We start from the raw sequence: 72089 nt of genomic DNA, 5'->3' as shown, positions 1-72089 counted from the left end.
AATGCTGATCATAAGTTATCCACGCTATCCCAATAATCGTAGTAGGTTATCCATGTTATCCAAATTGTGATAATAGGTTATCTACGTTATCCAAGTTCAATAAAATCGACTGCTGTGTGCCCAGGGGGACCTCCTTTTGTACCACTTGGACAACTAACTCTGAGAGTTAGTTAGCAGCATAGCAACTCCATGGGAAGGTGGCAGACTTAACCTTGTGAGGAAAGACGAAATTCCTCACTTGACCAAAGCTTCAGTGTACGTCAAGGGGTACGGCTGCAAGCTCGAGACGGAGTGCATCCTCGAAGTCCTTGGTGTCCAAAATGAGACCTTGGAAGTGAAGAGGTGAAAGGTCTTCTACAGGGAGGAGAAAGAAGACGGCACTCTCCTTGTGGTGGGGATCGACGACCTCTCACTTGCTGGGCTCGCCAAGACTAAGGGTAAGGCGTATTTCGTCTCGAACTCAGTGTACTTCAAGATTGGAAAGACAAGAGTGGGCGACGAAGAGAATGCCAAGACTACCACCCAGAAGGTCAAACCTACCAAAGATACCCAGGGGGGAGGAGCAGAAGAGCAAATCAGCGCCTCACAGGAAGCTAACCTACAGGAGGAACAATAACTGAGGCCATCCAGGTAAACCTCCATCGGAGCGAGGCGGCAACACTAGCCCTGATGGAAAAAAATAACTAAAGGTAATATACATATTGGTTTAATCTAAGAACCTTGGACCATAAAAAACAAGGTTTCTGGACTGACCCATATAAATTAACAACTTTTTTGCGCAAATACGGGATCCCCGCCCGAGGACATGTATCATATGCCACAAAAACGTATGCTTTCTTTTTTCTCCAGAGTTGTCATCATCGGACGTCACAGTATTGAAGCAGGGGAATGGAAATATATACCTGGCATCACTATACCTGCCGTTCGACTCCCCTTATAGATTACTTAAATACTAACGACCTGATTACACTTAAAACCGGGAATACGCCAACCTTTGTTAATAGAATTAGGGAGGAAGTTCTAGATATAACGATATGTTCAGAAAATTTAATAAACGAGGTACACGAGTGGAGGATCCTGGAGGAACACTCCTTCTCAGACCATAAGTATATTAGATTTAAAATAGCTAGGCCATCGCCTAACCCGATAACCTTCCGAAACAAATCCAAAACAAATTGGACTAAGTTCGGAAAATGAGTAAAAGAAAGACTAGGACAGGTAGATGAGGAATGCCTAAGTAAGGAGGACATAGATAGGAATGTCCTAAAGTTAACTGAGGCACTAGTGAAGTCTTTCGAGGAAAGTTGTCCCCTTCGAGAGAGGAAATCCGCCTACGAAAAACCCTGGATGACAGGGGAAATTCGGAATAAAGGCAAGGAGGTCCGCAGACTTTGTAATAGGGCAAAACGTAAAAAAGCAGCTGTATTCTGGGACAACTACCAGGCAAAATTGAAGGAATACAACAAAATTACAAGGAACGCCAAACGTAACTCCTGGAAGCTATTCTGCGAACAGGTGGATAGCGTTAACGACGTTTCGAAAATTAAGAAGTTTATGTCCAAAACTCATACACAGACCGAGCAAATGGTCGATGGAAATGGGAAAAGGACGGAAACAACAGAAGAAACTCTAGGCCTTCTGATGAAAACTCACTTTCCGTCGAATACCATGGCCAGCACCGAGGCATCGATTGAGTCGGGTTACTCATCAGGAGATGCACCAAAAATTAACAGCTCGATGGTCAAACAAGCCATCACGAGCTTTTCACCATACAAAGCAGCGGGAGCAGACCAGATCTTCCCGGCCCTATTACAGCGGGAAGTGGACCTTATTGCGTCCAAACTGGTCGGGATCTTCAACGTTTGTCTAAAATTTGCTTACACCCCGCTAGCCTGGCAAGAGACAAGGGTAGTTTTATCCCTAAATCTGGCAAGGCAAGCTACGAAATACCAAAATCTTATCGCCCGATAAGTTTAACTTCATTCTTACTCAAGACAATGGAACGGACGGTCGACACCATGATAAAGAGTAGAATTCCTAACGATATGCTCAAATTCAAACAACACGCATACGTTAAGGCAGATCAGTGGAAACCGCGTTGCACGAAGTAGTACACCATATAGAGAGAACCTTTGAAATGAAGATGTATACATTTGCTGTATGCATTGATATCGAAGGCGCTTTTAACAACGTCAGCACCGAAATGCTGATCCGCTTTTAAGCCGAGTTTCAGGTGGACAAGGCCTTAAGGAACTGGATCAACCCTATGCTAAGGAACAGATGGATAAGCTGCGGGCAATATGACGTCAAAATAAGAGACAAAGTCGGACAAGGAACGCCACAGGGAGGGATACTATCACCTCTTTTGTGGGTTACTACCATAAACAGGACCTTAACCGAAGAAGGATTTGACCCAGTCTGCTACGCAGACGACGTTATAATACTTCTAAGGGGGAAAAATCCGAATATACTTTGCAGAAGAGCAGAAACGGCTCTCAAAATTGCATACAACTGGGCCAGACCGAGAGGTCTGAACGTTAACCCGGAAAAAACGGAAATATGTCTATTTACGAGGAAAACGAAAGTGGGTAACTTCGAGGAACCAGTTTTCCTAAATAGGACAATAAATATTTCCCGCACAGTTAAATACCTAGGAGTAATTGTGGATAGGAAACTAAATTGGAAAGACCATATACAAGAAAGGGCCAACAAGGCCCAAATATGTTGGTCAACCTGCAGAAGGGCGATAGGCTCAAAATGGCGGTTCAATCCTAGGGTGATACACTGGCTATACAGAAGCGTAATTAGACCAATTCTAACGTACGCGTCTGTGGTATGGTGGGCAGCCATGGACAAAAAATGCAATGTGAAGATATTGCAAAAAGTCCAAAGAACATGTTGCCTAAGCATTGGCGGGGCAATGAGGACTACACCGACTAGGGCTCTAGAAACAATTTTGTTTATACACCCAATAGAAATTCAGGTAAGGTATGAGGCAGCCATCGCAGCTACAAGGCTAAAGTCGATGAGCGAGTGGATCAGTAGAGACCACCAAACATACCACCAAAACATATTAAAGGTCACAACGGGTGAATCTATAAATCAGCTAGTATCGGACTGAAACTAGTGAAGTACCCTTGTGTGAAGTGTCAATACCTGACAGAGACATGTGGATCGGGGGAGCTCTAGCACAGATTCCCGCTGGAAGCTGTGGGTTTACGGATGGGGCTGTGCTAGGGGGGAGAACCGGACTGGGTCTTTATATAATGGAACCTGAAACGGAAATCTCCCTCCGTCTGCCGGATCATAACACGATTCTGCAGGCGGAACTCCGGGCGATAACAGAGTGTCTGCTTTGGTTTGATACTCACACAAGGCCTACCACTGTAAATATCCTTACGGATAGCAAAGCAGCCATTAGAGCTATATCAACCAAGACAGTGAAATCTAGAACTGTCTTGGAATGTATTAAATCTAAAGACATGGGCAAAAAATTCACATATATCCCTCTGGAGTAGTGAAGAGAAGGGAAAAAACACAAAAATCCTATGGGGAAACCCAGACGAGGACAAAACAAAAGAATTACTTTTACTAAGTAAAAAATATATTAGTAGACTGACAGGAATCCTTACAGGTCACCTAGGTCTAAAAGCGCACCTGCACAAAATAGGTTGTGCAGAAAACAGTGAATGCAGAGCATGCGGAAAGGACGACGAAACGTTGGAACATTACCTCTGTCATTGTCAAGCCTTCACAAATCTGAGAACCCAGTTACTAGGGAATGACATTATACCAGGACTCGACCAAATTAGGACAATCGAGTTCAAAAAGATCAGAGACTATGTAAATAGGACAGAGATCCTAGACTAAGTCAAAAAAGATAATCTTCCATAACCCAAAATTAGAGCGCACAACATGCCTACTTATGGCTTAAGTGTATGTCCACATGGGCATGTGGTGATCTAGTATCACCCCTCTTTTCAACCTAACCTATCCGGATGATCCACGTTCTGCAGATGATGATAATAAGTTAACCACGTTATCCAAATGATGATTATAGGTTATCCACGTTCTGCAGATGATGATAATAGGTTATTCATGTTATCCAAATGATCATAATAGGTTATCCACGTTATTTTAATGATGATAGTAGGTTATCCACTTTATCCAAATTATCATAATAGGTTATCCAAATGATGCTACTAGGTTAACCAGGTTATCCAACGATGATAATAGGTTATCCGCTTTACACAAATAATGATAATAGGTTATCCACGTTATCCAAACGATGATAGTAGGTTATCCACTTCATCCAAATGATGATAATAAGTTATTCACTTTATCCAAATTACGATAAGAAGTTATCCACGCTAGCCAAATGATAATAATAGATTATCCACGTTATCCAAACGGCGATAGTTATCCAAATGACTAAAATAGGGTATCTAAGTGGTGGTAATAGGTCATCCAAATGATGATAGTAAATTATCCACGTTACCCAAATGATTATCATAAGTTATCCGCGTTATCCAAATGACGATAGTAGATTATCCACGTTATCCTGATCATAAGTTATCCACGCTATCCCAATGATGGTAGTAGGTTATCCATGTTATCCAAATTGTGATAATAGATTATCCACGTTATCCAAACGGCGATAATAGGTTATCCACGTTATCCAAATTATGACAATAGGTTATTCACGTTATCTAAATAATGATAATTTTATCTATATCTTATACATTTACCACAAAAATTGCCTATAACCATTCTTAATATTAATATTTATTAGTTTGTTTTCTCAATTTCCTCAGTGTATTTTATGAGAACTTTTTTCAATCTTCAAAACTGTGGATGAAGATTTATGTACAAAGCTAAGGTTTGGATGATAATTTAACCCGAACACTACTACTAGCAAATTGCACTCGACGTAAATGCTGAGCGGTGCCGAAAAAGTTAGCGGGGCTAGCAATGGTAGCAAGCCAACAAACACCCCATACTGGTGATGCTGATGATGGCTCGCTCGGTTAAGGGTAGCAGTGATGATTGACTCGATGTTTTGTTGGCTAAAATGGTTGAATGTCATGCTTTGAGCACACTGGCTGAATGGCTCTTTGGCTGAACTGTTATGGTGGTTAAGTAAGAAATGGCGAGGGTGGGGGAGGAGGGCCGACACTTGAAGTATGACTGGTGTAATAAAACACGTGGTCAGGCTCACATGAAGGTATTAACGCGTAACAACGATGCATGGTGATGGCGATGATGATTAACCTTGAAGTGCACACCCAACGGAAAAAACTGGAAGATATTGAAGTATGAAACATGGTTGTCATTGCCCTCCGTATTGTGGTTATGGACCTTTACCATCACCACTGCTGCTCCACAGATGATAATGGTGATGATGATGATGGTTAGGTAGCAAATAAAAAGTTCTACTGCATACATTGCCAACTTTTGGTTGGTCGCTTGAAATGCAACGAAACACGCAAACTGTGGTTTTACTTTATGTCTTTGTCCAGCAGTTAAACATGGTTGGAATCCCAGGGACAATGACAGCAACAGCAGCATTGATGCGAACATTAGCTCTTGTCTTGTGACACACACATATATTCATACATTGGAGGATTTTTTGTTATTACTACTACAACTGGCTGTCTTAACAGGCATTAGTGTTACCCATCTGCCTCCCCCTCGACTCCTTCTTTGGCTAAGGTCAGTCACTTCTAAATGCGAAAAGTTCATGCTATTAATGTCGTGTTCTAAACTGGGGTCTTACATGCAGCTTTATTACATTCTTACACCGTGTGATGCCATGGAGAATGGCTTCCTCTGTCATCCATTTTGATTTCGATTTTGCAATCCTTTTATTGTTGTTGCTGATGATGTTCTGCACTACTGTCCATCCGGTATTATTACCTTACATTCCTAACTCCTTTGGCCATAAAGGCAACATTAATGGTGTAGAGGTGTGAGTGCAGGATGAGTTCAAGTGACAATGAAACATCACTTTGTCATCAGCTTCATTTCAGCCATAAGAACTTTGGCTTGTTTGTCTAGTTGTTAACGAGTTTCGTGGACATTCATTAAAGTGAAAGGACTTTTTGGGGGAAAACGGTTTTTTTGGTTGAAAGTGTTACAAATGGAAACAGTGGTGATGGTGGTGGGAGGTAATGTTGAATAAAGTTAATTTAATTTTGTCACGTTTTTGGGAAATTTATTTAAAATAAAAAAATAATAAATAATTATGGAGAGGGTTAAAAGGGATTTTTTAGAATATATTAGAAATAATGGAAGTCATGTAGATTTCTCTAGGAAGGCCGTAAATAGCATTTGTTCTATTAATAAGCGAACATTTTACCACTTTATCAACATTATGTAAATCTCTGTAATATTTTATTCAAGTTATCCAAATGATGATAATGAGTTATCCACGTTATCAAATTTATGATAATAGGTTATTCACGTTAAAAATGTATTATCCTTGTTATCCGCATTACTATGATAGGTTATTCGCGTTATCCAAATTATGGTAATAAGTAATCCAAGTTATCTGGATGATGATACTAGGTTATCCACGTTCTGCAAATGATGATACTAGGTTATCCACGTTCTGCAAATGATGATAATAGGCTATCCACGTTATCCAAATGATGATAATAGGTTATCCGCGTTATTTAAATGATAATCATAGGTTATCCACGTTATCCAAATAATGATAGTAGGTTATCCAAGTTCTGCAAATGATGATAATAGGCTATACACGTTATTCAAATCATGATAATAGGTTATCCACGTTATCCAAACGATGATAATTGGTTATCCACGTTATCCAGATGATGATAATAGGTTATCCAAGTTCTGCAAATGATGATAATATGTTATCCACGTTACCCAAATGATGATAATATGTTGTCCACGTTCTGCAAATGATGATAATAGGTTATTCCCGTTATGCAGATGATGATAATAGGTTATCCACGTTATCCAAATGATGACAACTGATTATCCATGTTATGCAAGTGATGATATATGTTAATCTACATTATCCAAATGATGATAATAGGTTATCCACATTATCCAAATGATGATAAAAGGCTTATCCACGTTATGCAGATAATGATGATAGGTTATCCACGTTATGCAGATAATGATGATATGTTATCCACGTTATCCAAATGATGATAATAGTTTATTCACGTTATCCAAATTATGATAATGGGTTATTCAAGTTCTGCAAATGATGATAATACGTTATCCACTTTATCCAAATGATGATATACGTTATTCACGTTATCCAAATGATGATAATAGTTTATCTACGTTATCCAAATGATGATAATAGGTTTATCCACATTATCCAAATGGTCATATAGGTTATCCACGTTTTGCAAAATGATGATAATAGGTTATCCATGTTCTGCAAATGATGATAATAGGTTATTCACGTTATCCAAAATGTGATACTAGTTTATCCACGTATCCAAATTATGATAATAGGTTTATCCACGTTATCCAGATGATGATAATATGTTATCCACTTTCTGCAAAATGATGATAATAGGTTATCCATGTTCGGCAAATGATGATAATAGGTTATTCACGTTATCCAAATGATGATAATAGGTTGTCCACGTTATCCAAATGATGATAATATGTTATCCACGTTCTGCAAATGATGATAATAGGTTATCCACGTTATTCAAATGACGATAATAGGTTATCAACGTTATCCAAATGATGATAATAGGTTATCCACGTTATCCAACAAATTATAATAGGTTAACCACGTTATCCGGATAATGATAATAGGCCATCCACTTTCTGCAAATGATGATAATAATTTATCCACATTATCCAGAAGATAATAATATATTGTCCACGTTCTGCAAATGATAATAATAAGTTATCCAAATGATGATAAAACGTTGTCCACGTTATCCAAATGATGATAATACGTCATCCACATTATCCAAATGATGATAATAGGTTGTCCACATTATCCAAATGATGATAATATGTTATCCACGTTCTGCAAATGATGATAATAGGTTATCCACGTTATCCAAATGTTGATAATAGGTTTCCACGTTCTGCAAATGATGATAAGAGGTTATCCACGTTATCCAAGTGATGATAATGGGTTATCCAGATGATGATAATAGGTTATCCACGTTTTGCAAATGATGATAATAGGTTATCCACGTTATCCAAATGATGATAATGGTTATCCACGTTATGCAGATGATGTTAATATGTTATCCACGTTATCCAAGTTATGATAATAGGTTATTCAAATGATAATCGTAGGTTATTCTCGTTATCCAAATGATGATAATAGGCTATCCTCGTTATCCGAATGATGATAATAGGTTATCCACGTTATGCAAATGATGATATAGGTTATCCATGTTATCCAGATTATAAAAGGTTATCCAAGTTCTGCAAATGATCACAGTATGTTATTCACATTATCAAAATGATGATAATAGGATATCTACGTTATCCAGATGATAATAATAGGTTATCCACGTTATCCATATTATGATAATAGGTTAATCACGTTATCCGGATGATAATAGGCTATCCACTTTCTGCAAATGATGATAATATGTTATCCACATTATCCAAATGATGATAATAGGTTGTCCACGTTCTGCAAATGATGATAATAGGTTATCCACGTTATACAAAAGATGATAATAGGTTATGCATGTTATCCAAGTTCTGCAAATGATAATAATACGTTATCCACATTATCGAAATGAAGACAATAGGTTATCCACGTTATCCAAAAGATGATAATAGGTTAACCACGTTATCCGCATAATGATGATAGGCTATCCACGTTCTGCAATTGATGATAATAAGTTATCCACGTTATCTAGATGATAATAATATGTTGTCCACGCTCTGCAAATCATGATAATAGGTCGTTACTGGATTTCAGCCTGGATTCATATGCTATGGATGAATCTAGATTGAGGGGGATACTGGTATTTTCGGCGATTTTGTTATACTCTTCGAGAAGAGCATGTTTTCTTCTTAAGTTTGGAGATTAAATGTTGGATAATATTGGAAGCCAGTCTGTTGATTTCATAATAATTGTTCCACAAACATCGCAGATGGGACAAGGGAGACTTCTCTCATATCAATGAGTGCACTCCGATTCATATAAGCTCAATGATATGGGACCTACAGTTTATCGCCGAGTCCGAACGGCGTGTCTTAAGACACATGGAGGGGTATTTTGCCACCGTTGAAAATTGTTTGATGTTGTTTGGCCGGGGAATCGAACCCACGATCTTCAGCGTGTAAGGCGGGTGTGCATACCATTGCACTACGGTGGTTATCAGTCTCATGGTGGATTTTAGCTGAGTGTCAATTCGTTTTACGTGGTGACTACCAAAGACAAGGCAGATGTTCGAAAGCAGTTGGCCGATGCATCCCAATTCGTTATTGCGTTTTTCTGGATGATGTTGTTCCTAGATTTGATTTTTTGTGTTGTTTTATCTAGGTGTTGTTTAAACGAAAGGGTTCTGTCAAGAGTTATGACCAGGTATTTTGGATTGAAGTTGTGACAGAGAACAGACCCATTGAGGCGAACTGTTAGTTTTTTGCCTGCATTGATATGCGTTAGGTGCAAGCAACACACTTCGGTTTTCGATAGACCTCGGTAGTCTTCATCTACGGCAGCAGGATGAGATTATTGCTAGATCACTCTCTAAAACCTTTTCAAAATATGGAACTTCGAGTTTTGAACTGCGAAGTGCGTAGATGAACTTGCGCGAAGCAGTCTTAGGAAGGTACTGAGCCTTTGGCAAGCCGTTGCTAAGTTTTCTTGCTCTTATTTGTAAAGTAAGCCAGCATAATCACTGATTTTCTCGTTCTGATAGGGTTGTTGTTTAGATGAACAATGAAGAAACGGTCGCTGAGGAGAGCTGATATAACGTTGCAAAGTCTACTGCAGGGAATGATCTTATTTTATTTTAGCAGAGGTTCGTTTTTCCATACTGTGTCATAGGCAGCCGACAGATCGACGAATGAAACCGCTGTTGTTTTGCTTCTGGTCGAAACCATTTTCTATGAAATTTGTGAGCACTAGTACTTGGTCGGAGCAGTTCCTTACTTACTTACATTGCTGGCCCATTACAGAACATTTGTTCCATGTGCAGCTCCTAAATCCAGCTTGTTCAGGTGGGACAAACTAGTCTATCTAACTTGACCAACTTGCAAATCCGGTTTCCGGATGTTAGTGATCATACAACAAATTATAAGAATATTGACGTATTGTATGATTTTCATTAGAGTTGGGTAATCTAGTTCCCAGTTCCTTGTACTAGTTCCAAAACGTATGAGTAACATCATGAAATATAACGTGTGCTGTTAAGTATACGCAGTTTGTTCAAAGGAAAAATGTGGGCCATTGGAACTGCGAAGTGAACGAGATAGTTCCATATAGTTCCTTTGGCACAACTCTAATTTTCATGGGATATAACTTCAGTGGTTTCCCGTTCCTTCTAAAGGGTTTAGAGTTTTCCGTCTCCGTATTTAGCCGCTCCACTGGAGTACAGGCGCTGTTTGCAATCGCCCAATATGGGAACAGACACTGTCATTCCACTTTTTTTTGGTTCGCCCCGCATTTTTTATTTAGCCACCATACTGATGAGCGTTCCCCTATCCACTGACTGGGGAGGCGTTCGATGGGAGAAAAAAAACGTTTAAAAAACTACTCCTCACGGACGGTTCAGTATAAGCCTTTCAAATAACTTCAGACACACTTAAAAGAGGGCAATCGGTAGGTAACTCGAAGCTTCAGCTGGATTTTTGCCTGGTTTGAGAAGGGCGATGACTTTTGACTTCTTAAAGGGGCCAGGCATATGGCCTGAGTCATGGTAGAACAAATATAAGGTAAAGTAAATACTAGAACAAATACAACCCAACAACAACCACATAGAAATTTGTTTTTGTTTTTAATGTTACTGTCAAAGGTATATGTAAACGAAATAAGGAACTGTCTATAAATTATTTGAATTCAGAAAACTAATATTTTTTCACATTTGATTGAATATTTTGGAAAACATGAATGAAAAATCGTTATATTTTCAATTTGAATGTTTCCACATGATTCCATTAAATGCATAATTTCTCGCAGAAAGTAGAATTCTTGCAAAAAAGTTTGGGTCACTGGAAATTCATTGAAAAAGGAGAAGCTGTTTTAAACTTTTGTTTTCGAAATAAAAAATCACATGTTTATGAGGGCTTTATTTTTTCAAATTTATACTACGCATATTAACATATGGTGTACCGCGTCTATAAGCGGTGTTATAGTGCGCGGCACGTCGTTCGGACCTGGAGGAGGTTACATGTCAATGATATCAAGAAGTCTTTATGGGAAATAGTTTTCTTCTGATGAATAAATTTGTTCCTTAAAAAAATATATATCCCTAATATACATCGAGCATAGAAATAAATCTTTAAAATGTCGTATGGAATTTGACACTAACATTACAGCCCAGTTCAGTCAGCTGGGTATTGCTGTTACCTTTTATTGTTCTACCATGGGCCTGAGTGAAGGATATCAATGTAGAATCTGGCAAGCCATTTAGTAGTACGGGGACCACTATGCTTAATGAACTCTGAGTAAATGCAATCCGACCCTTCTTCTGTACCATTTTTCATCTTTGACAGTAATTTCCGAATCGGAAAAAGGATGGGAGACAGAGTGATTTGGGGTGGTGTGACTACGTAGGACCTTTAATTCCGAACGGTATTTCAGCCTCGGCTTTGTATAAATTAACTATATGGGTAGCAATGACGTTTGGATCCATTTAAGGTCTTGTGAATGATGAGGGATTCGCAGCCCCAAGCTTGCGAAGAAGTTGCCACGCTTTACGACTGAAATGTTTGAAGCTCATGTTTGACATGGATTTTGCCCATTCAAATTTGCTAGCATCGTTTAGACTTTTTATAAGTTCATCTGCCACTTCTGGGCTTTGATTTGTACGGAATTCTTCAAGAAGTCACTCGCTGTCCTCATTCCAGCATGGGATATATTCTTTGCGGGAGTCTCTTGGGATGCACTTTTTGGCTATGGCAATAACAAGTCCAGAGAACCGTTTGAAGTTGTTGGACGTAGGGGTATAAATCTAACATCGCCAGTCAGCTTTGCGAAAGTTTCACCTAAGTTTAGGGGTAGACCTTATGATCGAAACAGTTACGCCAATGTTTACAATTGCTGGAAGATGTTGGCTTTGTGGAAAGCTAGGCAGTATGCGTTTGAGGCAGGAATGGGGTTATCCTTGAAACCAGAAACAAAGCATAGGTCTGGATTGTAAGCACGGTGCCATCTGACAGATTGTAAGCACGGTGCCATCTGGCATCGAACAATTGGTGGATAACATGATTTTCTGACCATTGAAAGAGCCGTTCGCCGTTTTCGTCTACGTTGGCATATCTCCAGAGACTGTGGTGGGAGGGGGTAGACGGGCAGTACAAGTCGTACAAGTTTATCCACATTATTAAAATGATGGATGCAATACAACCTGTAGCATAGTCAGTTATGGTAATTCTGATAGAATAAGCAAATACACCCAGGTCTTGTTTTTCACAATTTGTTCGATCCTGACCTACCTTCTAAATTATTGTTCCATGGGAAATGAGGACGTTACTATATCCGGACTGAAGTTATGTTATAACGGATCGTGTCTGCCTGGGGAATTGCCGCTCACGAAATTGATATCGAAGACAGCTTTATGAAGTTCCCTATCGACAATCACCTGACGTTCGATGGAATTACGCGTCATCGAAAGCGTCATGATGCTTTTGATGTCTGCATGATGACAATAAGGGTCCTGGCGGATGAGTTGATTGTCCATCACGTTGTGATGGTTGGAATGTCAAGGATTATTTTGCGATGGTTGTAAATTCCATTCAGTGTGCACTGCCGTCATGCTAACCACTGCAGTACGGTGGCGCCCAATGTTATATTATATATGCATACAAATATTAGGCTCCTGTAGTAGATTTGACAAAACCGTCACACCGTCACTGTACAGAAAGCAATGGTACTCCTAACGCCATCTTGAACTTCAAATCAATTCTCCACACAATTAGCACTGTTAATAGTGACTCAACGGAAATACTTAATGACAGATTGGATGTCTTCTGGTACCTAAAGAATCTACAATGAGTTGAATTTAAATTCGATTGCTGCTGTTCAAAGATGGTTTGAGTGACATTGTGTTTCCCGGAAAAGAGTATCCGAACATTATGGAGTGAACTATAGCTATATCAAATAATTAAAATTCCCCCTAAAATTGTTTTGGTTTGAACCCATCATAAACTCGCTATCAACTGTCAACTATCTATTACCGTCAATGTTAAAGAACGAACCAAGAGAAGCACTGTTCTCCTGCGAGTATGGCTATAATAAACCCTATGCATATACCTTATATGAAACAACACTCCGCCTATAGCCGGAAGATAATTGTAACATTTCCTTGAATTAAATATTGTATTTTTAGGAAAAACTATCAATCGATAGAGACTTTTTATATAAAGTATCAATACATACGATAGTGCCAACGAATCTCGAGAAACCATTATCATCGTCTGAGAAACCATTACCATCATGGGTGAAGGATGTAGTTCCTCGCCTTATTCCCTGAAAGTGATTTTAGACGATATAAACGGTGGCTTAAATAAAGAGCGGCTACGAGCCGCCAACTCGTGAATTACTCGCTTCCCCTTCTGCCCCCAATAAACTAAAATTCCCCACTTATTCGGCCCTGTGGATCATCCTGATATTGTATAAATATCCACGTTTATTGGACTCTATGGTTTTGGCCTAATACCAATCATTCATGTCAATTATTTGCATGTGAACATTTTTGATATCTAACAGATGTTCTCCACAAGAAAAATCCTTAAATGTGACCATTAGATGTCACAAGAACCCCTATCTATCTAACCTATCTAACACACAAAAGGAAGGTATTAACCATAAATAAATATTCAATAAGCCATCAAACTTGAATAAATGATTTCGTTTCAGCTCACAAGGCGCTCTTGTGAGTGACAATTCATATCCGAAGAAAATGTCCTTTTGCGAAATTGAATTGAACTTTTCAAACAAAAAGCATAAGGAAAATAGGAAGGAAGCTACAATTCTAAGATGCCAGGCAGCCAGGTTATATCGTCAAAGATGAAGATGAATTTATCGATGGCAAAAGATGATGGTCAGAGATGTGTGGATGGGTGTAATGTGGCATTACTTGTCATGACAATAAAATCCTTGGATGGAATATGTAATAGTCAAAGATGTGATGTGAATTGTGGTAAGTGTGTTTGTGTGGGAAATAAAGGATTGTCGATTTGCATGGGAAGAATGGATGACATAGGTGGGGTAACTAATAAATATACATATCACATGAATCAAATGTCATGCAAAGTGATACCAAAGAACAGTTTTTTTGTTGCTTTTGTAAAAAAAGGGCACCAGAAATCTTAACATCTTGTAAGATTGTAAGGCTGGGAAATGTATTTGACGACCTTATTTATACCTCTTTTTATTTTGTAATCGTCTATAAGAAAAGAAGTATCACCAAAGGGATGTAAACACGAGGCAAAGCCTTTAAGATATTGATATGGTGATTGTTTGTCTATTGGTTGATTGGAAGGATAAATCGTTTTTCAATCCCCCCTAAACGATATGTTATGTGGCCAACCATAGAACATTTCCGCCAAAACATCGTTGATGTTGTGGGAATATTTGAAGATACACTCGAAAAAAAAAAATAGATTGGAAGATGCACGGCTATTAAATCGCTTACCTCCCTAGAAGATGCAAGGCTATTAAGTCGCCTTCTTCCCCAATAGATGCAAGGCTATTAAGTCGCCTTCTTCCACAATAGATGCAAGGCTATTAGGTCGCCTTCTTCAACACTAGATGCAAAGCTATTAAGTCGCCTTCTTCCCTAATAGATGCAAGGCTATTAAGTCGCCTTCTTCCCCAATAGATTCAATGCTATTAAGTCGCCTTCTTCCCCAATAGATGCAAGGCTATTAAGTCGCCTTTTTCCCCAATAGAAGCAAGGCTATTAAGTCGCCTTCTTCCCCAATAGATGCAAGGCTATTAAGTCGCCTTTTTCCCCAATAGATACAAGGCTATTAAGTCGCCTTTTTCCCCAATAGATGCAAGGCTATTAAGTCGCCTTCTTCCCCAAAAGATGCAAGGCTATTAAGTCGCCTTTTTCCCCAATAGATGCAAGGCTATTAAGTCGCCTTCTTCCCCAAAAAATGCAATGCTTTTAAGTCGCCTTCTTCCATAATAGATGCAAGGCTATTAATTCGTCTTCTTCCACAATAGATGCAAGGCTATTAAGTCGCATCCTTCCACAATAGATGCAAGGCTATTAAGTCGCCTTCTTCTACAATAGATGCAAGGCTATTAAGTCGCCTTCTTCCACAATAGATGCAAAGCTATTAAGTGCCTTCTTCCCCAGTAGATGCAAGGCTATTAAGTCGCCTTCTTCCCCAATAGATGCAAAGCTATTAAGTCGCCTTCTTCCACAATAGATGCAAAGCTATTAAGTGCCTTCTTCCCCAGTAGATGCAAGGCTATTAAGTCGCCTTCTTCTACAATAGATGCAAGGCTATTAAGTCGCCTTCTTCCACAATAGATGCAAAGCTATTAAGTGCCTTCTTCCCCAGTAGATGCAAGGCTATTAAGTCGCATCCTTCCACAATAGATGCAAGGCTATTAAGTCGCCTTCTTCTACAATAGATGCAAGGCTATTAAGTCGCCTTCTTCTACAATAGATGCAAGGCTATTAAGTCGCCTTCTTCCCCAATAGATGCAAAGCTATTAAGTCGCCTTCTTCCCCAATAGATGCAAGGCTATTAAGTCGCATCCTTCCACAATAGATGCAAGGCTATTAAGTCGCCTTCTTCCACAATAGATGCAAGGCTATTAAGTCGCCTTCTTCCACAATAGATGCAAAGCTATTAAGTGCCTTCTTCCCCAGTAGATGCAAGGCTATTAAGTCGCCTTCTTCCCCAATAGATGCAAAGCTATTAAGTCGCCTTCTTCCCCAATAGATGCAAGGCTATTAAGTCGCCTTCTTCCACAATAGATGCAAGGCTATTAAGTCGCCTTCTTCCCCAATAGATGCAAGGCTATTAAGTCGCCTTCTTCCCCAATAGATGCAAGGCTATTAAGTCGCCTTCTTCCCCAATAGATGCAAGGCTATTAAGTCGCCTTCTTCCCCAATAGATGCAAGGCTATTAAGTCGCCTTCTTCCCCAATAGATGCAAGGCTATTAAGTCGCCTTCTTCCCCAATAGATGCAAGGCTATTAAGTCGCCTTCTTCCCCAATAGATGCAAGGCTATTAAGTCGCCTTCTTCCCCAATAGATGCAAGGCTATTAAGTCGCCTTCTTCCCCAAAAGATACAAAGTTATTGAGTCGCCTTCTTCCCCAATAGATGCAAGGCTATTAAGTCGTCTTCTTCCCCAATAGATGCAAGGCTATTAAGTCGCCTTCTTCCCCAATAGATGCAAGGCTATTAAGTCGCCTTCTTCCCCAATAGATGCAAGGCTATTAAGTCGCCTTCTTCCCCAAAAGATACAAAGTTATTGAGTCGCCTTCTTCCCCAATAGATGCAAGGCTATTAAGTCGTCTTCTTCCCCAATAGATGCAAGGCTATTAAGTCGCCTTCTTCCCCAATAGATGCAAGGCTATTAAGTCGCCTTCTTCCCCAATAGATGCAAGGCTATTAAGTCTCCTTCTTCCCCAATAGATGCAAGGCTATTAAGTCGCCTTCTTCCCCAATAGATGCAAGGCTATTACTTCGCCTTCTTCCCCAATAGATGCAAGGCTATTAAGTCGCCTTCTTCCCCAATAGATGTAAGGCTATTAAGTCGCCTTCTTCCCCAATAGATGCAAGGCTATTAAGTCGCCTTCTTCCCCAATAGATGCAAGGCTATTAAGTCGCCTTCTTCCCCAATAGATGCAAGGCTATTAAGTCGTCTTCTTCCCCAATAGATGTAAGGCTATTAAGTCGCCTTCTTCCCCAAAAGATACAAAGTTATTGAGTCGCCTTCTTCCCCAATAGATGCAAGGCTATTAAGTCGTCTTCTTCCCCAATAGATGCAAGGCTATTAAGTCGCCTTCTTCCCCAATAGATGCAAGGCTATTAAGTCGCCTTCTTCCCCAATAGATGCAAGGCTATTAAGTCGCCTTCTTCCCCAATAGATGCAAGGCTATTAAGTCGCCTTCTTCCCCAATAGATGCAAGGCTATTAAGTCGCCTTCTTCCCCAAAAGATACAAAGTTATTGAGTCGCCTTCTTCCCCAATAGATGCAAGGCTATTAAGTCGTCTTCTTCCCCAATAGATGCAAGGCTATTAAGTCGCCTTCTTCCCCAATAGATGCAAGGCTATTAAGTCGCCTTCTTCCCCAATAGATGCAAGGCTATTAAGTCGCCTTCTTCCCCAATAGATGCAAGGCTATTAAGTCGCCTTCTTCCCCAAAAGATACAAAGTTATTAAGTCGTCTTCTTCCCCAATAGATGCAAGGCTATTAAGTCGCCTTCTTCCCCAATAGATGCAAGGCTATTAAGTCGCCTTCTTCCCCAATAGATGCAAGGCTATTAAGTCGCCTTCTTCCCCAATAGATGCAAGGCTATTAAGTCGCCTTCTTCCCCAATAGATGCAAGGCTATTAAGTCGCCTTCTTCCCCAAAAGATACAAAGTTATTGAGTCGCCTTCTTCCCCAATAGATGCAAGGCTATTAAGTCGTCTTCTTCCCCAATAGATGCAAGGCTATTAAGTCGCCTTCTTCCCCAATAGATGCAAGGCTATTAAGTCGCCTTCTTCCCCAATAGATGCAAGGCTATTAAGTCGCCTTCTTCCCCAATAGATGCAAGGCTATTAAGTCGCCTTCTTCCCCAATAGATGCAAGGCTATTACTTCGCCTTCTTCCCCAATAGATGCAAGGCTATTAAGTCGCCTTCTTCCCCAATAGATGTAAGGCTATTAAGTCGCCTTCTTCCCCAATAGATGCAAGGCTATTAAGTCGCCTTCTTCCCCAATAGATGCAAGGCTATAAAGTCGCCTTCTTCCCCAATAGATGCAAGGCTATTAAGTCGTCTTCTTCCCCAATAGATGTAAGGCTATTAAGTCGCCTTCTTCCCCAAAAGATACAAAGTTATTGAGTCGCCTTCTTCCCCAATAGATGCAAGGCTATTAAGTCGTTTTCTTCCCCAATAGATGCAAGGCTATTAAGTCGCCTTCTTCCCCAATAGATGCCAGGCTATTAAGTCGGCTTCTTCCCCAATAGATGCAAGTCTATTAAGTCGCCTTCTTCCCCAATAGATGCAAGGCTATTAAGTCGCCTTCTTCCCCAATAGATGCAAGGCTATTAAGTCGCCTTCTTCCCCAATAGATGCAAGGCTATTAAGTCGCCTTCTTCCCCAAAGATACAAAGTTATTGAGTCGCCTTCTTCCCCAATAGATGCAAGGCTATTAAGTCGTCTTCTTCCCCAATAGATGCAAGGCTATTAAGTCGTCTTCTTCCCCAATAGATGCAAGGTTATTAAGTCGCCTTCTTCCCCAATAGATGCAAGGCTATTAAGTCGCCTTCTTCCCCAATAGATGCAAGGCTATTAAGTCGCCTTCTTCCCCAATAGATGCAAGGCTATTAAGTCGCCTTCTTCCCCAAAAGATACAAAGTTATTGAGTCGCCTTCTTCCCCAATAGATGCAAGGCTATTAAGTCGTCTTCTTCCCCAATAGATGCAAGGCTATTAAGTCGCCTTCTTCCCCAATAGATGCAAGGCTATTAAGTCGCCTTCTTCCCCAATAGATGCAAGGCTATTAAGTCGCCTTCTTCCCCAATAGATGCAAGGCTATTAAGTCGCCTTCTTCCCCAATAGATGCAAGGCTATTAAGTCGCCTTCTTCCCCAATAGATGCAAGGCTATTACTTCGCCTTCTTCCCCAATAGATGCAAGGCTATTAAGTCGTCTTCTTCCCCAATAGATGCAAGGCTATTAAGTCGCCTTCTTCCCCAATAGATGCAAGGCTACTAAGTCGCCTTCTTCCCCAATAGATGCAAGGCTATTAAGTCGCCTTCTTCCCCAATAGATGCAAGGCTATTAAGTCGCCTTCTTCCCCAATAGATGCAAGGCTATTAAGTCGCCTTCTTCCCCAATAGATGCAAGGCTATTACTTCGCCTTCTTCCCCAATAGATGCAAGGCTATTAAGTCGCCTTCTTCCCCAATAGATGTAAGGCTATTAAGTCGCCTTCTTCCCCAATAGATGCAAGGCTACTAAGTCGCCTTCTTCCCCAATAGATACAAGGTTATTAAGTCGCCTTCTTCTCCTATAGATGCAAGGCTATTAATTCGTCTTCTTCCCCAATAGATGCAAGGCTATTAAGTCGCGTTCTTCCCTAATGGATGCAATTCTATTAAGTCGCCTTCTTCCTTAATGGATGTAATTCTATAAAGTCGCCTTCTTCTCCTATAGATGCAAGGCTATTAAGTCGCCTTCTTCTGCAGAAGATGTAAGGCTATTAAACCGCCTTCTTCCCCAATAGATGCAAGTCTATTAAGTCGCCTTCTTCCCCAATAGATGCACGGCTATTAAGTCACCTTCTTCCCCAATAGATGCAAGGCTATTAATTCGCTTTCTTCACCAATATATGCAAGGCTATTTAGTCGCCTTCTTCCCCAAAAGATGCAAGGCTATTAAGTCGCCTTCTTCCCCAATAGATGCAAGGCTATTAAGTCGCCTTCTTCCACAATAGATGCAAGGCTATTAAGTCGTATTCTTCCCCAGCAGATGCAAGTCTATTAAGTCGCCTTCTTCCCCGATAGATGCAAGGCTATTAAGTCGCCTTCTTCCCCGATAGATGCAAGGCTATTAAGTCGCCTTCTTCCCCAATAGATGCAAGGCTATTAAGTCGCCTTCTTCCACAATAGATGCAAGGCTATTAAGTCGCCTTCTTCCACAATAGATGCAAGGCTATTAAGTCGCCTTCTTCCACAATAGATGTAAGGATATGAAGTCGCCTTCTTCTTCAATAGATGAAAGGCTATTAAGCCGCCTGCTCCCCCAATAGATGCAAGGTTATTATGTCGCTTTCTTCCCAGAAGATGTAAGGCTATTAAGTCGCCTTCTTCCCCAATAGATGCAAGGCTATTAAGTCGCCTTCTTCCACAATAGATGCAAGGCTATTAAGTCGCCTTCTTCCACAATAGATGCAAGGCTATTAAGTCGCCTTCTTCCACAATAGATGCAAGGCTATTAAGTCGCCTTCTTCCACAATAGATGCAAAGCTATTAAGTCGCCTTCTTCCACAATAGATGCAAGGCTATTAAGTCGCCTTCTTCCACAATAGATGCAAGGCTATTAAGTCGCCTTCTTCCACAATAGATGCAAGGCTATTAAGTCGCCTTCTTCCCCAATAGATGCAAAGCTATTTAGTCGCCTTCTTCCCCAATAGATGCAAGGCTATTAAGTCGCCTTCTTCCACAATAGATGCAAGGCTATTAAGTCGCCTTCTTTCACAATAGATGCAAGGCTATTAAGTCGCCTTCTTCCCCAATAGATGCAAGGCTATTAAGTCGCTTTCTTCCACAATAGATGCAAAGCTATTAAGTCGCCTTCTTCCACAATAGATGCAAGGCTATTAAGTCGCCTTCTTCCCCAATAGATGCAAGGCTATTAAGTCGCCTTCTTCCCCAATAGATGCAAGGCTATTAAGTCGCCTTCTTCCCCAATAGATGCAAGGCTATTAAGTCGCCTTCTTCCACAATAGATGCAAGGCTATTAAGTCGTATTCTTCCCCAGCAGATGCAAGTCTATTAAGTCGCCTTCTTCCCCGATAGATGCAAGGCTATTAAGTCGCCTTCTTCCCCAATAGATGCACGGCTATAAAGTCACCTTCTTCCCCAATAGATGCAAGGCTATTAATTCGCTTTCTTCCCCAATAGATGCAAGGCTATTAAGTCGCCTTCTTCCCCAAAAGATGCAAGGCTATTAAGTCGCCTTCTTCCCCAATAGATGCAAGACTATTAAGTCGCCTTCTTCGCCAATAGATGCAAGGCTATTAAGTCACATTCCTCCCCAACAGATTCAAGGCGATTAAGTCGCCTTCCTCCCTAGAAGATGCGAGGCTATTAAGTCGTCTTCTTCTCCTACAGATTCAAGGCGATTAAGTCGCCTTCTTCCTCCAACAGATTTATGGCGATTAAGTCGCCTTCTTCCTTAGAAGATGTAAGGCTATTTAGTCGCCTTCTTTCTCAGAAGATGCAAGTCTATTATGTCATCGTCTTCCCTAAGAGATGCTAGGCTATTAAGTGGCCAAATCCCCTAGAAGATGCGAGGCTATTAAGTGGCACGATTCCCGAAAAATTGGAAGGGTATTATTAAGTCTCCTTCTTCCCTAGAAGATGCAAGGCTATTAAGCCGTTTTCTTTCTTAGAGGATGTACTTGTTTTTTCTTCGAGTGTATTAATTTCTTTAAAACCCAAGTGTGTATCTGAGGCATGTCTATCATAGCTTGTGACAAAACATCTTATTTTCCTGGCAAAAAACAGAACATTTTAAGACCGAAACATACAACAATAACAACAGCAATAATGAAACGAATGGACAATTGGCCATTAGCTAAAAACTTTTATATAAAAAAGAAAAAAAAAAAACACAAAACAATACAATAAAACCGGACTGCCTTTAATCTGCATTTTTGCTTTATCGTCTTAACACTTTCGTAGTTGTTTTTTTCTTATATTTTTAAGATGTTTTATTTAAAATAAAGAAAGAGAAAAGGATCAAAACGAGGATTTTCTTTATTTGTGCAAAGATTTGCCACAAAATATGTTCTTCGGTGTTGTTGGGCTGTTGGTTATTTAATTGTTGTAATCCCATTCATCTTCCGTTCTTATTTTAAATTGTAGATATTACACTGGGTTTGTTGTGGCATTTTTTTCTTCATTTTTTCTGTTTTTTACATTAATAAATTCCGAAAAACCGAATGAACAACGGCAAAATCTAATATCCTGCAGTTATTATTTTATATGTGAATATGGCCAGTTGTCTGGAATCGAGCATCCTTTCTAAATGAATAATTTCAGTTAAAGTAAAGTAATAAAATGAGGAGTATGGGTAATAAAAAGGAAAATTAAGAAGACACGACGTAGAAATCTATTCTAGTTTTATCCTTAAGGTTTCGAAAGAACAGTAAGTCGGCTGCAGAAGTTGCCTATGGTTTACTGTGGTCGAAACTTTGAAACGGAATTTGCAACAGCTTATTAACACCATCAGATAAGAGCAACGCATACGCAAGCATGACCCATGGTATAATCCAAAAAGTAGAACAATTAAAAGACGCGTTAATTTCGGACGGGTCGAACATTTTATACCCTCCACCACGAGTTGCATTGAAGCAAAATGGAATAATTAGTTTTCTTTAGTTTATGCAAGTACTAATCTCCTCCGCCACGGTGTCCCAACCAAAACATTGTCCTGTATTAACAGTTTTCCGAATAAAATTTTTGTATCAACATTTCCGTCCGAAAATGTGATAAAGAACCCACGAAATACAAAAAAGTATGGATCTATTCTGAAAGTTCTCTGCAGGAATGTTTTATACGCCTAGCGAAGACTAAATACCGAATTTCAACCTTGTCTATGTGATAATGTGGCTAAAACCTTAAAAATATCAAAATTCGAGAGGTACCATTCTATGAGGCCTCTATCAAAACATGGACCTATAGCGACACATTTCTAGGGGAAAGTTTTGTACTCCCAACAAAGACTAAAAACGAAATTTCAGCAATTTCTGTAAGATAATGAGGCTAAAACCTCCATATTATGGTGGAGAGTATAACAAATAAGCAAATACCTGAATGTGTTCTCACCTAAATATCCACAATAGTGCTCTTTTTTATGAACCGCAAGCGTTTATTCTGACACATCGGAACAGGTTTGCGGCTTTCTATGTCGAACATACCCACAGACAGACCAATCAATAATGATGAAAACAGTTGAATCTTTCCCTGAGTGTTAGGCCATCTGAGGGAGGAGTTTAGTATGGTCATAATGCAACGGGTGTATGCCTCTGTGTTGCTGTATTCAAAGAATCTTCGACTCCTCATGCTGATGATCCACATGAGGAGGCACCCTGTTGCAGTTATCAACAGAAGACCTATTCTGTAACTTTTTACCAACTTTACTCATTGTTTATTTTACAACAATTTCATTTAAGTCTTTTATTATTGTTACAAAAACGAAAGAAATTTACCGTTCTATGGACCAGTACTGACACATTTCGGGAAAAAGTTTTGTAGACCCAAATAAGACTCATTATAAATCAATAAAACACACGGTGCGCCTTAAATAAATTTAAATGAAAAGTGCTTACACCTGGGAAGTACAGTTTCTGAAACTACAATGTTCATAGATGAAAAAATAACAAAATAACAAGTAAAAAGGTGTTAAGTTCGGCCGGGCCGAACTTTTTATACCCTCCACCATAAAATAGTCTTAATTAAAATGGAATAATTAGGGTCCTTTCATAATTTTAGGTGGAACAACTTTTCGACAATGGATAGACTCCTACTGCCTCCCACTATTGCTTAAATTACACTGTGAATACAAATGTTGGGGCAGAGATAATTCCTTTTGGAGATAAAAGCCTTTGGTGTGTGTATGTTAAAAACCCCGAAGGACAGATGCGCCGTGAGTCGAACTTCCGCGTTATGGCGTCATGAAGTTTTTGCAAGAGACCCTGTAAGCCATCATGAATTAGCATTATATCTTTGTTTGTTGTTTTTGTAGAGCACTTAAGCAACAGTGAACAAAGATACAACGCTAATTCCTGATGGCCCACAGGGTCTCTAACAAAAATTTCATTACGCCATAACGCGGAAGTTCGACTCACGGCGGATCTGTCCTTCGGGGTTCATAATAAACTCACCAAGGACTTTCTTCCCCAAAAGGAATTTTCCGTGCCCCAGACTTTCACCTCCATTTTGTTGCACAGTGTTATCTAATCTATAAAAATGTGTTCAGCTATGTGAAAGGTACCACCTACGGGGCTATATCAAAGAGTCAACTTATCTTTATATTTTTAAGCGGAAAAGTTTTATAGCTGCAGGGAACTTCAAGAGTCAAATTGAGGGTAGTTTCATCAAAACAATGTAGACCCTCAAAAATGGACCCATGTTGACGAATTTTAGTGAAGAAATTTCGTGACCACTGAAAATTCCCGAAAATCGGGGGGGATATACCAAAACATGGACCTATATTGACGATGTTTCGTTAGAGATGTTTTATGACCAGTGAGAACTTCAAATGTCAAATTAGAGCTATTTCAGTTAAAAACTGTAGCTAAAATTCTCAAAATACCGAAAATTGGGAGGTACCGTTATATGGGGGCTATACCAAAACATGAACCTATGTTGACAATGTTTGGTGGAGATATTTCATACCAAAACATGTCAAATTGCAGATAGTTCGGTTACAAATTGTGGCTAAAATTCTCAAAATACCGAAAATCGGGAGGTACCGTTATATGGGGGCTATACCAAAACATTGACCTATGTTGACGATGTTTGGTGGAGATATTTCATGACCACTGAGAACCTCAAATGGCAAATTACAGCTAGTTCGGTTAAAAATTGTAGCTAAAATTCTCAAAATACCGAAAATTGGGAGATACCGTTATATGGGAGCTATACCAAAACATGGACCTATGTTGACGATGTTTCGTTGGAGATGTTTTATGACCACTAAGAACTTCAAATGTCAAGTTACAGCTATTTCGGTTAAAAACTGTAGCTAAAATTCTCAAAATACCGAAAATTGAGAGGTACATTTATATGGGGGCTATACCAAAACATGAACCTATGTTGACGATGTTTAGTGGAGATATTTCATGACCACTGAGAACCTCAAATGGTAAATTAGAGCTAGTTCGGTTAAATATTGTAACTAAAAGCTCAAAATACCGAAAATCGGGAGGTACGGTTATAAGGGGGCCATACCAAAACATGGACCTATGTTGACGATGTTTGGTAGAGATGTTTCATGACCACTAAGAACCTCAAATGGCAAATTACAGCTAGTTCGGTTAAATATTGTAACTAAAATGCTCAAAATACCGAAAATCGGGAGGTATCGTTATATGGGGGCTATACCAAAACATTGACCTATGTTGACGATGTTTGGTGGAGATGTTTCATGACCACTGAGAACCTCAAATGGCAAATTGCAGATAGTTCGGTTACAAATTGTGGCTAAAATTCTCAAAATACCGAAAATCGGGAGGTACCGCTATATGGGGGCTATACCAAAACATGGACCTATGTTGACGATGTTTGGTGGAGATATTTCATGACCACTGAGAACCTCAAATGGCAAATTACAGCTAGTTCGGTTAAAAATTGTAGCTAAAATTCTCAAAATACCGAAAATCGGGAGGTACCGATATATGGGGGCTATACCAAAACATGGACCTATGTTGACGATGTTTCGTGGAGATGTTTCATGACCACTGAGAACCTCAAATGTCAAATTGCAGATAGTTCGGTTTAAAATTGTGGCTAAAATTCTCAAAATACCGAAAATCGGGAGGTGCCGTTATATGGGGACTATACCAAAACATGGACCTATGCCCATATCCTTTGGGATATAAGTTTGTTGATCACTAGGAACCCTAAGTGCCAAATTATAGCTAATTCGGTCTGCAAATGTGGCAAAGAACGTCAAAATACCTCAAATCCGGAGGTACCGTTATATGGGGGCTATACCAAAGAGTGGACCGATATAACCCATCTTCGAACTTGACCTGCCTATGGAAAAAAGACCCTCGGGTGCAAAATTTCAGCACTGTATTTCAATTATTGCGGACGCTAGAGTGATTACAACAGACGGACAGACGGACGGACAGACGGACATGGCTAGATCGTCTTAGAATTTTATCCTGATCAAGAATATATATACTTTATAGGGTCGCAAATGATTAGTTCGATGAGTTACAAACGGAATGACAAACTTAATATACCCTCCATACTATGGTGGAGGGTATAAAAACAAAAACAAAAAATCGCCGGAGGGATTTTCAAATAAATCGCGTTCAGAGTTCACATTTTTAGGGCTTTTTTAGACTTTTCGAATTTTGCTTGGAAACCGCAATCCCTATCGATATGGGATTAAAGAAAATGTTGTAGCAGGGAAAATTCTCTACAAGATTGGCCTCAATGGTATTTCGGTAGGTATTATCAATTTTGAGATATAGAAGTTCAAATTGGGACAATGTATTGACTGTATGGCCCCCTATAAAACAATGTCATGCAGGGTGCACCTTAACTAGCTTTGAAAACCGCTTACACCCGGGAAGTTTTCGCGGATTCTGAAGCAGCAATGTTCATAGATGAAAAAATCCAAAAACAAGAAAAAATCGCATTTTTAGGTTTATTTTTGGTTTTCGCTTGCTTAGAAACCGCAAGTCCTATCGAAATGGGGCTAAAGAAAATTTCGTAGCTGTGAAAAATTTCCGGAGGATTGACTGAGATATAGAAGTTCAGGTCACATTTTAAGGTTTTTTTTGTTAGGTTTTCACGATTTGCTTGAAAACGGTAAGTCTTATCGAAATGTGACTAAAGAAAATCTTAATTTTTTCTTTCGTAATTTTTTCCTAAGTTGTACCATTTTTGAGATATATAAAAGTTGGGAAATTGTAGTCATGACCTTGTTTTATGAGGAGACGATACAGTCAGTAAATTGTCAATATTTGAACTTCTATATCTCAAAAATGGTAATACCTAGGAAAACATCATAAAGGATAATCTTGTAGAGAACTTTCACTGCTACAACACTTTACTTAATCCCATTTCGATAGGGCTTGCGGTTTCCAAGCAAAATCGTGAAAAACTAAAAAAAGCCCTAAAAATGTGAACTTTGACCGCGATTTTTTTGAAAATCCCTGCGGCGATTTTTTTTTTTTTTTTCCCCATCTATGAACATTGTAGTTTCAGAAAACGCAAAAACTTCCCAGGTGTAAGCATATTTCATTTAAATTTAGTTAAGGCGCACAAATTTCGATAAGACTTACCGTTTTCAAGCAAATCGAGAAAACCTAAAAACAACAAGTAAGAAAAGCGTTAAGTTCGGTCGGGCCGAACTTTTTATACCCTCCACCACAAATTTCAGCCATTTCGGTAGATTAATGTGGCCACAACCTTCGACATACCGAAATTCGGAAGGTACCGTTCTATGGGGGCTATATGATGGCGTGGACCTATACCTACAAATTTCTGGGGGAAAGTTTTATACGATTAAAGAAGACTAAATACCAAATTTCAGCCATCTCGGGGTGATAATGAGGTTAAAACGTTCAAAATATCGAAAATCGGGAGATATTGTATTATGGGGGCTATATCAACACGTGGACCTATATAAACATTTTATGGTAGAAATGTTTCTTAGCCTCTAGAAACACAAAATACAAAGTTACAACCGATTCTTTGGTTAAGTGGGTCTAATACATTCAAAATATATTAAAATGACGCGTACTTTATAAGGGGCCTTATGTGGGGGCTATACCAAAACGTGGACCTATATAACCCAACTTTGGTAGGAATGTTTTCTGGCCTCTGAAGACATAAAATACCAAATTACAACCAATTCTGTGGTCAAATGGGTCTAATACATTCAAAATATATCAAAATGACGCGTACTTTATATGGGGCCTTATATGGGGGCTATACCAAAACGTGGACCTATATAACCCAACTTTGGTAGGAATATTTTTTGGCCTCTGGAGACACAATGTACCAAATTACAACCAATTCGGTGGTAAAATGGGCCAAATATCTTAAAAATTCCTTAAAACGACGACGCGTCACGCGTCATTTTGTATGGGGGCTATACGAAAGCGTGGACCTACATAGCCCAATTTCAATACCAAAAGTCCTACGTAAATATAACATATTTTCCCAAAATTTCATCAACCTACGTCAATCCGTTCGGACGCTAGAGTGATTTCCACAGACGGACAGACGGACAGACGGACGGACATGGCTATATCGATGTAGAATTGCACGCTGATCAAGAATATATATACTTTGTGGGGTCTACAATGATTATTTCGAGTAGTTACAAACGTAGTGACAAACTTAATATACCCCCATCCTATGGTGGAGGGTATAAAAATCTAAAAATGTGACCTGAACTTCTACGAGTATATCTCAAAAATGGTAAAACCTAAGAACAAATCATAACAGTCAATCCTCTGGAGAATTCACAGCAACAAAATTTTCTTTTGCGCCATTTCGATAGGACTTGCGTTTTCCAAGCAAAATCGCGAAAACCTAAAATAAACCTAAAAATGTGAACTTTGACCGCGATTTATTTAAAAATCCCTCCAGCGATTTTTTTCTGTTTTTGGATTTTTCTCGTCTATGAACATTGCTGTTTCTGAATCCGTAAAAACTTCCCAGGTGTAAGCAGCTTTTATTTAAAGTTAGTTAAGGCGCACCGTACATGGCATTGTTTTATAAGGAGGCGATACAGTCAGTGCATTGTCTCAATTAGAACTTCTATATCTCAACAAGTAAAAAAGTATCAGTCGGCTTTGCCAACGGAGATATACCCTCAGCCCGTTCAAAAGATATCATGGATAGCATTTTAGTGACATTTTCTTTTAATATTGGGGAGAAGTACTGGAAATTGTGGACAGGTATTGCCTATCTCCGAATTGAAACTAATTTTAGACAAAATATGACGAAGGCCAAAATTTGGACCAAATCGGTTGATCAGTTCGTGCTATCCAGCCACTACTTTTGGTGCTATTTTTTACACCTTTCGGTCTGTTTTCTCAAGAAGTATGGATTTGCCCCTGGAAAAACTTTTACCGTCGTAATGGAGGCAACGAATGCAAGTTGCAAGCTTCAACTAAAATCGAAGTGAGCAGGTCTTAAAGTGAACTTATCCAAAGTTTTGTGTGGGAGGTACCCGAAGGAGTGGATAAATTTAGTCCATATTCGAACCTGATCTATATCTGGTAGATATATTAGGACGTGTAAAGTATGGACCAAATCGGTCACTTCCTTCCAGAGTTATCGTGCGCACATTGTTTCCGAACATTTTTGAACATTTGTGGGGGAGGTACCTGAAGGAGGGGGCCGATATGGCTTATCTTCGAACTGAAATTAAGTTTGAACAAAATATTACGAAGGCCAAATTTTGGGCCGAACCGGCAGACTCGTTCGAATGTTATCTTGTGCTTGAACCACTACACACCGTGTCATAGGGGTTTTTAGCACCTTTTAGGCTATTTTCTCAGGAAGTATGGGTTTGCCCTTGATGAAACTTGTACCGTCGTATGGAGGGCAGTGATTACAAGTTGTTACAATAACAATTCGAGAGCAGGCCCTAAAATGGACTTTTCCGAAATTTTGTGCACAAATTTTCCGAACATTTTCGAACTTTTGTTGGGAAGGTACCGGAAGAAGTGGACCGATATAACCCATCTTCGAACTTAAACCAAGTATGGACAAAATATTACGAAAGCCAAATTTTGAATCGGTTGATCCGTTCGAGAGTTATCGTGCGCTCCAGCCAGACAGACAGCCAGACGGACGGACATGGCTAAATCAACTCCAAATTGTCTGAAACGGATTTCGTCCAAACATACTTGGGGTCTAAAACCATTATTTCGATGAGGCACATTTTGCCCGTATGAAAGTTTATATACCCTCGTAAGCATAAATGCTGAGGGTATAAAAATTGTTAAACCTACGAAAATATCATAATGGTCAATCGTGTAGAGAATTTTCACAGCTACAAAATTTTCTCTAATCCTATTTTGGTAGGACTTGCGATTTCCAAGCAAAATCGTGAGAACCTAAAAAACCCTTAAAAATGACAACTTGAATCGTGATTTATTTAAACAGCGCTGCTGCGATTTTTATACTCTCAGCATTTATGCTAACGAGGGTATATACGAGCCCTAACCACTATTAATTCGTACATCACGTATTTTTTCACTATTTAACATGAAACTTAATTAACGTCAAATATATGTCTAAAGAGAATAGATTTTCATAAATTTTTGTAGGATTAATTTTTCAGCCACAATAATGAACTGGTAAACTTTTTTCCATCTATTGGAAAATAATTGTGGCCTGTAGAGCGATTTTCGGAAAATTAGTTTTTGGTCCCCATACAAAGTTCTATGAAAAATAAAAAGCGGCCAGAGAGCACGGGTTATCATTAACCGATCGTCATAAATTTTTGTAGAAATCATTTTTTAGTCCCAATAATGAACTGCTAAAGTTTTTTCATCGATTGGACAATAATTGCGGCCTTTAGAGAATTTTCGTGAAAATGCACCTTTGACCCCATACAAATTACTATGGAAACAAAGATCGCTCGGTAGATACGGGTTAACGTTAACCACTTTCCGTAAAATTTCATATATAAGGTTTTTGGATCAAATCGAAACAAATTTAGGAGGTAGGAGCTCCAAAATAAAAATATTTAGTTTTTTATGGGTCGCCCTAATATACATACTTTAATAACACATTGTTGAAATATGCTCTGTGTACGAATTAATAGTGGTTAGGGCTCGTATACACTTTCATACGAGCAAAATGTGCCTCATCGAAATAATGGTTTTAGACTCCAAGTATGTTTGGACGAAATGTGTTTCAGACAATTTGGAGTCGATTGAGCTTTCGTAATATTTTGTCCAAACTTAGTTTAAGTTCGAAGATGGGTTATATCGGTCCACCCCTTTCGGTACCTCCCCCACAAAAGTTCGGAAAACTTGTACGCCCGATAACTCTTAAAGGGCGTAACCGATTTGGTCCATACTTTGCAAATCGCGAAATGTCTATCAAACTTAGATGAAGTTCCAATATGGACTCCATCGGGTGCCAATATCCACTCCTTCGGGTGCCTCCCACACAAAATTTCGGATAAGGTCAGTTTAGGACCTGCTCTCCAATCGCTTTGATTTTTGTTTTTGCGACTTGTATTCTCTGGCCCCCATACGACGGTACAGTTTCATCAGGGGCAAGTACACACTTCCTGAGAAAATAGTCTGAAAGTTGCAAAAAACCCTATAACCGTGTGAGGTGGTTGGAGCGCAAGACAACTCTCGGACGGATCTGTCGATTTGATTTTTACTGAAGCAACTTGCATTCGCTGCCTCAATTACGATGGTAAACGCTTTTTCAGCGGCAAGTCCATTCCAACAGCCAGAAGGGTGTAAAAAACCCATATGGCACCATATGTAGTGGCTGGAGATCGACTTCCATAATGGTCAATGTCGATCCATTCCTGTATCTCCTCCGCAAAACGTTGGATCTTTTTAAAACCCCCTAAATACATACGTTTTTTTGGGAAAAAATTGTTTCAATATACACAGGCTGAAGGTATATCTCTGTCGGCAAAGCCGACTGATACTTTTTTACTTGTTTTGGTTTATTGATTTTTCTTATCTATGAGCATTGTAGTTTAAGAATCCGCAAAAACTTCCCAGTTATAAGCACCTTCCATTTAAAGTTGGTTCAAGAGCACTGTGTAAGTTATTTCTGGAATAGACTAAAAGGTAACAAGTGAGAACGGCGTTAAGTTCGGCCGGGCCGAAGACCAAGTACCAAATTGCAGCCATTTCGGTGTTATAATGAAGCTAGAACCTTCAAAATACCGAAAATCGGATGGTACCGTTCTATGGGGGCTATATCAAAACGTGGACCGATATAGCCCATTTGCAATAAAAAACATCCTAGGAGTAATAGAAACTTCTATACGGATGGACGAACGGGCAGACATGGTTATATCGACTTAGAATTTTACCCTGATCAAGAATATATATACTTTTTAGGGTCTCCGATGAATATTTCGATGTGTTCCAAACGGAATGACAAATTTAAGTCTACCCTTCATATTATGATGGAGGATATAAAACGGTTGCTGCTTATGTACCGAGGCCGTAGAAAAAGATTTCGAAACGTACCGGTCTTCTACTTAACTTCTCCAATATTGGATATAATTCCATGCCATGATAAAATCATCCACTTGTTCTTTTCATGGAAGTTTTTGACTTCCCTTAGGTGTATATCGTCATTCTATTGTCATGTGTGAATCTTTATATGACGCCGGATTCACTCTAAACCAATGTCGTGCTTTGGTATTGTTAAAGTTACGAAGTTTTTCGGCAATTCACACACACACGACCCGAAAGCATCGAAAGAGCACACAAATGTTTTGATTTGTTTTTGTTTTGCAGCATGCGTGCATACAACGTTACTAACACACTGTCAAAAGTTGCAAATATTGAGAATTTTGTGTGCCCTCTTCTTGGTCGGCTATGCTCTAAACGCATATTTGTCCATATATCTGTCGCAGTTCTGCCTCATCTCCCAAGTACCCATGTTTCGGATCCATATATAAGTACGGGTAGTACCATTAGTTGATTTTTGTTTAAAGAGGGAGGTTCTTCTGCTGTTAAACGGTTTACTCATACCAACGTAGCATCTGTTGACTTATATTATTGATCTCTTTATTTTGGACACTGTTTATTTTATTTATGGCCGTACCGAGGTACATTCGAACTTTTCTATAACGAACTTCCCTATAACGAATTTTTCTCTATAACGAATAAAAATTGAAAACAAAACTTTTTCCCACCCATTTTCAACTATTTTATCCTCTCTATAGCGAACTTTCCTACAACGAATACTTCTCTATAACGAAGCTTTTTAAATGCATAAGTGGAAATTATCACGCGAAATAATCTCTCTATAACGTATTAGTGAAAAACTTTACTCATTTTAGCTTACACAATAAATGTGAAACCAAACACATTCATCAACGCTCTTTATACCCTCAGCATTTATGCTTACGAGGGTATATACACTTTCATACGGACAAAATGTGCCTCATTGAAATAATGGTTTTAGACCCCAAGTATGTTTGGACGAAATGTGTTTCAGACAATTTAGAGTCGATTGAGCAATGTCCGTCTGTCTGTCTGGCTGGCTGGAGCGCACAAATTTCAAATTTTGGCTTTCGTAATTATTTACCCAAACTTAGCTTTCTCCCCCACAAATGTTCGAAAATGTTCGGCAAATTTGTGCGCACGATCCACGACCGATTTGGTCCATACTTTGCCCATCGTGACATGTGTAGCAGACTTAGATAAGGTTTCAATATGGACTCAATCGATCCACTCCATCGGGTACCTCCCACACAAAATTTCGGAAAAGTCCAGTTTAGGGCCATCTCTCGAATCGCTTTGATTTTTGTTTTAGCAACTTATATTCACTGCCTTCCATACGACGGTACAAGTTTCATCAGGGGCAAGTCCATACTTCCTGAGAAAATACCCTGAAAGTTGCAAAAAAACCCCGATCTGCCGATTCGGTCCAAAATTTGGCCTTAGTAATACTGAATAAATGCCGATAAAGGGGGAAAGACTGTTGCAATGTATAAGGAGGACTACGAAACAAAAATGAAATCAATTTTAAGGGATATTTGCACATATAGAAGGTTAAAACGGGATCCAACAACTACACTCCAAGATAAAAACAATAAATTAGTGGACAAATTATTGAAACTTAATATAATAAATCAAACAGAGAAGAACAAATTGACAACGAATACGGCGCTTGCTCCACGAATTTATGGACTACCAAAAATCCACAAAGATGGAACCCCCTTACGACCGATATGTTCATCAATCAATTCACCTTCATACGGGCTATCTAAATACATTGTCCATATTTTAAGGAACTTAACCAAGGAATCTATATATAACATAAGAGACGCAGTAGAGTTTAAAGTAAGAATTAATAACGAAACCATAGAAGACGACGAAATTTTAATATCATTTGACGTAGTATCGTTGTTCCCGAGCATACCAGTAAATTTAGCGCTCAAGACGATAGCAGAAAAATGGAATATAATTGAACAACATACTAAAATACCCAAGGACACCTTTAACGAAATACTGACTCTTTGCGTAAAAGACTCCAGATATTTCATTTATGATGACAAGGTGTACGAACAACGTAAGGGACTTCCAATGGGATCGCCAGCGTCACCGATTATTGCTGACATAGTAATGGAGGACTTATTAGACGCTGCAATGAGAAAAATGACTATAAAACCGAGGATGCTAACCAAGTACGTTGACGACATTTTTTGCATACTAAAGAAAACAGAGGTCGCAAACACATTAAAAATATTAAATTCATACGACAAAAACATACAATTTACCCATGAAATTGAAGAAAACAACAAACTACCGTATTTAGATGCTGTTATAATGAGACAAGGTAACATACTTAAACTAGACTGTTACCAAAAGCCCACAGCTACAGGACGATTGATTAACTTTTACTCCAAACATCCTCGACGAATAAAAATTAATACTGCCACTAACTTTATAAACAGGATTTTAAACATAAGTGACCCACAATTTCATCCAGAGAACGAGTTAAAAATACAAAACATCTTAACCATGAATGATTTCCCTCAAAAAACGATTGATGATTTAGTAAAACGCACAAAAAGAATTAAGCAGCAACAAAACAGAGACGATACGCAAAAATTATACAAGGCAGTTACATACATTCCCGGTTTTTCTGAGAGGTTCTGTAAATCGAATATTTATGATAAAGATAAATTTAACATAGCTTTAAAAACCAAAAATAATGTCAACAATATGTTTAGTAAAACTAAATCAAAAATTAAAAAAGAGGACAAAAGCAATGTAGTATATAAGATCACATGTAACGGGGACGACACCAACGTATGCCAGAAGGTATATGTTGGTACGACAAAAACCAAACTGAAAACTAGACTATCCGGACACAAGTCGGATCAAAAAACAGACAAATCATTGGAACAGAAAACAGCGTTGGCGGCCCATTGTGCACTCACTGGGCATAAACCGAACTTTAAGAATGTAGACATATTATCACAGGAAACTAATTATAAACGACGATTCACTTTGGAGATGCTTCATATAATAGACGTACCTAATGAAAAAAGAATTAATTATAAGACCGATACAGACCACTGTGCACATATGTATAGGAATTTAGTACAAAAACATAGACGTAAAAAAGTTTAGTTTGATGGTGACATTAAACCAGCACAGGTGATCTTCGCTAAGAAAATGTAATAATTTGTGTTATATTTAGTTGTTTATCAATTTGTAATATGTGCTTTATTATTTGTGAAATAGATCCCTGAAGATGATTGTCGATGACAATCGAAATATTGGAGAAATAAAAGAATAATAAAAAACAAAAACCAAACATCTTTTTATTTTCTATGACCTAAAGCCGAACCAACAATCAAAATAAAAGAGAATACTGAATATATATAGGGAAAATATTGATAACTTAGATCGAACTTTGTAAAGTTACGTATTTTAGTACTATAAACTAAAATAACGTCATCAGGATAAGTCATAGGTTCCTGATATTGTATGTGAAAATGCGGGGATAGTCTACGGCTATTGTCCAGTCAATATATGTAACGTACGAGTCCTAACATCCATGATTTTGGCATGGTCCTAAATACTATAATGATGGCAGCTACTCCTGCTCGAAAAAGGAACGAAACAAATTTATTCAAAAAAAAAAATATTTGGGTGTTTTGTTGACAAACTTGATGTATATATTTTCTTGATATATATTTTAAATACATATTTCATTTATTCGGCGACTTATATTGAAATTTGATGGAGAATATTTTTATCTTTGACGTGTTCTATCTGGAATGAAGTTTTGTGGGACAAAACTTAATAAACTCATATAAAGTACAACATTAACCCTAAAACGTGATTTTACTTTTGGCAGATTCCTGGCGTTTAGGTACGATTTACAGTTTTGGTGTATTCGAAGACCCATTGTAAAATGTTATGACAAATAATTTTGTAGAATATTTTGATCTGATACGATCACATTTTAAATGAGTTTTTAAACGTTTTTGAAAAAAGGGACCAAAAAGACCCGTTTAGTGACTCGCATGAGGGTTATTTTTTTCATAAAAAGATACCCCGCATTGTTGTCAGTAATATTGCCAAGGACACTTTATACCTAAAATGCAAGGATTCCAAGGAATCTGATGTCGAATATTTCAAAACCTGTAGAAATGGGCGGAACTTGCCACGCCTATTTATGTTACTTCCCGACGTAAACTTTCAAAACGCCGATACACGTGGCTTCTTGTTTTCGGTCCTCTTTCATAATATGGCCGAATTATCTTGTAATTATTTTTTGTGATATCGATCGAAATAATTCGATCACGTATGCGAGAATTAGGCCCCAGCATAAAATCCTTAGTCGATATAACGGTGTTCGGATGCCCGTTTGTCAGTTGAAATCAAGATACGGTTCGTAATATTTATGATATTGCTTTTTAATTTGTTACAGGTGTTTCTATTATTCGTAGAAGTTTTGTTTTGAAAATGGGCTAAATCGAAAGACATTTTCATAAAGCTCTCACAGAACGGCACCTCCCGATTTAAACGTTTCATTATCCCACAGAAATGTCTGAAATATGATTAAAAAATCGTCTTTCCATAGGTCGCCAATTTGAAGGTTAGATGGAGGCTTAGGAAACCCAATATAGCTGTCAGATAATCCGACAGATTATTTTCTGTTTATTTCATTTAAAAGTTTTCAAAAAATTTTTCATATGTATACATTTAACGAAAATAAAAAGCTTTTCACCCTTGAGCTTTAAGCTCATTATTTATATTCTGACACAAATTTCAATAAATTTTCCTATTGGAACTTTAAGCTCAGTAACGTAACGCATTTATTTATATTTTTAATTATGTATACATGTTAGCTTTTTGGAAAGCTTTCACGGCTGCCGCTGCAGCAAATGACACGCATTATGAGGGAAAGTAAAAGTAAAGTCTAAAATATTATGCGACATCTGCATAGGTAGATTTTGTGTGCTTTTCTATATGCATTTAAATGGCATGTGTCGGGGTAGATAATATTTATCATTTTATATTCTTAACTGAATGTGTCATACTATAATTTTTTCAAAACCTATTTCATTTCTTCAAACACACTGAATATAACAATTGTTACAGGATGCTATATTTTTATGAAAATTTTGACAGATGTGTAGTTGTAATCTTTTCATATGCTACTGGAGAAAATTTGTCCGGCAACATTTAGCTATTTTTATACATCAGATATTTTCTTATATATTACAACAAAACTGCATTCGACCAAGTTAGAAATTAACTATGGTTGTTATGAGCAATCAAACTACACTGTTGGTCTAAATTGGATAACATAAATTAGAGTTGTGGCAATCTGGTTCAATTGAACGATCTAGTTCAGTACGTAGTTCCAATCATCCACACAGTTTGTATGAAAAAACTGCGTATATGTAGTTCCTTACGTTAGTTTGTATGACATTACTCATACTTTTTCGGAACGTCGACAGTGAACTAGTTTGCCGAACTCTAACATTCACATAAATGTATTCGCCATCAATTGTCAGATATAGTTATAGATATTGAGCGAATTAAATTAACACCACACCGTAAAATCTTTAAAATTACAATATATTTTTTGTTATTTTTTTTAACAGAATACCACCTCCAATTTTATAAAAAATTATCACATTTTTGTATACGAATGTCTTTAAGCACTTTTTGTTTGAAATTGAAATTCCAGAGAAAATTTATTCATTCCACCATTGGTCGATACCATCGTCGTCGCTTCTCTTCCTCGGTAACATCCGTATAACTATTTAGGCCATAGGTAAATGATTCCAAACCTTGTTCATAACGCCGATTATGTTCATCAATGAAAGCCTTGCGTTCAGCTACCAATTTCCGGCGCATTTCATCCTCTGCTGAGTCCACGTAGAATTTTTTAAATTCAAGCTAGTATTAATAAAAAGTAAATTGAATATCTCCTCACTTTCACTAATTATTATTTTTTACAATTAAAAAATACCTTGTACGCTTCCCATTCTTCGTCTGTCAATGGATTCATTTTGATTTAGACTGATTTGACTGAAAAATTAGAACGATTTTTCTATTTCATTGCTGCTACTGCTGCATTGTTGTGGGCTAGTTAGTATATTTGCATATCCGAGGTGATGATAATGATGTGCTTTTCATTTGAGGGACGAAACACAAGTACATACATATATCTATACTTCGTATTATATTATATTAAGTTAATAATACTAATGAGGTAGAAGATATTTTAAATGTTAATGAAACAATATGTACGCTATAATCGGCAAAGAAGTTTATTGCAAAGCCCTACACTTATATCTGGAAAATAGTTATTTTTATACCCTCCACCATAGTATGGAGGATATATTAAGTTTGTCATTCCGTTTGTAACACATCGAACTAATCATTTGCGACCCTATAAAGTATATATATTCTTGATCAGGATAAAATTCTAAGACGATCTAGCCATGTCCGTCTGTCCGTCCGTCTGTCCGTCTGTTGTAATCACTCTAGCGTCCGCAATAATTGAGATAGAGTGCTGAAATTTTGCAAGCGAGGGTCTTTTTTCCATAGGCAGGTCAAGTTCGAAGATGGGCTATATCGGTCCACTCTTTGGTATAGCCCCCATATAACGGTACCTCCGGATTTGAGGTATTTTGACGTTCTTCGCCACATTTGCAGACCGAATTAGCTATAATTTGGCACTTAGGGTTCCCAGTGATCAACAAAGTTATATCCCAAAGGATATGGGCATAGGTCCATGTTTTGGTATAGTCCCCATATAACGGCACCTCCCGATTTTCGGTATTTTGAGAATTTTAGCTACAATTTTGAACCGAACTAGCTGTAATTTGCCATTTGAGGTTCTCAGTGGTCATGAAATATCTCCACCAAACATCGTCAACATAGGTCCATGTTTTGGTATAGCCCCCATATAACGGTACCACCCGATTTTCCGTATTTTGAGAATTTTAGCCACAATTTGTAACCGAACTATCTGCAATTTGACATTTGAGGTTCTCAGTGGTCACTAAACATCTCCACCAAACATCGTCAACATAGGTCCATGTTTTGGAATAGCCCCCATATATCGGTACCTCCTGATTTTCGGTATTTTGAGAATTTTAGCCACAATTTGTAACCGAACTATCTGCAATTTGACATTTGAGGTTCTCAGTTGTCATGAAACATCTCCACCAAACATCGTCAACATAGGTCTATGTTTTGGTATAGCCCCCATATATCGGTACCTCACGATTTTCGGTATTTTGAGAATTTTAGCTACAATTTTGAACCGAACTAGCTGTAATTTGCCATTTGAGGTTCTCAGTGGTCATGAAATATCTCCACCAAACATCGTCAACATAGGTCCATGTTTTGGTATAGCCCCCATATAACGGTACCACCCGATTTTCGGTATTTTAGCCACAATTTGTAACCGAACTATCTGCAATTTGACATTTGATGTTCTCAGCGGTCACTGAACATCTCCACCAAACATCGTCAACATAGGTCCATGTTTTGGAATAGCCCACATATATCGGTACCTCCTGATTTTCGGTATTTTGAGAATTTTAGCTACAATTTTAAACCGAACTATCTGCAATTTGCCATTTGAGGTTCTCAGTTGTCATGAAACATCTCCACCAAACATCGTCAACATAGGTCCATGTTTTGGTATAGCCCCCATATATCGGTACCTCACGATTTTCGGTATTTTGAGAATTTTAGCTACAATTTTGAACCGAACTAGCTGTAATTTGCCATTTGAGGTTTTCAGTGGTCATGAAATATCTCCACCAAACATCGTTAACATAGGTCCATGTTTTGGTATAGCCCCCATATAACGGTACCACCCGATTTTCGGTATTTTAGCCACAATTTTCAACCAAACTAGCTGTAATTTGCCATTTGAGGTTCTCAGTGGTCATGAAATATCTCCACCAAACATCGTCAACATAGGTCCATGTTTTGGTATAGCCCCCATATAACGGTACCTCCCGATTTTCGGTATTTTGAGAATTTTAGCTACAATTTTCAACCGAACTAGCTGTAATTGGCCATTTGAGGTTCTCAGTGGTCATGAAATATCTCCACCAAACATCGTCAACATAGGTCCATGTTTTGGTATAGCCCCCATATAACGGTACCTCCCGATTTTCGGTATTTTGAGAATTTTAGCCACAATTTGTAACCGAACTATCTGCAATTTGACATTTGAGGTTCTCAGTTGTCATTAAACATCTCCACCAAACATCGTCAACATAGGTCCATGTTTTGGTATGGCCCCCATATAACCGTACCTCCCGATTTTCGGTATGTTGAGCATTTTAGTTACAATTTTTAACCGAACTAGCTGTAATTTGCCATTTGAGGTTCTCAGTGGTCATGAAATATCTCCACCAAACATCGTCAATATAGGTCCATGTTTTGGTATAGCCCCCATATAACGGTACCACCCGATTTTCGGTATTTGAGAATTTTAGCCACAATTTGTAACCGAACTATCTGCAATTTGACATTTGAGGTTCTCAGTGGTCACTAAACATCTCAACCAAACATCGTCAACATAGGTCCATGTTTTGGAATAGCCCCCATATATCGGTACCTCCTGATTTTCGGTATTTTGAGAATTTTTGCTACAATTTTCAACCGAACTAGCTGTAGTTTGCCATTTGAGGTTCTCAGTGGTCATGAAATATCTCCACCAAACATCGTCAACATAGGTCCATGTTTTGGTATAGCCCCCATATAAAGGTACCACCCGATTTTCGGTATTTTGAGAATTTTAGCCAAAATTTGTAACCGAACTATCTGCAATTTGACATTTGAGGTTCTCAGTGGTCACTAAAAATCTCCACCAAACATCGTCAACATAGGTCCATGTTTTGGTATGGCCCCCATATAACCGTACCTCCCGATTTTCGGTATTTTGAGTATTTTAGTTACAATTTTTAACCGAACTAGCTGTAATTTGACATTTAAGGTTCTCAGTGGTCATTAAACATCTCCACGAAACATCGTCAACATAGGTCCATGTTTTGGTATAGCCCCCATATATCGGTACCTCCTGATTTTCGGTATTTTGAGAATTTTAGCTACAATTTTTAACCGAAATAGCTGTAATTTGACATTCGAAGTTCTCAGTGGTCATAAAGCATGTCCAACGAAACATCGTCAACATAGGTCCATGTTTTGGTATAGCCCCCATATAACGGTATCTCCCGATTTTCGGTATTTCGAGAATTTTAGCTGCAATTTTTAACCGTACTAGCTGTAATGATCGGTATTTTGAGAATTTTAGCTACAATTTTGTCTATTCAAAAATAATCAATATAGGTCCATGTTTTGGTATATCCCCCCTTATAACTGTACCTCCAGATTTTCGGGAATTTTCAGTGGTCACGAAATTTCTTCACTAAAATTCGTCAACATGGGTCCATTTTTGAGGGTCTACATTGTTTTGATGAAACTACCCGCAATTTGACTTTTGAAGTTCCCTGCAGCTATAAAACTTTTCCGCCAAAAAATTTAAAGATAGGTTGACTCTTTGATATAGCCCCGTAGGTGGTACCTTTCTCCTAGCTGAACACATTTTTTTAGATTAGATTAGATAACACTGTGCAACAAAATGGAGGTGAAAGTCTGGGGCACGGAAAATTCCTCTTGGGGAAGAAAGGCCTTGGTGAGAATATTATGAACCCCGAAGGACAAATCCGCCGTGAGTCGAACTTCCGCGTTATGGCGTGATGAAATTTTTGTTAGAGACCCTGTTGGCCATCAGGAATTAGCGTTATATCTTTGTTCACTGTTGCTTAAGTGCTCTACAAAAACAACAAGCAAAGATATAATGCTAATTCATGATGACTTACAAGGTCTCTTTCAAAAACTTCATCACGCCATAACACGGAAGTTTGACTCACTACGCACACCAATGGCTTTCATCTCCAAAAGGAATTATCTCTGCCCCAACATTTGTATTCACAGTGTAATTTAAGCAATAGTGGGAGGCAGTAGGAGTCTATCCATTGTCGAAAAGTTGTTCCACTTAAAATTGTGAAAGGACCCTAATTATTCCATTTTAATTAAGACTATTTTATGGTGGAGGGTATAAAAAGTTCGGCCCGGCCGAACTTAACGACTTTTTTACTTGTTTCTTATTTTTGTCGGCATTAATAAAGTCGTTGCTGTTTCAGTGAATTGTGGATGACGGGAGTCTAATCTGTTTCCTGTGGTTAGCTACTAGCTCCTGGGTGGAGGCTAAAAATTCCTGCTCATTACAACAAGCCGCCCATAAAGACCTATAGATTATCTTAAAAATTCTATCAAAACCCCACTTTTATTGTATGAAGAAATCGTGTAAAATTTCATACAGTGTTAGTTACAACCAACTTATTTATGCATAGTCTTTTATCGTCCAAACTGCATGCAATTTCCTTTAGAGATTTTGAGTGACACTAAACCACAAACATATTGTCATCGTCGTTTCCATGCAATGCCCTCATGAAATAATTGGAATGCTTAGCTAATGCGGATGACATTAATGGCCCAAAGAAGAAAAAAGCTCTAATTGTTAAAAGAAAATCTAAAGATATATCTAAAATACTTTCATTGCGATATTTATAATTATTACACTGAACAACAAATGTCATCATCTAATGGACAAAATACGCTTATTAAAAAGAGTGTCTTTAGACGGTTTCAACAAAGATTCAAATGTGCGATATGTTTGTATATGTACTTATATTCGAAGAAAAATCCCTCAGCCTAATACAGGCGACAGTTTATGTGGAGTGAAAAATTTTCTTGAAATTTTCTAGGCATTGAAAAATGGTTTAAAAAACTACTTCTGTTGTCCCTAGTCGTTGAATGTGGCGTATTAGTGTTGTCAACATGTATACGACATATGGGAATAAAGATGTTCTGTATTAACAAGTATGTAAAAGGGTATCAATCCGCTTGACCAATATAGTATACCCAAGATATACCCTCAGCCTGTGTGAATTGAATCTTTCGTCTACGGTCGACAGATCGAATCATTTTGCCCAAAAATTATGTATTCATAGGATTTTCAGAATGGCCCTTTTTGGACGAATATGAATTTGGATTAAAGCTCAACAGTGTTGCGGACGTGGTACCTGAAGGAATGAACCACATTGTCTATATTGGAAGTGGATTTTATTTTGGAGGTCATTCTCCTTTTAGAGCTTTTGGACCATTATATGAGGAGATATGGACTTGCCTACGAAAAACATACCGGCATGTCACAGATTACGATCGGAATGGTTTCAATTCCGTAATTTCATTTCGATCGTTTTTGTTTTACCTTCTTCAGATTTCGGTTGATTTGGTGAATTCCGAAAATCTCATTATTTAGTATAAATATGGCAACATTAGACGAATCAAAAGAAATAAAACAAAAACATATGATTAAACAAGTGAGCCAAGGCTATAGTCGGGTCGGGGCCGACTATGTGATACCCTACACCACTACCCCTGTTCATAAGCTTTTGACTAATAAAATTCAAAATATTATAATTGGGATAGCTTAGCGCCTTTGCTCTGAATGTCTTCATTAACGCAGGTCAATTTTTTTGAAACGCATTTAAGTGCATCTACAGTACAACCCAAATAAAAAATGGAAAAGTGGGATGTATGCCAACCATCAATAGGCTTCTTTCTCTGTTAGACCCCCATCAACCCCCAAAATTTCGTGAGGATCCGATCAAAATTTCGTAGTGTGATTGCACAAAAATGGAAAAAAGGATGCATTACCGACTATTGCGATGTCTCTGTTGTTTGACAACCTATGACAACCTACTTCACATCGTTGTAAAGGTGATATTTTCTACTTTCCTTGCCAGGTTTTGCTTTCGATATACCTCCAACAGAAGGGAAATATTAACTTTGAAATTTGGTCTTTTTTCCAAATATTTTTTTGTCACATTCCATTATCAAAAATCAAAAGGGTTTTTCCTCTGTGGGACCCCCAATAACACCCAAAATTTCGTGACGATCCAATTAAAATTGCGACCTGTAGCGTGATTTCCAAAAAAGTGGAAGAATGGGATGTATTACCGACTATTGCGATATCTCCGTTATTTGGATACCTACGCCAACCTGCTTTACATCATTGTAATGATAGGATTTTTTACTTTCACAGTCAGACTTTGTTTTTGGAAGATCCTCAACCGAAGCTGTGATATTCGTCATTATTATTAAAATCGCAAAAATAAAAAGTTGGGTTCTATTAGCGGCTATTGCGATATATTCGTTGTTTGATCACCTACGAGAACCTATACATCATTAGAAAGGCGATATTTTCTACTTTCATGGCCAGGTTCTGCTTTTGGTATACCCCATATTGAAGCTGTGATATTCGCTTAGGAAAAAAACGTTGTCTTTTTCTCCAAATAAGTTTTTTGCCCATTACGACCCCTAAATATTATCCGACCATCACCAAAATCAATAGGCTTCTTCATCTGTGTGACCCCCATTAACCCTCAAAATTTCGTGACGATCCGATCAAAATTGAGACCTGTAGCGTGATTTCCATGATTTCCGTGGAAAAATGGGATGTATTACCGACCGGATGTATTACCGACTATTGCGATATCTCCGTTATTTGGTCACCTACGCCGACCTAGTTTACATCATTGTAAAGATGGGATCTTCTACTTTCTTAGCCAGGCTTTGCTTTTGGAAAGTCCCCAACCAAAGCTGCGATATTCTTCATTATAATTAAAATCGCAAAAATGAAAATTTGGGTTTTATTTGCGTCTATTGTGATATCTTCGAGAACCTACTTTACATCATTAGAAAGGTGATATTTTCTACTTTTATTGTCAGGTTTTGCTTTTGGTATACCTCGTATAGAAGCTGAGATATTCGCTTTGGAAAAAAACGTTGTATTTTTATCCACATAAGTTTGTTGCCCATTCCGACCCCTAAATATTATCCGACCATCACCAAAATCAATAGGCTTCTTCCCCTCCGGGACCCCCATCAACATCCAAAATTTCGTGACGATCCGATCAAAATTGCGACCTGTAGCGTGATTACAAGGTTTAGATGGACAAACGGACGGACGGACGGACTGACGGACGGACACACATAGCCAAATCGACTCAGCTCGTCGAGACATTCATTTTGGTATATATAAGTATGGGTCTCGATGCGTTACAAACTTTTTGGCCAAAACCAACTTATAATACCCTCCCCACATAGTGGTGTAGGGTATAAAAACAGTGTAGAATTGGGAAGGGTGACGTAGGGCATGGAAGATACCAAGGAACTGTCCTGATCGGCTGTAACATGGTAAAGTGCAGGATTTATCTTGGTGCCTCTTTCGTCTCAAGTGGACACTGACCTCCCCGTGGTGTCACCTGGGGTAGCTGCCTTTAACACCCGTTAAAGGTAGTGAGCTAAAATGTGCCGCGCGTACACCCATACGAACGTTAAAAGCTTGGGTTTGGGCGCAGGGTTAGTAACCCTCCCCTAGAAATAGCAGCCTACTATGAAACAAAAGAAAAGAAAAACAAATCCCTCAAAAGTTGACGACCCCCGTAAACGTTTTAAGGACCATGATCTGCGAATCTGCACCTGGTACAGGCACATCCTCCTGTAGAGACCAGCATGGTAATTTGGTAACTGATACAGATAGTGTGCTAAGGATATGGAAAGAACATTTTCCAAAGCTGTTGGTATCCAATAGCATCGAAGACGAAGAAGATACCACAAACCCAATACTAGAATATGGTATTGAATGTATACCGCCCAGCCAAAATGAGGTAAAGACAGCAATAAATCGGCTAAAGAATAATAAGGCAGCAGGAGCTGATGGCCTACCAGCCGAGCTGTTTAAAACCGGAGGCGACACGCTGATAGGGTGTATTCATCAGCTAGTTAGCACCATCTGGCAGGAAGAACGAGTACCCGACGATTGGAACCTGAGTATCCTGTGTCCCGTCCATAAGAAAGGAGATATGACTTTATGCTCCAACTATAGGGGCATACGTCTTCTCCCCATCGCCTACAAGATAGTGTCAGAATTATTGTGAGAACGACTAAAGCCCATGGTCAACGAAATAATTGGAACATACCAATGCGGCTATAGACCTGGCAAGTCCACCATTGACCAGATATTTAACCTGGGGCATAAGTCTTCTCCCTATCGCCTACAAGATAGTGTCAGGGATATTGTGCGAACGACTAAAGCCTATGGTCAACGAGATAATTGGACCATACCAATGTGGCTTTAGACCTGGCAAGTCCACCATTGACCAAATATTTACCCTGCGGTAAATCCTGGAGAAGACCCAAGAGATGCAGATCGACACCTACCACCTTTTTGCCGATTATAAAGCAGCCTTCGACAGCCCACTACGTTCAAAGTTATTCCAGGCCATGTCTGAATTTGGTATCCCCGTAAAGCTCATTCGGCTTTGTAAAATGACTCTAACTGACACAAGATCTTCAGTTAAAATAGGAAAGAACCTCTCTGAAGATTTTTGTACCAAAGGAGGTTTCAGACAAGGAGACAGCCTTTCGTGTGATCTCTTCAACATTCTGTTGGAAAAGGTTATACGAGAGGCAAACGTCAAAAGAAGTGGCACAATCTACACCAATAGCCACATGTTACTTGCTCATGCTGATGATATAGACATCACGGGACGATCAGTAAAATAAGTAACTGATACCTTTATGAAGGTCGAAGGAGAATCTGCTAAAGTGGATCTGGCGGTAAACGGTGAGAAGACCAAGTTGATGATGTCGACGCGCAATGCGTCCATTGAGCTCGGACCAACTGTGGAAGTTGGTTCCTATAATTTTGAGGTAGTAAAAGACTTCGTCTACCTCGGCACCTCCGTAAACACAACAAACGACATCAGTTGTGAAATAAAAAGAAGAATTGTATTGGCCAACAGATGCTACTTTGGCTTAAGTAAGCACTTTAAAAACAAAGCCACAACTCGTCAAACAAAAATAACACTCTACAAAACACTGATACTACCCGTGTTGATGTATGGTTCCGAAGCCTGGGTACTTGCGCAAGCAGACATGACAGTGCTTGGCGTGTTTGAGAGAAAAATTCTTCGAAAGATCTACGGACCGATCTGCGTTGACGGTGAATATCGACGTCGTATGAACCACGAGCTATATCAGCTATACAAAGACATGAATATAGTTAAACGTATCGAGATGCAGCGATTGCGTTGACTAGGCCATATAATAAGAATGAGCGATGATGAACCCGTTAAAAAGGCGTATAAATTCGAGCCTCATGGCGGTGCACGCAGAATTTGCAGGCCAAAGAATAGATGGCGCAAACAAGTGGATGAAGAGATGACAAGGCGCGGTATTCCAAAAAGCGAAGCACTAAACAGAGAGAATTGGAGATCTTTTCTTAGTTCGGTCTATGAAACAAATTTTCTGTAATGGGCCAGCTAAATAAGTAAGGCTTGGCCAACAGAGATATACCCTCAGCCTGTGTGAATTGAATCTTTCGTGTATCTATCGACAGATCGAATCATTTTCCCCAAAAATTATGTATTCATGGGACTTTCAGAATAACCCTTTTTGGACGCTTGAACTTGCCGAATATGAATTTGGACTAAAGCTCAACAGTGTTGTGGATGTGGTACCTGAAGGAATGAACCACATTGTCTATATTGGAAATGGATTTTATTTTGGGAGTCCTTCTCCTTTTAGAGCTTTTGGACCATTATATGAGGAAGCATGGACTTGCCTAAGAAAAACATAATATCGCTATAAACAGGGCCACTAGGAGTACCTTGGGTAAAAATTTCCTAAGGATCCTCGAACAGATCCTTAACTGCACTTAAATAAAAATGTTAAACATTTGTATGGGTCGTAACCCACGGAGTGAACCCATAAGACCTACTTTTTAACATAAACTATGTTTGGACAAAATATTTTGAGATCCAATGTTTCGACCAAAGCGGTTGCTCCGTTTATGAGATATCGTGCATACCATTTTAGCGAATATTTTCGAACTTTTGTGGGGGAGGTACCGAAAGGAGTGGACCTATAAGCACCACCTTCGAATTTCATCTAATATTCGAAAAAATATCACAATATCCAAAGTGTGGACCAACGCAATCGTGACCTGTAGTGCGCACCAGCCACTACACACGCTGGCCGTGGGGGTTTGTTACAGCTTTTGGGTCATTTTCTCAAGAAGTATGGATTTGCCCCTCAAAAAACTTGTAGCATCGTAATAGGGGCCTTGAGTACAACCTGTTCTAAGAAAAAGAAACAGTAAGGAAAAGATCAAAGTCGGGCGGAGCCGACTATTTGATACCCTACACCACTGTGAATATGTAAAATATATATGGCAGCTATATCCAAATCTGAACCGATTTCGATATAAAATGGCACACTTATATCTACACTGAACTCCGTCACAAATTAAAAATTCATTAAAATCGGACATATATAGCGTGTTTCGTGCCTCAAATACCTCAAATCGGCCTAAAATGTATATGGGAGCTATATCCAAATCTGAACCGATTTCTATATAATTTAGCACATTTATTTCTAGACTAAATTCAGTCACACATTCCAAAAGTCATTTTAATCGGACATATATAGCGCATTCCGTGCATAAAATACCTAAAATCGGTCGAGATTATATATGGGAGCTATATCCAAACCTCAATCGATTTCTATATAATTTGGCACACTTATTTCTAGTCCGAATTTGGTGACATTTTCCAAATTGGATAAAAATGGGACAAAATTTGCGTGTTTGGTACACAAAATGCCTCAAATCGGGCGAAAATATATATGGAGGCTATATCCAAATCTGAACCGATTTTTACCAAAATAAATAGCGTTCGCCTTTGGCCAACAAAAACTATCTTCCCCAATTTTCATGCGAATCGGACGATAAATGCGACCTGTACTTTTTTTACAAAAATACATGGGCAGACGGACATGCGTAAATCGACTCAGAAAGTTATTATATGTATATCCCTAAAGGAACTATGGGTCTATCTCGTTTCCTTTGCATGTCACAAGCTAATGCACAAAGACATAATACCACTTACCACACGGTGGTGTAGGGTATAACAAAACTATTCGAGAGGAGGTCCTAAACTGAACTTTTCCGAAATTTTGCGGGGAGGTACACGAATGAGATGACATACATACATATATTGCCAATATTTCAACTTTTGAAAGGGAGCTACCCAAAGGAGTGGACCGATATAACCCATCTGTGAACTTGATTTATGTTTGCACAAAATATTACGACCACCAAATTTTAGACCGAATTGGTTTATCCTTTGGAGAGTTATCGTGCACTTTATCCACTACACATGGTGTCATAGCGGGTCTTTACAGTTTCGGGTCATTTTCTCAGGAAGTATGGACTTGCCCCTGATAAAACTTGTACCGTTGTGATGGGGGAAGCGAATACAAGATTTTACAACAAAAATCAAAACGATTTGGGAGGAGGCCTTAAACTGCACTTTTTCCAAAAATTTTGTATTTATGTACCCAGGTAACAATTTTTTCCGAGTGCTCCGATTTCTGATTTTTTCCGAGATTTTCTGATTTTTTTTACAAATTTGGATCCTAAAATTCTGTAATTTAGTGCCTTTAGTTATGATCTTTAAAGAAACCAATTCGAATTTCATTCCTCATGGCAAACACATACATTTGTATACATACAAATATACATACAAACATACATATGTATACAGTAAAAACATTTAGAAATGAATATAAACTAAAATGTTTCACATTTAATTGATAATATTTTTAGACCAAGTAATCAAGCTCTTACAAACGGACATCCGCATGTAGAACCTGTGTAATGTTTTCAATATATTGCTGATATTCCATTGAGAATGTTATATTTACTCGTAAAAGGTTTCACTGTACCTCTATCACACACACGCCACATTTTCTATATTTAACATATTTTCTAAAGTCCCCTGAAAGTCTAACAAAATTCGCACATTTTAAATTACTTTGAAAAAGAAAAAACATTGTTTGTCATCGTGCTTGTTATTTATTTTCGTGGTCAGTCAGCGTAGAACAAAACAGAATTTAGAATTTTGAAATAAAGATGTCATGTAGCATTGTTTTTATGTTTGTTTGCAGAACATAAAATAATCTAATTAGATATTGAAACACCTTCACAAAAGTGTGTTTTCTCTACGAATAATTATTTTTGTAGTACAGTCGAAATCGCTTATAACAACATATCGCTTATAGTGCCAAACTACTGGCCAGATATACAGGCATGTCACAGATTCCGATCGGAATAGTTTCAATTCCGTAATTTCATTTTGATCGTTTTTGTTTTAGCTTCTTCAGATTTCGATCGATTTGGTGAATTCCGAAAATCTCATATTTAGTACAAATCTGGCAACATTAGAAGAATAAACAAAAACAAGTAAAAAAGTATCAGTTGGCTTTGGGCGTATGAACCGACAAAAGTATGGATAGGATTAAAGCTAAAAAGTTTGCGGGGATAACGATAGATAGGGCTTTTTTTATCACACTAGCCTACGAAAAACATAATATCGCTGTAAACAGGGCCTCTAGGAAAACCTTCGGTAAAAATGTCCAAAGGATCCTCGAACAGACCCTTAACCACCCAAAAATGTTTAACATTTGTGTGGGTGGTACCACAAGGATTGCAAAGATATTGCCCAAATTTGAACATAAACTAAGTTTCGACAATATTTAGAGATCCAACGTTTGGTCCAAATCGGTTGCTACGTCTATGAGAAATCGCGCGTACCATTTTAGCGAATATTTTCGTACTTTTGAGGGGGAGGTACCGGAATAAGTGGACCTATAAGCACCACCTTCGAATTTCATCTAATATTCGAAAAAATATCACAATATCCAAAGTGTGGACGAACGCAGTATTCGGTTCGAGCTCTCCAGCCACTACATATGGTGCCATAGGGGTTTTTTACAACTTTCGGGCTGTTTTCTCAAGAAGTATGGACTTGCCCCTGAAAAAACTTTTACTGTCGTAAATGAGACAGCGAATGCAAGTTGCTTCAACAAAAACTAAAGTGATTCGAGAGCAGGTCTTAAAGTGAATTTATCCAACATTTTGTGTGGGAGGTACCCGAAGGAGTGGACAAATATAGTCCATATTCGAACCTGATCTATATCTGGTAGATATATTAGGATGTGTAAAGTATGGACCAAATCGGTCACTCCCATCAAGAGTTATCGTGCGCACAATCTGAAAATTTTTTAACTCTTGTGGGGGAGGTATTCGAACTTAAACTAAGTTTGCACAAGATATTAGAAGGTCACATTTTGGACCGAATCGGCGATCCGTTCGAGAGCTATCTTGCGCTCCAACCACTACACACGGTGTCATAGGGTTTTTTTTTGTACCTCTCAGGCTATGGACCTGCCCTTTATGAAGCTTATACCTTTATATGGGGGGCAGTGAATGCAAGCTGCTACAACAAAAATCAAAGCGATTCGTGAACAGGTCCTAAACTGAACTTTTCCGAAATTTTGTGTGGGAGATACCCGAAGGAATAGACCGATTGAGTCCATATTGCGCACAAATTTTCCCAAAATTTTCGAACTTTTGTGGGGGAGGTATCGGAAGGAGTGGACCGATATAACCCATCTTCAAACTTAAACTAAGTTTTGACAAAATATTACGAAAGCCAAACTTTGAACCGAATCGGTTGATCCGTTCGAAAGTTATCGTGCGTTCCAGTCAGACAGATGGACGGACATGGCTAAATCAACTCTGAAACACATTTCGGCCAAACATACTTGGGGTCTAAAACCATCATTTCGATGAGGCACATTTTGCCCGTATGAAAGTGTATACACCCTCGTTAGCATAAATGCTGAGGGTATAAAAAGCAAGACCCAGATAGAGATTAGTGGAAATCTATTCTTAAATTAACCAAGATTCTTATCATTTGACCGATGTCACCTGTTTCTTTCAATAGTTACCGTGTTCACCAGCAATTGTAATTAGTCACAGTAAGATTTTTCAGAGCTTTTGGACCATTATTCTAGAAAAGATAGATTTGTGCGAAAAAAAAGTATATCATTATGTCATTATCATAACAAGGACTACCTTTGGTGAAAATTTCAAAAACGATCCTCGAATAGCTCTTAAACTGCACATAAACGAAAATTTCGAATTCCTGTTCGATGTCGATGTTCTTGGAACTTCATTACGTTTGGAAGAAATATTACGATTTGCAAAGGTTCGACCAAATCGAAATTTATCATTCCGCGCTGGCACTTTATTTGGTATTTTTTGAGGTTTTGGGCTATTATTTAAGGAAGTATAAACCTGCTAACGTAAAAAATCGTGTAGTGGTTGATGTGTAGAACTTCGCTAGATATTATTATATCCTCAGCATTTATGCTAACGAGGGTATATAGACTTTCATACGGGCAAAATGTGCCTCATAGAAATAATGGTTTTAGACCCCAAGTATGTTTGGGCGAAATCCGTTTCAGACAATTTGGAGTCGATTTAGCAATGTCCGTCCGTCTGTCTGTCTGGCTGGTGCGCACGATAACTCTCGAACGGATCAACCGATTAGAACCACATTTTGGGTATCGAAAAAGTTCGGAAAATTTGTGCGCACGATAACTATTGAAGAGGGTAACAGATTTAGTACATGCTTTGCACATCCTGAAATTTCTACTAGACTTATATGAGGTTCCAATATGGACTCAATCGGTCCACTCCTTCGGGTACCCCCACACAAAATTTCGGAAAAGTTCAGTTTAGGACCAGCTCTCGAATCGCTTTGATTTTGTTGTAAAAACTTGTATTCACTGCCCCCCATACGACGGTATAAGTTTCATCAGGGGCAAGCGCATACTACCTGACAAAATAGCCTGAAAGTTAAAAAAAACGCCTATGACACCGTGTTTAGTTGTTGGAGCGCAAGATAACTCTCGAACAGATCTGAGAATTCGGTGCAACATTTGGCGTTCGTAATATTTTGCCCAAACTTAGTTTATGTTCGAAGATAAGCCATATCGGTCCACTCCTTCAGGTACCTTCCCCACAAAAGTTCAAAAATGTGCGGAAAAATTGTGCTCACGATAACTCTTGAAGGTAGTGACCGATTTACACATCCTAATATATCTAAATGGTATAGATTAGGTTCGAATATGGACTATATTTGTTCACTCCTTCGGGTACCTCCCACACAAAATTTCGGATAAGCTCACTTTAAGACCTGCTCTCGATCGCTTTGATTTTTGTTGAAGCAACTTGCACTGGCCCCCTTTACGATGGTAAAAGTTTTTTTTAGGGGCAAGTAAATACTTCCTGATAGTCGTAAAAATCCATATGGCACCATGTGCATTCACTGACCCCCTTTACGATGGAACAAGTTTTTTCAGGGGCAAGTAAATACTTCCTGAAAGTTGTAAAAATCCCTATGGCACCATGTATAGTGGCTTAAGCGCACTATAGCACTCGAACCGGTCAACCGATTTGGTCGAAAATTTGGCCTTCGACATATTTTTCCAAACTTAGTTTCAGTTCGAAGATGGGTAATGGCGGTCCACAACTTCCAGTACTTCCCCCCAAAATATAAGAAAATGCCACTAAAATGGTATGCACAATACACTTTCTTAAACGGGGTAACAAATTTGGTCCAAACTTTGGATCTTCTAATATTTTGTTCAAATTTAGTTTAACTTCCAAAAATGACCCATATTGGTAATCTCCTTAAGTTACCTTCCCTGCAAAATAAGATCCACTTTCATAATGGACCAAGTTGATCCATTTGTTTAAGTACCTCCTCCGCAACACTTTTGAAATTTAATCCTAATCCACATTTCTTTCGGCAAGTTCAAATGTCCAAGAAGGGCCACAAAATTCTGAAAAGACCATAAATACATTCGATCCGTCCGTAGATGAAATTTTCAATTCACATAGGCTGAGAGTATATCCCTGTTAGCAAAGCTGGCTGATTCTTTTTTAATTGTTTTTTTTTTTTTCAATATAATCACCCTAGGACATATAGCTCGATTAATTAAATTAATTAAAAATCTCACAAAAATGGTGTTCGCCCTAAAAAGGCAAAACTGAAAGAATGATATCCTTATAAACGGCACTCAAGCGAAAATTTTCAACTTTTATAAGGGAGGTCCCGAAGGAATTGTTCGATAAGTACAAATCTGAAACTAAGTGGATAAATGTATCGTTCCCAGGTGATATATTTTTAGCACTGGAATTTTTACAGCTTTTGGGTCAATATTTCAGAAAGCATGGACGTGCACATCAAAGACATAAATACAACAAGATAAGACATTTTGTTTGCTATCATTATTCAGTGAATGGCTTTTGAATTTAACATAATGTTATATCACGATATGGTGATATAACATTTTTTTCTTTTATACATTTTTACGTATTTAACCGAATTTACCGATCCAATTGACATAGAATTATTCTTGAATAGATCCTTGAATTCATAAATTTCGTTTCTGATACCATTACATAAAATATTCCTCCTTGGTTGCGATTTTGAATTAACTGCAACCTGTTAAGGGTAATGTTTATATACAAAGTTTCGTAAACATTTTTTTGTTGCATGCATTTTGTCATGTCTTAGTTGTATTTATGTCTTTGTGCACATGACCAAAAATATCATTGTAATAGGTAAAAAAATCAAAACGATCCTTGAACAGCCTTTAAATTGCATTTAAGGGAAAATAAGTAAAGGACTGGGTCCATATATAGTCCATCTTCGAACTTCGTATACGTTTGGAAGAAATATGACCATGGTCAAAGTTTGTATCATATCGATTAATACTTTCTAGAGTTATAGTGCCTAGCAGCCAGTCAAACTAGATCGACTCCTATTTATATGAATCGGATTTAATCTTAACATACATATGTAGGGTCTAAAACAGAATGCGGCACACAACAACAACAATTTGAGCAAACACTGTTGTCAGCAGGGCTGCCGGATTATTTTTATGGAAAATCGTCAAAATGACGATTTTTATTTTAGAAATCGTCAAATCTATTTTATAAAATCGTCAAAAATTAAAATACGCACTTTTAGATATATTTTAATATATTTCTTATTAAAAGAAACATAAAATGGGTATTCAAGAATGTGAACAAACATTTCGCCATTAAGTTATTTATTTTTGTAAGTAAATATTTTAGTTTATCATTTTTAAGAGATCGGGCTTAATAAATATGGCATAACAATTGGTCTGTTCCAGAACCTGCAAGAAGCTACTATTTTTTACTACGATAACATTTGTTCCTTTATGTTATCGTAAAAAATAGTAAAAATTAGCAGATTCTTACAGTACTGGAACAGACCAATTATGTTTTGTTAAGTTTTAAATCATCTTTGGTATAAAGTATACCCTCCATTGAATCATTATGAAGAGAATTTTGATATTTTATTTTTTAAGATTTACTTGGCTGAGAACACATTCAACATTTTCTGACGAATGAGGTAATGCCTATCATTAACTCCCAGCAAAACTCCCCTTTACAAAATCCCTTATTAACCATTTATTTTAACAAGGGCCTGTCGCGCCAATTATTGTTATTGTTTGACCATTGAAATAAGTAGTTAAGAAAGTAGTCACTTAAAATCGTGACTACTTATGTAATTACTTATTTTAGTGGACAAAAATAACCAATTATCTCGCGCGACATGCCCTTCTTAAAATAAAGGGTTGTTAAGGGGTATTTTTGGTGGGTTTCTTTACAAATTTTGTTCTAATAGGAAATGCATATGAGACATCACCACGTTTCAAACTGAATATTGCATTCCGAAAGCGAAATAAATCCGTTTCATTATTTTCAAACATTTCCGTAATATCCACAAATCTTAGTTCACGAAATTTTGAATCCATTTTTTGTTTTTCCATGTTTACGAAATTTGAAAATTCTTTAAAGATTTCGAAAAACTAATAAAATTGCTTTCACAATCAGGTTTATTTCAATTTTAAAACAAGAATCTACTATTATTGAAACTTTGACCAATTTTTTTATAATTTTTTCCAAAAAATTCAAAAATAATATATTTTTGCAGGCTCTGAAGCCTAGCAATTGTAATTTTGCTTGGTTCACTTGAATCCTGTTTTGTTTTTTGTTAACAATTCCTTTGTGTATACACATAACTATATTTAATTATTGTCTACGAATTAATTATTAAAATCAACTAAGAATATTTGAGCAGTTTTTAGAAAATAGAGTTTTAACAAATTAATTATGACTTAATTAGCAAAATAACCAAAAATCGTCATTTTTTTTTGCAAAAATCGTCAAATCGTCATTTATCAATTTTTGACCAAAAAATCGTCAAAATGACGATAAATCGTCAAATCTGGCAGCCATGGTTGTCAGTGCATGGTTTTTCAATTAGTGAGTGGAGAGAGAAGCTCTCTTTGCTTGCTCGCGAGTAAAGAGGTGCCGCATTCTGGTCTAAAATCATTATTTCAATGATGCACATTCCTGATCGTGATCGTATATACCCTCTGTAGTAGAGGTGGGCGCGTGTCGTGCCGTGAGTAGTGCGTGTTCGTGCCTTCTCAAAAAACGCCGTGTTTGTGCGTGTCGTGCCGGAATGCATTTTTGGCCGTGCGTGATCGTGTTTTTTTTTTGTTCGACACGGTTTTGCACGACACGATCTGCACTATGTGACACGATCGTGCTAAATTTTTGGTCTCCCTTTAGAAGTCGTGCAAGATACCTTACTAAACACGAACATCGAACAGGAAACCGACCAAAATATTCCTAAAATTATTTGCTTCGTTTTTGTAGTCTGGTAATTATTGCCGTTTTGTTATGGAGAGGCCAGAGTATGAGTGAAAAAATATGATGTTTGTTTGCCATTTGTTTTGTTCATGAGAGAAGCAAATACAAAAACTACTATGAGAGTTAACGCAATATACTCTCTTTGCAAATCAGATGTTTATCTGACTGTATTATTTGTTATGGATCCTCATCTGGATTTAATAAATCCAGTACAAATCTCATTGCATTTAGATCACTGCCGACCAAGAAGAGGGCACAACAAATTCTGAATATTGGCATCTTTTGACAGTGTGTTAGTAAGGTTGTATGCACGCATGTGCAAAACAAAAACAAATCAAAACATTTGCTCCCTTTTGTGTGCTCTTACATTGCGTTCGGGTCGTGTGTGTGTGAATTGCCGAAAAACTTCGTAACTTCAACAATACCAAAGAACGGCATTGATTTAGATATACCTTTTCGAGGATTTAAATTTCAATCAGCTGATTTTTGTTCATAGCACAATTACCAAGGTAGATGCATCAGCCCATCCGATCGAATTTGAAACGTCAGAAGAAGTTGTTGTAAATTGAACTCGTCTCAAAAAACATACGGCAAATAACAAATTTATTATTTAATATTGAAAATGTTAGCTTATTATGCTACTAATGCTAACTAAGTCCCGAGCCACACTAGAGTAATTTCACTGAAATTTTGACATGAAATTATGCATCTCTAGATCGAGTTCCATAGTAGAGTAAAATCATGAAATTCCTATAGTGGGGAATTCGACCTAAAAACGCCTAGTTGCATGAAATTTTTTAATGAAATTCAGTTTAGTGTGGACCGGGACTAATGAGCAAATAAAGAATTATTTTATCGTTTAAACATTGCAAATATTTGTCTTGGTATCAAATCAAATTTGTAAATCAAATCAAATTTATTTTTTTTTTTTCGTATCGTTTACAAATTTGGCCTTTTTAAATTATTTTCTAGCAACATGTTTTTCTATATACGAGGATTTATGCCGGATTTAAAATAAATCCACCAATACCAGGATTTATTTTTGTGTGGGAAATCTGGTAGACTTTGACCGGATTTAGCAATTAAAACCTGATAATGCACTAAATCCGGCTAATGAAGTCATATCAAAATGGCCTATAAGAAGATGATTTTTTATTAGCTAATGTAAAAGCAATGTTACTTGATATACAAAGTGAGAACATATGATGGGCAGGAAATTACAATGCCACACTTACACTAATTATCAGAGTTTTTGGATCAAAATGGCAAAAAGACGAAAAATGAAAAAGGTCTCCAGTTGATACAGAAATTGTATTATCGAGTGCCGTATCTAGCACGACTGATGTTTTAAACTTTTGGAAACAGTCTAATCTAAAATATTTAGAACAATTAGCCAGGAAATTTTTGGCTATACCCGTCAGCTTTCAATTTTGAATGAGCGAGAGATTTTTTCCACATCTGGAAATATTCTCAACGAAAGGCGTACTAGACTTTTGAGTTCTAACTTGGACAAACTAATGTTTTTAAATAAGAATAGAAAAATTAGAAGTACATATGAATATTAGGGTTAGTCATTTTTTTAGATTCAAAATCTGTGGAAATAGCATATAGGGCAGGCAAAAACAAGCAGAATTGCGTTTTTACTTTTTTGAAATTGTGAAAAAACGTTCCGCACAAAATGCAATTACTTTAGATCAAAACCAACATTTTTATTTGAATTTTTTTGTGATTTTTAAAATTTGATAATATTTTTTTTAAAAAAATCTATATCTTTCAATTATATTGATTTCTTTCGGAAATTCGTATAAATGGTATAGCGGCAACACAGCTTTTTTTATTTCATTCGGTCTTTTTGCTTTAAAATTTTTGACCCAGTTATCACTGTTTTTTTGGACATTTTTGCAACTTTTTTTAAACGACATGGCGATGTGAACCAGGCCTGCTCAAGGTGCGCACCTGAGCTGTCGGTGTGTGTCAATTTTCTCACACACACAATTTAAAAAGAGAGCTTTTGTTTTGTTTTGAATATTTTCAAAATTAAAAATCAGTCTCTATTGAACATTCAATGAGGAAGGTTCTGTTTTCGAATTTGTCTATGAATTTATATGCGTACACTGAAAAAATGAATGAAGATACTGAATACGAATTTTTATTTGCCTAAAATTTTTACGGCAAATTAGAGTGTTTGGTTTGTCAACGCACTTTGGTTTGTCACGAACTTGATTTGCAACAAATTATAACATCAACAGTCACATTTGGTCAAAATAAAATAATTATTCTACTCTATATTTTGAAATATAAAATAAAAAAAAAACTGTTACGATATTTCTCACAGTATACAGAGAGACAAAGGAAAATTGAAATTTGTGTATTTCAAAACCAACACAATTACAAAATGTGTTTGTATGTGTCTGAGCAGGCCTGATGTGAACACAAACTCTGAAAAAATAATTTAAAACTCTAAACGATATAAATTATGTATTATGACATTACTTCTGTATTGTCAAACTTTTATTAGAGCAATTCGTTTAAAATTTTTAAAACTGGGAAATGAAACCGAGTTGCAAATTTTAAAATCGATGTAGCTTAAAAACTAAATGACAGATTTTTGATCAAATTGCATATTTGAAATCCATGCACTAAAACCAACTAAAAAAAATTATTTCCAAGAACAACTATTGCAGAAAAAAATTTCTCAAATTTAAAAATTTAAAAAAAAGTAAACTAAAAAAGTTTGTTTTTAGCTAAAGTAATTGCATTTTGTGCGGAAGGTTTTTTACAATTTCGAAAAAGTAAAAACGCAATTCTTATTATTTTTGCCTGCCCTACATGCCATTTCCACAGATTTTTGATATTCGAAAAAAAAAATGAAAAAATGACTAACCCTAATGAATATTTTTTAAAAACAAATAAATGTACACCTATATCGATTTCTCCTATTTATAACCTACACCACCTTGTGGTAAGGGTATTAGGTCTTTGTGCATTAGCTTGTAGCATGTAAAAGGAAGCGAGATAGACCCATAGTTTATTTTAGGGATATACATTGAATCACTTTCTGAGTCGATTTACGCATGTCCGTCTGTCTGTCCATGCATTTTGTAAACAAAGTACGAATTTATTGTCCGATTCGCATGAAAATTGGGGAAGATAGTTTTTTGGAAAAAGGACGAACGCTATTTATTTTGGTAATAATCGGTTCAGATTTGGATATAGCCCCCATATATATCTTCGCCCGATTTAAGGCATTTGGTGCAAGAAAAATGCTATATATATGTCCGATTTCAATGAAATTTGGAATGTGCGACGGATTTTAGTCTAGAAATAAGTGTGCCAAATTATATAGAAATCGGTTCAGATTTGGATATAGGTCCCATATATATATATATATATATATATATATATATATATATATATATATATATTCGCCCGATTTAAGGCATTTGATGCACGAAACGCGCTATATATGTACAATTTCAATAAAATTTGGAATGTTTACCGGGATTTGGCCTAGAAATAAGTGTGCTATATTATATAGATATCGGTTCAGATATGGATATACCTCCCAATTATATTCTCGGCCGATTTTAGGTACTAATGCACCAAACTATATATGTCCGCTATATATGCCCGATTTCAATAAAATTTGGAATGTTTGCCGGGATTTGGCCTAGTGTGTCAAGTGTGCCAAATTATATCGAAATCGGTTCAGATTTGAATATAGCTCTTGTAATGAACACTAGACAGTATTTGCAAAAAAACCTTCTTTTAGAAGTTTCAAGTCCTAAGAAATATAAATTTCCTCAACAACAAATAAGTATAACAGGACTACGGGAGTTGTGAATTCACTAGCACTAGCAGTCGGCTGGGGGGTTCGCGTCCTGTCGTCATATTTGTCTGTTTAAACATTACAGTAATAATAGTTAACTCCCTTTTTAAAATTAAAAGCAAAATTTGTATGGCCGAACATTATCGAAGTCCACTGAAACTATGTACCCCTGAAGACTCGGTAATCTGTGGTTGAAAACAATAAAAATATGGTATTGATTTGTGTTGTTTACTTTAAGCGATTCCTTGGTGGTTATAGGAACGCTAGCCTCACTACCCACCCTACCTATGGTTCTACTCGGCCAAAATGTTTATAGAACCCCTATACAGAAGAAAGAACCTAGTTTTCTATTTCATTATCACCATCGACTTAGGAAAACTCCGCAGACTTGAAGTTTAAAGATCCATTTTATATAAAGTTTAATTTATTCAAATCATTGCATGCAACTAAGGTAATATAAGTATGATATTATATATAATAATTCAGTATAATTTTCTTCTGGATTTCAAATTATCAATTAAATAAATAACATGTTTGCCTAATTTACTTTAGCTTATAGAATGTCTATAGAAAACTTCAATAATCATATGAATGGGTAAACTAATATTTTGATAGCTGTATGTAGGGTATCTTTTTTTTTTTTACAAGCAAAACAAAACAAAGATAAATAAGAATAAAGATATACACCACATAATTTAAAACAAAAGCGCAAATTACTTGATTCCCCTTACTCAAGACAAGGGGAGAGCAAAAGAGACGAAACTTCAATTAATAGATTAAAACATGCACTTACCATACAATCATATGCAATCCATTGAAGAGGCCTCCCAATTGATGTAGCTTGTTGTATGGATATCTTTCTGGAGCAATGCTAGACGTTGTTTAATATTTTGGGATGATTCAATAATATAAACACTGCTTTAAATTTTAGAAATATGGTATATCCCTTCTTAAACTGATAGCATCATAAAATATACTATTTTCTTGCCTTAATAAGAAAGGTTTAAATAATTAATCACATTATACATGGTATGACACCTTTTCTGAAATTCCCATGGGCAACTCTTTGTATGATTATTTTGAATACACTTTCTTTTGCAATTCAAAATTATAGTTAAATTTTTTTTCTATGTTCAATAATCACTGATGGATTTTATCCTCTTCTTTAATTCACTTTATACAGATTATTAATTTTTTTCACTACCGTTCATTACAAAGCGTCACTACAAACTGGATCTTGGAGAAGCTTAGAGGTGGAGAATAATTGAAATTCTTACTATTGCTGTTTTACAACAGTAAATGTGAAACAGAAGAAGACAAAATGATCACTGAATATTGAACATACATTTTTGTTGTCGCCATATCGGAAGAGAAGGAAAAAGAATCAGAGTGTTTAATGTAATGATTTTGTTGGTTGTTTCATTATTTAGATCTATTCCATTTTTTCAGGGGGAATGATAAAACTCTCTCCTTAGTAAATTGTTGGTACAGGCAACGCTCCAGTGAAAGTTAGGGTTGTCAAATTGGATGTAAGAGTTATATGTTTCCAAATGGTAGTAAATTTCTGTTTCAAGAAGATTTGACAATTACTGCACCGATGGAAACGACCAAAATGAGAATAATTCGTTTTTAGGCCCAAATTGTAAATCCAAGTCTAAAATTGTGGAATTGAAATTGAACTGCAATCGAGGCTTGAATGCTTATTTTGGCACTGATGAAATATTAGGCGTTATAAGATTAAGTTGTCAATTGTGAAACTGCTCGTGTATATGAATGCTAGAACGTTGAAACCGCTGCTCTAAGTACATGTGACTATCTTGTGGCGGGGGTATTCAGATGCCTCAGGTACAGTTGCGTTGAATATCACCTTTAAACTTCTTCTACATTTGGGGTTTGGCCGATCTTTTGTGTGTTTGTATATAACTTATTTCACAATTAGTATAGTTTCCTTGGAACAATTAAATGACATGTTCACAGTTTATTCCGAATAGCTCCAAACTTGGAGCATTTTAATTTTTACGTGGAGCAGGTTTTCCTAAATTTGCCGAGAATTAATACTTTTTTCAAATAGTATTTACTGAAAATTTTACCTTCGAGATTTTAGTTGATTATTTAAATAAAATTATAATTGTCCCAAAAATAGGGGGAATTGAAAATGTCACTTAAAATTTGTATTAGGTTAAGTTTTGAAACTTGATATCTGGGAATAATTAGAAGTTGACTGTAGGCGAGTTTCTACCAAAAAGAATGCACGTAATAACAACGTGTTTCCTTATACCTCTAGCTAAGTCAATTTTAAAGGGCAAAAACATTTTTCGAAAAAGTGAAATGTTGCCAGATGGCGATATAGGAAAAGGGAAATTTTAATTGTGAAATCGATAACATTTGGGACATGGAAATCGATAGCTATGAGAACCGTTAAAATTGTTTAACCTGTTTTAAATATAGTAAAATAGAAAAATCAATTTCTTCATGAAAGTTCATCACAAAACCGCATAATTCTGGCTCATGAAGCAACAGAATTGGGAGGAGAAAGAACTTTCAAGATCTGATATCTTTACTATGGAAGGTTCCAACCAGTTTTCCATCCATATCTTCCAATATGTAATAATGGCTTCCAAGTTTTTCACGAACTTTGGCCTTAATAAAAACTGGAGCCAATTTGGAGTTAAATTTCTTCTCTAAATTGCTCTGTGCAAAATTTCTCCTAAAGACTTCTTGTCCCACATTAAAGGTAGTTAATCTTGTTCTAAGATTATACTGAGCTTTATTTTTTTCATAGGCATCTTTAATATGTTTCCCGATATCATTGCGAATAATCTGGAGATGATCTTCTCTTGATAATGTTATCTGAGGTTCTTCTAAGACCTCTAAGTTCTTTAATAGTTTATATGATGACCCGTGGGTTATCATATTCAGCCCGAAAAGAGCACGATATGGTGTCATGTTTATTGCCTGATGATGAGAGTTTCGTAGGGCACAGCATATGGAACTTAAATGATTGTCCCAAAGCTGGTGATCTGTTTTTATATATGCTCTGATTCCGGCTATCAATGATCGATTTACGCGCTCGGACGCATTTGACTGCGGCGAGTAATACGCAGTATACGAATGGGTTATTCCATAAGAAGTGAGAAAGGCATTAAATTCGTGAGCCTTGAACTGCGTTCCATTGTCACTCACAATGGTTTCTGGAACACCGAACATGTGGAAAATATGTTTTTCAAGAAATTCTTGAATGTTGGAAGACGTGAATTTTCGAAGTGGACATACCCAGTGGTATTTCGTGAGGTGATCCAAGACTATTAGTAGACCTATATTCCCAGACTTACTACGTGGATAGGGTCCCAGAATATCTATATAAAGTCTTTGAAAGGGTCTGAAAGTTGCAATTTGTTTTCCCATTGGGGGTTTCATTATAAAATTTGGCGACTTTGTAGCTTTGCAAACTTCGCAAGACTTTATATAGCTTCGGACGTCCCGTACCATCCCTGGCCAGTAAAAATTTCTTCTGAGAATTTCTAAAGTTTTAACAATCCCACCGTGAGACGTTATGGGGGAGTCATGAGCCCTACTCAAAACAGATTTCCTCAGATTTTCTGGAATCCAGAGTTTCCAGGCAGCGTTCTGTTGATCACGGTCCCCCGAATAATGTTCCGCTCTCAGGTATACATATCCATCTACTATTTTAATGTCAGGATATTTTTCTGAATTCTCAGACACTTTCTTTTTAAGTTCCTCATAGTCTTGATCTTTAAAGTGGAGAGAATTCAAATCCACTTCGGGTTCAACCATATCCAGACTATCGACTGATGCTTCCGGGATTCGAGAAAGAGCATCCGGTACAATATTGTCTTTGCCCTTTCTATGGCTCACTGTAAAACGAAAGGATTGAAGTTGAAAAACCCACCTGGCCAATCTCCCACTCAAGTTTGGCTGCTTCATCAGCCACACCAAACTAGAGTGGTCAGTGATAACTTCGAAGTCCTGCATTTCGAGATAGCATCTGAAACGTTTTATCGCTTCTAGAGCAGCCAAGCACTCGCGCTCGGTAACGCTATAATTGCGCTGTGCCGAATTAAGCTTTCTGCTCATAAATGCTATAGGACGTTCTCGGTTATCACTGTCAAGTTGGATAAGCACAGCACCAATTCCATAGTCGCTGGCGTCACAATGCACGAAAAATTTCTTCGAAAAATCCGGGTTTATAAGAACAGGTGCAGAAGTTAAAAGTGTTTTAATTCTTTCAAATGCACTCTGTGCCTCAGATGTCCACACGAACTTCTTTTTTGTTGATACCACTTCGGTTATCGGAAAGACTTCGGTTGAGAAGTTTTCAATAAACCGACGGTACCAACCCGCAAGTCCGAGGAACCCTCGAACCTGCTTCAGGTTCTTTGGAATAGGCCAGTTTATGATCGAGCTGATCTTATCGGGATCGGTGGTTATCCCGCCATTTCCAATAACATACCCTAAATAATTCACACGTGTAACGCAGAATTTACTTTTCCCTATATTTAGGGTCAAATTTGCCTTTTTAAATTGTGAAGCAATACGAACCAAAACCTCTATATGATCCTCAAAGCTTTCGGAAACAACCACTAAGTCATCCAGGTAGCCAAATACGCAATGTCGGAGATCTGCTGGTATGATCTCATCCACAAGACGACACATAGTCTGTGGAGCATTACAAAGCCCAAAGGGCATCACGACGAATTGGTATAAAGGTCTACCTGGGATAGTGAAGGCTGTTAGAGGTTTGGAAGCCTCATCTAAGGCTACTTGCCAATAAGCATCCTTAAGGTCTAATTTAGTTATGAGATTGGCTTTAGGAAGCCTAGCAAAGATGCCTTCTATCGACGGAAGAGGGTATGCGTCTTTTTTGGTAACGCTATTCAATTTCCGTGCGTCTAAGCACAATCTTACTTTGCCTGGTTTTAAGACAAGCCTCATCGGCGAACTCCAGGCTGATGTGGAGGGTTCGATTACTCCCAAAGCAAGCATTCTGTCGATTTCTTTGAAAATCACCTTTTCGACAGCCGGTGACACCGGATAAAATCTTTGTTTGATGGGAAGTGCGTTACCTACGTCGATAGAATGTTTAATTAAAGGCGTTCGACCTAAGCCTTGAATTTCAAAGTTAGGGAATAGTTTTATAACACAATCGAGTTGTTGTTTTTGGACAGTGGAAAGAGGGTATGAAATATCTTGGTTTGGATCATCTGTACCATTCGGTAAGTCAGTATAGGGTTCTTTTAGGTCCGATATGTCTTCAGGATGATTGAGTGAAATCATGTCAACAGAGCCCAAAAGATTATCGAACAGATTAAATGCTTTGAAAAAATCAATACCCAAGATTATCCTTTGGGATATTGAAGGAATTAAGAAAAGCTTAATGGGGTGTGTTTGGTTTTTAAAGGTTATTTCAACATCTAACCAACCAACAACTTTCTGCGGACTTCCATCAGCAGTGTTTACATACGCTTTAGTTTTTGTAAAATTCTCGTATTTTTCAAAATTAGTGGTTGCCAGATCAGCGCCTAAACAACTTATATTGGCTCCTGTGTCCAGGAGACCAAATTCTTTAAAGTCCAAAAAAGAAACTTGAGCGTAAAAACGTTTATCTTTGGGATCGTTGATTATGGCGGATACTAAAAACCTTTTACTTAGCTTCCGTAATTTCCAATATTTTCGGAGCCTTAAAGTAGATCTTTTGGTTTTCGAAAAACATGTTGTGGTTAGAGTATCTACATTGAAAATTTTATTTCTTTTTTCTATGTACTTCTCCCATCGTACATGGTAAGGAAGAAGCGGATATAATACTTTCGAAACATTATTATTTAATTTTGAATTATTCTCAGATTTGGTGAGAATCTGTGTTGTTTGGCTTGAAATTTCTGGTTGAGTGGAAAGTCCGGTTTGAGTAATGAAATCTGTTTGAGTAATGGCATTTTTTGAAAGTAAAGTTTGGTTATGTACTATGGTTCCACTCTGGGAAATGGAGGTCTTACGTTTTTTGAAGGCAAAGCTTTTTTTGCCAGACAAATTTTACAATTAGGTTTGTAAACCTCTTTTGCCCCGCAACCATAGCAAAATATCTTCCTGTCTTTAAGACAATCTTCCCAGTGATGTCCGACTTCTTCACAATTCCAACACTGGATCTTGTTCGGATATGTTTTGATGGCATCAACTGAGGCGTCAACTAAGGCAGAGTTAACAGACTCAGGAGTGTTTTCTTCTATGTCCAACTCGGATATTTGTCTTCTAGGTTGGGGTAAGTTGACATTTCTAGTTAGTAAATTCCTTCTGACATGTTCATCACTCAAAAAATTTTCTCTTTTCTGCACAAGTTTACGCAAATGAGAAATTGAGTCTATTTGTAGGTATAACAAATCTTGCCTTATTTCAGGTCGAAGATTTCTTGTGATGATTTCCACAAGTTCTGATTCTGACATTGGGGAACTAAGCCTGTCAACAATGGAAGATATAGCTTCATAGAATATGTCGAAGCTTTCAGCAGGTTTCTGCTTCCTATTCCTCAGTTCTTCCCTTATATCAAAACAGGTCTTACAGTCACGATATTGTGATCTCAGTGCTAAACAAAAATGATTCCATTCTACATTGGACACTTGCTTTCGGTACCGCCAGTACCAATTTTTGGCTTTACCGGTTAATAGAATATTAAGGTGTTTACAAATCAAGGAAAAGTCACCGTTAAAATTATCGTTGGTAAGGGATTGCAATCGGTATATAAATTCCTCGACATTTAACCCATTTGGGGATCCGTCAAATTGCAAATGCCAACTATGAATTATCGAACTGATTTTATCCGCGGAAAAGTTAAATGACGACAGGCTAGAACTATTTCCGGAATCATTTGAGGATGCAGTATTTAGGTTTGGATTTGAAGAAGTATCTCTTTGTAATGCATTGTCATTAGATGAGTGAGAACAATCATTATGTTGTTGAATTGGTAAAGGGTTGTTTGAAGATCTAGGAAGTATGTTTAGATTACCTAAAAGTCTAGTTATGTTTTGTTCTATTAAGCGATTTAGCTGATTTATATCTACAACAGATTGAGTATTATTATTCTGAAAAGATGTTTGAGGTCTATGTCTTGGTGGAGTATTCATATGTTCATGATTTATAGAAGAAGTATTTGAATCCGGATTACTTTGAGTGTAACTTCGAGTGTTATAGTGAAAAGCTTTGGCTCCTCTCGGTTTACCTTTTTTATTGCCTTTACTACCTGAAGCATACGACTGAGTAGGATTTATAGGTGGTGGAGGAGGAATATCTACCTCTGAATCAGTTATAAATGTATACTTTCGAAGGTCTGCCAGATTGCAAGATTTCTTGCAGATCGGACATTCTGCTGAAGTTGCCAAAAATGTCTCTATGCAACTTCTATGAAAAATGTGAGAACATTCTTTTATTATCAAGCATTCTTCACTTTCTGAAATCGGCTCCTCACAAATGAAGCAGTCCAAAATAGTGTCAGCGTTTGTAGCTGTATCCGAAGGTGGTAAATTAGATGTTGGAGGAGGAGTTCGACTAAGCGACATGTTTATAATATTAAGTTTGTGATGGTTCAGAAAGAGATTATAAAATATAGCGAGTGTAATTCACAAAAAATGAGAATTTGTAAACACAAAATCATTTAACTGAGTTTGATTTTTTTGTTTGTTTGTTTTGATTTTTATATATGTATATAAATGTATGTATGTGTTAAGGAGTTTCCTAAGAGATGACGATGTGAAACGAAATAGAACGACAACTAATAAATCAATACAGGAAAAGCAAATATGGGCTATTAAGATTTATGGTAACTTAATGATCAGTGATATCAACAAACCAATTTGAATCCAATTACTGCGGGACCTGACTGATTCCCCTAAATATACTGGACAAAGATCTACAAACAGCAACATCTTTGTAATCCTGAGACACATTTATGGGTAATTGATACCTAGTTAAAATTCACTGATTGCAAAAAGTTAACACAAATCTTTTGCTTGGCTTCATTATCAATGTTTTTGCTTTCATATATCTAGAACAAATTTACAACTACTAAACGGTTAGTTTGCTCGAAACTTTGAAACCTCAAACAACCAAAATTATCCAGAGAAGTAATGTAAATTTTTCCAAATAAATGTATACAAGTACATCGAAAAATCGCAAAGCAACTTAAAGTTGGAATTCTAAAATTTAATAAAATTTGAGCCGAAAGGAAGATGGAATTCCTTCGGCCCCACGTTGGGCGCCAATTATTGTAATGAACACTAGACAGTATTTGCAAAAAAACCTTCTTTTAGAAGTTTCAAGTCCTAAGAAATATAAATTTCCTCAACAACAAATAAGTATAACAGGACTACGGGAGTTGTGAATTCACTAGCACTAGCAGTCGGCTGGGGGGTTCGCGTCCTGTCGTCATATTTGTCTGTTTAAACATTACAGTAATAATAGTTAACTCCCTTTTTAAAATTAAAAGCAAAATTTGTATGGCCGAACATTATCGAAGTCCACTGAAACTATGTACCCCTGAAGACTCGGTAATCTGTGGTTGAAAACAATAAAAATATGGTATTGATTTGTGTTGTTTACTTTAAGCGATTCCTTGGTGGTTATAGGAACGCTAGCCTCACTACCCACCCTACCTATGGTTCTACTCGGCCAAAATGTTTATAGAACCCCTATACAGAAGAAAGAACCTAGTTTTCTATTTCATTATCACCATCGACTTAGGAAAACTCCGCAGACTTGAAGTTTAAAGATCCATTTTATATAAAGTTTAATTTATTCAAATCATTGCATGCAACTAAGGTAATATAAGTATGATATTATATATAATAATTCAGTATAATTTTCTTCTGGATTTCAAATTATCAATTAAATAAATAACATGTTTGCCTAATTTACTTTAGCTTATAGAATGTCTATAGAAAACTTCAATAATCATATGAATGGGTAAACTAATATTTTGATAGCTGTATGTAGGGTATCTTTTTTTTTTTTACAAGCAAAACAAAACAAAGATAAATAAGAATAAAGAGATACACCACATAATTTAAAACAAAAGCGCAAATTACTTGATTCCCCTTACTCAAGACAAGGGGAGAGCAAAAGAGACGAAACTTCAATTAATAGATTAAAACATGCACTTACCATACAATCATATGCAATCCATTGAAGAGGCCTCCCAATTGATGTAGCTTGTTGTATGGATATCTTTCTGGAGCAATGCTAGACGTTGTTTAATATTTTGGGATGATTCAATAATATAAACACTGCTTTAAATTTTAGAAATATGGTATATCCCTTCTTAAACTGATAGCATCATAAAATATACTATTTTCTTGCCTTAATAAGAAAGGTTTAAATAATTAATCACATTATACATGGTATGACACCTTTTCTGAAATTCCCATGGGCAACTCTTTGTATGATTATTTTGAATACACTTTCTTTTGCAATTCAAAATTATAGTTAAATTTTTTTTCTATGTTCAATAATCACTGATGGATTTTATCCTCTTCTTTAATTCACTTTATACAGATTATTAATTTTTTTCACTACCGTTCATTACAAAGCGTCACTACAAACTGGATCTTGGAGAAGCTTAGAGGTGGAGAATAATTGAAATTCTTACTATTGCTGTTTTACAACAGTAAATGTGAAACAGAAGAAGACAAAATGATCACTGAATATTGAACATACATTTTTGTTGTCGCCATATCGGAAGAGAAGGAAAAAGAATCAGAGTGTTTAATGTAATGATTTTGTTGGTTGTTTCATTATTTAGATCTATTCCATTTTTTCAGGGGGAATGATAAAACTCTCTCCTTAGTAAATTGTTGGTACAGGCAACGCTCCAGTGAAAGTTAGGGTTGTCAAATTGGATGTAAGAGTTATATGTTTCCAAATGGTAGTAAATTTCTGTTTCAAGAAGATTTGACAATTACTGCACCGATGGAAACGACCAAAATGAGAATAATTCGTTTTTAGGCCCAAATTGTAAATCCAAGTCTAAAATTGTGGAATTGAAATTGAACTGCAATCGAGGCTTGAATGCTTATTTTGGCACTGATGAAATATTAGGCGTTATAAGATTAAGTTGTCAATTGTGAAACTGCTCGTGTATATGAATGCTAGAACGTTGAAACCGCTGCTCTAAGTACATGTGACTATCTTGTGGCGGGGGTATTCAGATGCCTCAGGTACAGTTGCGTTGAATATCACCTTTAAACTTCTTCTACATTTGGGGTTTGGCCGATCTTTTGTGTGTTTGTATATAACTTATTTCACAATTAGTATAGTTTCCTTGGAACAATTAAATGACATGTTCACAGTTTATTCCGAATAGCTCCAAACTTGGAGCATTTTAATTTTTACGTGGAGCAGGTTTTCCTAAATTTGCCGAGAATTAATACTTTTTTCAAATAGTATTTACTGAAAATTTTACCTTCGAGATTTTAGTTGATTATTTAAATAAAATTATAATTGTCCCAAAAATAGGGGGAATTGAAAATGTCACTTAAAATTTGTATTAGGTTAAGTTTTGAAACTTGATATCTGGGAATAATTAGAAGTTGACTGTAGGCGAGTTTCTACCAAAAAGAATGCACGTAATAACAACGTGTTTCCTTATACCTCTAGCTAAGTCAATTTTAAAGGGCAAAAACATTTTTCGAAAAAGTGAAATGTTGCCAGATGGCGATATAGGAAAAGGGAAATTTTAATTGTGAAATCGATAACATTTGGGACATGGAAATCGATAGCTATGAGAACCGTTAAAATTGTTTAACCTGTTTTAAATATAGTAAAATAGAAAAATCAATTTCTTCATGAAAGTTCATCACACTCTCAGATATATTTTAGGCAGATTTGACGTATTTGATGCACGAAACACGCTATATTTGTCCGATTTTGATGAAATTTGGACTATGTGACGGAATTTGGTCTACAAATGAATGTGAAAAATTATATCGAAATCTGATTTGGATTTACCTCCCATATATATTTTACATATTCACAGTGGTGTAGGGTATTATATAGTCGGCCCCGCCCGACGAGATCTTTTCCTTACTGGTTTTGTAATTTCGTGCGTGGGTGTGCGTGTTCGTGCCTTCTCGAAAAACGCCGTGTTTGTGCGTGAATGTGCATAAAAATTTTGGTCCGTGTTCGTGCATGTTCGTGCCTAATTTTTTAGGCACGCACCCATCTCTACTCTGTAGCCATAAGGCTAGTGTGATTCTATGCTTAGCTCACTGATGAGACCTCGTTTTATCACTGAGACGGAATGACGCGGTCTGTCTAACGATACCACTTGTACATAAGTTTTAAATGGTTGAAACATATTCAGAAATTGTGGAGGTTTTTTTTTGCCTTTGCAATTATTTGATGTTGTCTAGTATGGGAATCAAAGCACGAAGACATTCAGGTAC

The 72089-nt window shown here is 37.4% G+C and overlaps 1 protein-coding gene across 2 annotated transcripts; it reads right to left on the bottom strand.

Moving 5' to 3' along the window:
• Window positions 1-37452: 37452 nt before the first annotated feature.
• Window positions 37453-61457, bottom strand: LOC141393923 (protein CTLA-2-alpha-like). Of its 2 annotated transcripts, XM_073967553.1 has the most exons (3): window positions 61439-61457; window positions 38019-38077; window positions 37453-37945 (listed from the first exon to the last, which is right to left on the bottom strand). In XM_073967553.1, exons 2-3 carry the CDS (start codon window positions 38055-38057, stop codon window positions 37745-37747), a joined length of 240 nt encoding a protein of 79 aa, XP_073823654.1. In that variant the 5' UTR covers window positions 38058-38077; window positions 61439-61457; the 3' UTR covers window positions 37453-37744. The 2 variants fall into 2 exon arrangements, with proteins under 2 accessions (XP_073823654.1, XP_073823652.1); XM_073967551.1 differs by lacking the exon at window positions 61439-61457 and having other exon boundaries at window positions 37454-37945; window positions 38019-38184.
• Between the last annotated feature and the right edge of the window lie 10632 nt (window positions 61458-72089).

This window comes from Musca autumnalis, unplaced genomic scaffold (genome assembly GCF_047663935.1).
Source record: "Musca autumnalis isolate F117 unplaced genomic scaffold, ASM4766393v1 scaffold_2, whole genome shotgun sequence".
In the NCBI taxonomy this organism is placed as follows: domain Eukaryota; kingdom Metazoa; phylum Arthropoda; class Insecta; order Diptera; family Muscidae; genus Musca; species Musca autumnalis.
This window is presented reverse-complemented; position numbering and strand designations above follow the sequence as displayed.

Coding starts and splice junctions, on each gene's coding strand:
- LOC141393923 (XM_073967553.1), bottom strand. CDS start 38,057: ATGAATCCATTGACAGACGAAGAATGGGAAGCGTACAAG. Junction 37,946..38,018: donor AAGAATGGGAAGCGTACAAG/GTATTTTTTAAT, acceptor TATTAATACTAG/CTTGAATTTAAAAAATTCTA.